At 42.2% G+C, this 72,089-nt stretch overlaps 1 protein-coding gene across 1 annotated transcript; it reads right to left on the reverse strand.

Annotated features, from left to right (window-relative positions):
• Nucleotides 1-7,607: 7,607 nt before the first annotated feature.
• CTR9 (CTR9 homolog, Paf1/RNA polymerase II complex component) lies at nucleotides 7,608-40,936 on the reverse strand. The gene is made up of 25 exons (XM_054440104.2): nucleotides 40,441-40,936; nucleotides 39,131-39,229; nucleotides 36,702-36,941; nucleotides 36,102-36,219; nucleotides 35,057-35,146; nucleotides 31,565-31,713; nucleotides 29,824-29,931; nucleotides 28,351-28,458; nucleotides 28,010-28,246; nucleotides 27,703-27,792; nucleotides 27,468-27,596; nucleotides 27,173-27,356; nucleotides 25,409-25,497; nucleotides 23,913-24,098; nucleotides 23,743-23,830; nucleotides 23,413-23,561; nucleotides 21,577-21,693; nucleotides 20,397-20,542; nucleotides 19,409-19,480; nucleotides 14,698-14,833; nucleotides 14,077-14,223; nucleotides 13,175-13,332; nucleotides 12,044-12,140; nucleotides 11,714-11,826; nucleotides 7,608-8,677 (listed from the first exon to the last, which is right to left on the reverse strand). The coding sequence occupies exons 1-25, from the start codon at nucleotides 40,483-40,485 to the stop codon at nucleotides 8,251-8,253; spliced, it is 3,522 nt and encodes a 1,173-aa protein (XP_054296079.1). The 5' UTR covers nucleotides 40,486-40,936; the 3' UTR covers nucleotides 7,608-8,250.
• Between the last annotated feature and the right edge of the window lie 31,153 nt (nucleotides 40,937-72,089).

Here is a 72,089-nt window from a genome sequence, read left to right on the forward strand (position 1 = left end):
TCAAACAACACGATGGATGGGAAGGCAACGTTCTCCTGAAAACTGTTAGATGATTCCGAAAGTGGCTCAAGTACAATGGACAAAGATTCTGTGATAAATTTGAGTGAAATTATTGTATGGAATATCAATGGAGGAAAGCACTTGTTCTCAACATTTTATGAATGTGTGATTTAAACACATTTTAAATTTAATAAGTATTATTAGTAGACATTGAACTATTTCATCTACATCCCCAAAATTTATAAATTTAAGTTAGTGAAAAATCTTTTTGGCAAAGAGAGAACCTTTACAGTGGGCATGGGGTCACGTTATATTCAGGACACCTTATACTCAGGCATCTATGATATTTGAAGCTCAAGACACAGCTATTGGCCGGGCGTGGCGGCTCACACCTGTAATCCCAGCACTTTGGGAGGCTGAGGTGGGTGGATCACATGAGGTCAGGAGTCTGAGACCAGCCTGGCCAACATGGTGAAATCCCGTTTCTACTAAAAATACAAAAAATTATCTGGGCATTGTGGCATGTGCCTGTAATCCCAGCTACTCAGGAGGCTGAGGCAGGAGAATCGCTTGAACCCAGGAGGCAGAGGTTGAGTGAGCCGAGAGCGTGCCACTACACTCCAGCCTGGACAACAGAGTGAGACTCCGTCTCAAAAAACAAACAAAAACCCCCACAACTATTGCTTTATCTTTGGAAATGCTGAGCTGTAACCACCAAGTCACCAGTGCGTGGGGACAGCATTGTCTGACCACATTGCTCTAAAAAGGCAGCATCCATAACAACATGCCCTGGAGAGACAAGGTCGCGTGCATGGGGCTACCACTCCATGGCTGAGACACCTGGGCTCTGGAGAGGGGCACCCCAGCTTCCTGTCCCAGGAGTGATGCCTCTCCTGAAGTTCTACTGCCTCTCCCTCGTGCCTCCAAAAACAGGATCAGGGCATCACCCGAGTGCAGGAAAGAGCATCCCCAACGGCCCTACTCTGTGCGGTTGGAACTGGTTACCTGTCTTCCCAGCCTGCTTCAGCCCTGCCTTGCCCACGGGAAGTCCAAGGGCCCCAGTATGGACCTGGACCTCACGCTGAACTCCATACACCTGCTAATGTGCCCCCATTCTCCCTCCCTCTCCCCCCTCCCCAACCCTTCCTCCACACCCTCTGGGCCTCACGGTCTGTCAGCAGCAAATTTCCCACATCCTCAATCTCTTCTCTGGACAGTCCTGTCATCCTCTTGCTCTAAAGGAAACCTGGCTGTCCTGTGACATTATCACTTCCCCTGCTGCCTTGCGTCTCATGCCCAATGGCCTTGGCATGGCCAGTGTCCACTCTGCTTTCTGTCCACCTCTCCTTTCTTCTGAAGGCCCAGGTCCTTTAAAATTTGTGCCACTGGACTGCACCACCTCCCCGGTATGCTCACCTGCCCGCTCTTCACAACAGCTGTTTCACATCGTCTCCTCCCTAAGCTTCCTCTCACTCATTCCTCCTGCCCCTGGTAATATCTGCTTCTCCGCACCCCACCCCTACCTGCTGAAATTGCTTTGTCAGGCTTTTAAGCCTCAATGAAAGAAAAGTTGAGGGTGTTCTCCCAGAAAGGGCACATTTGTAATGCTATACAACCTCCCGGGCTCAAAGTGTAGTCTTTGGATTCGTTTCACCTGAAAGCCGGTTAGAAATGCAGAATGTCTGGTCTGACTCCTCACCCACTGAATCAGAATCTGTAGGTGATTAGCCCATTAAAATCTGACGAGCCCTGATATCCAACCTAATCTGCCCAGGTCCCATTGCTGACCAGCAAGGACTGTACTGCCTTCCCAGCCACAGTGACTCTGGGCCTCAGCTTCTACTTCATTGAGAAGCAACTCCATCCCCTATATCTTCCTACCATCCAAGTTACTGACTTGCCAATAATTGCACTGACACATGATTTCCTTTTGTGTGGACGAAGGGACTCAGCTCTTTGCAAAGGCCAACCCTTTCCTCATGCTCCAACCCCATTGCCTAGAGTCAAATAACTATAAGGCATTTGTCATCCCTGCCACAGGAACAAGGGCCTACCAGCCACACCACAGCTGTCATGAGGAGCACACTGTCAGCTCATGTGACTACTGAGAACTTCCGAGCTGCCTTGAGTAGGGGTTTTGAACAAGATCAGCTGTTTGCAATGTGAGATTCCTGAAGGGAGGGTCCCGAGTCTTCTTGGAGGATCAAAAGGGTGGGAACCCGGGTTCTGAAATTTCTATAAACCATGAAAAAGAAGGAGGTGCATGGTTCCCATGCCAGAGTTCAGCTAGAACCAACAAGAAGGTTGCAGGCTGTGGAAGCAAGGTTTTAAATCCATTAAACTAGCCCCAGCATTCGTCCCTCACAGTTGCTACTGGCCAAGGAATATGGTGGTGCTCCCTTCTCCCACCTCCTTGGCCTAATTGCTTTAGCTGCCACTCCAAGCTGGCAGCAGCAGGAGGTGAGATAAGTAAGGAGCATGTCTGCACCTAGGCACAGGCACACACATGCAGACCAGGACAATCCGCAGCGCGCTAAGGCAGGAAATGAAGTCGCCACTTCTTTTCAGTTAAGGAAATCGGAGCAGCAGCTCCCATGGGAGATCAAAACAGTATTGTTTCAAAGAACAAAGCAGTTCAGAAGAGAACAAAGGTTTTGGCATTGATCCCCCTCTGGAGAAGATAATATCACAGACATTCCACCCTGTCTGGGACTAAAGACAAACCTACACGTTCATTTATTGAGATTATGCTCAAGAGTAGTGATCTTTGAGTAGTTTGACGGACATTCAATGCCTTCACAATTGTCAAAATGAGAACAAAACCTGGTGGGCATAAGGACGGTTTGTAAGAAACAGCAGCCTGACCATTTCGAGCCACGTGGAGAGGCTGGCAGTGCATCTGCTGTGGCCGCGTCTGTGCAGGGGACCTGGACTCATGCCACATGCTGCCACTGAGTTCAAGTGGAAACCTGACTCCCACAAAATGAATTTGCTAAAACACATTCTAGAAGAGCAGGATGGAGCTGCAGAGGCCTCAGAGCAGAGAGTCCAATCCTTTCCACAACCTCCATGTTTAGTTAATTCAGTTTTAAATTTATATTCAAAATATAAATTAGCATCTACTTCTTGCCAAGCTTTATGATTGGCCCCTGGAAATAGATGGAAACACTATAAGCTCTGTCCTCAAGTTCATGGTCTGGTGGGGATAAATAGATCATTTCAATCAACACTAAGGGGTCACGCAGGGCAGAGGCAAGGAGCCTGACACCTCACTTTCTACGGTAATGCACAATGATAGCAATGTTCCAATTATGACCTACATCCTCAGAAGAGGGCTAAAACCCCACAGAGGTTTAAACACTTTGCTCAAACACAGCATATACGGGAAAGGAGAGGGGTGCAACTGGGAAAGGGCACACAGGAAGCCTCTAGAAGGGATATAGAGGTATTAATTTATATTTATTACATCATATACTCTTCTATATGCATGATAAAAAGAATGAATAAAACTGAGTCTTTCATAATACTGAAACTTCTGATTGAACTGTAGCTTCCTTTCAGCAATCCCCCCGGATGTCCAGTTATAGGATACAATTATCTTTTTTTTTTTTTTTTTTTTTTTTTGAGACAGAATCTCACTCTGTTGCCCAGGGTAGAGAGCAGTGGTGCAATCTCGGCTCATTGCAACCTGTCTCCTGGGTTCAAGTGATTCTCATGCCTCAGCCTCCCGAGTAGCTGGGATTACAGGGGTGTGCCACCACGCCCTGCTAATTTTTGTATTTTTAGTAGAGATGGAGTTTCACTATATTGGCCAGGCTGGTCTCGAACTCCTGAGATCAGGTGATCCACCCGCTTCAGCCTCCCAAAGTGCTGGGATTACAGGCATGAGCCACTGTGCCCAGTCTTTCCTTCTTGCTCAATCAGTTTGAAACAGAGTTCTCTGTGAATTGTCACCAAAACTTCCTAATTGCTACAGCATTTTCATAACTTACTTGACTATAGAACTCTTTTTTAAGGAGTATCTTTGGAACTAGCACGTCCTGGAAAACACTCTGGGAAACCCACTGGATCGAGGTCTGTTTAGGAGACAGAATTAAAAAGAAGGTAAATTCACAACTTGACTGACTTCTGCAGAAGACACCTGAAAAGCCAGCCCCACATGCCTTGCTAATAAGTATTCTCTTCACTATTTAGCTGTGGACTTCATGAACAAATATACTTGCCTTCAGAGTGTTAGAGTAGTGGCAATCCAGAATTGATCAGCTATATCAAGGCATATGCACAAAAATTGAGATATTTTCCAGAACTCACTGTTTTAAAAATGAAAAAATGTTATCAAAATACCTCTGCTATAAAGCAGAATAAAGAACAGCAAAAGGGGATGGGCACAGTGGCTCACGTCTGTAATCCCAGCACTATGGAAGACCGAGACAGGTGGATTACATGAGGTCAGGAGTTCAAGACCAGCCTGGTCAACATGGTGAAATCCCGTCTCTACTAAAAATACAAAAATCAGCTGGGCATGGTGGCATGTGCCTGTAGTCCCAGCTACTCAGGAGGCTGAGGCAGGAGAATCACTTTAACCCGGGAGGTGGAGGTTGGTAAGCCAAGATCGTGCCACTGCACTCCAGCCTGGGTGACAGAGCGAGACTCTGTCTCAAAAAAACAAAAACAAAAACAAAACAAAAGGCAGCAAAAGACAAGAGCCAAATAAATATACTTCTTTAAAAAAACTTTTTAAAATTGTTTTTGCTGGGTGCGGTGGCTCACGCCTGTAATCCCAGCACTTTGGGAGGCTGAGGCAGGCGGATCACCTGAGGTCGGGAGTTCGAGACCAACCTGACCAACATGGAGAAACCCTGTCTCTACTAAAAATACAAAATTAGCCAGGAGTGGTGGTACATGCCTGTAATTCCAGCTATTCAGGAAGCTGAGGCAGGAGAATCGCTTGAACCCGGGAGAGGGAGGGTGCGGTGAGCCGAGATAGTGCCATTGCACTCCGGCCTGGGCAACAAGAGTAAAACTAAGTTTCAAAAAAAAAATTTTTTTTTAATGAGACAGGGTCTCACTCTATTGCCCAGGCTGGTCTTGAACCCCTGGCCTCAAGTAATCCCCCTACCTCAGCCTCCCAAAGTGCTAGGATTACTGGCATGAGCCACCATACCTGGCCCAAATAAATATATTTCATAAGCAAAAATATATCTGTGTCTATAAGAAATTAGGCTTAAAATAGCAGACAAGATTTTCAATTACTAGAAACACCTCAAGTTAATAATGCAGTTGAGGTAGAGACACTGTATTTAAAATCATTTGGGCAGGGCATGGTGGCTCACGTCTGTAATCCCGGCACTTTGGGAGGCCGAGCCGGGCGGATCGCCTGAGGTCAGGAGTTCAAAACCAGCCTGGCCTGCATAGCGAAACCCTGTCTCTACTAAAAATACAGAAATTAGCTAGGCGTGGTGACCAGCACCTGTAATCCCAGCTACTCGGGAGGCTGAGGCAGGAGAATTGCTTGAACCCAGTTAGGTGGAGGTTGCAGTGAGCCAAGCTCATACCACTGAACTCCAGCCTGGGCATCAGAGCGAGACTCCGTCTCAAAAATAAATAAGTAAATAAATAAATAAATAAATAAATAAATAAATAAAATAATCTAGAAAGCCCCCAGAATGTTAAAAGGATCATAAACAACCTTATTTTATAGATAGGGATACTGAGGCTGAAAAGTGAAGCATTTTGTCACATCGAGTGTCAGAGTCAAACTAGGAGCCAGGGCAGCCTTCCTATCATTAGGGGCTGATCCAAAGTGAGAATCTCTTGACTCTAGCTGCAGTCTGATTTGCTCGGCCCCAAATGGGAGGATGCACTGAGGTCTAGACGCATTTGATTTGCCTGTAGCATATACCCTTTCCTGGGCCCATAATGCCATTACAGGAAGCATTGCCACCAACCCATACTTCCTAGCACACCCAAAAGACCAGAGCATCAGAAACCACCCCTACGACAAAAGTTGCACTGATCATAGGCTCCAAATTCCAGTTTGAGATGATATTATTATCCTTTAAAAGGTCTTTCTTGCCTCTTTTGGCTAATGACACTCCCAGGGATGGAAATTGTTCATTAGTGGAACCAAAACAAGGGATACTTTAAAAGCTCCAGGAAAGTCACATTTCCTGGAGATTCAAAATATTTTTCTCAAAGGGAACGAGGAAGAATTTTTTAAAGGATGACCTGTGAAAGAGTAACTGACCTAGTCCCCACTTAGGCTAAACGAGCCAAGCTTGATGAACAGTGCCAAACATTCAGAGCCAATTCAATCACATGCATAATTTTATTGGGAATTTACAATGCATTCATCACTTAACCTACCTTATTATCCTCACAACATTCCTGAGTTGGGTATATAGTCTTTTGCTATAATGGGATAGTCTGCTTAAAAAGACTGTTAAGTAATTTCAGTGGGGAAGGGTTTTAAAGCTTCGTATTCAGAATGGTTTTTCTTGTGTAAATTTCAACAAAATTTATTTTTTAATTAAATAGCTCCAATTTTATGGTTGTGGTGCTTGGTCTAGTTCCAAATGAACATCAAAGACAATGCAAGTCTTATTCTCTATTTGTGACATTGAATTGAGGCTTTCAAGATTAACAGTGGAGAAATGGTTTGATTTAGATGAGGCACGTGGCCTATATAGGGGAAGTAACTTGCCCAAAGTCACATGGCTGGTTAGTGTCATAAAGTGAGATTCCAGTCCTGGACTCCTGGGTTCCAGTATCTCTGCTCTCAGCTCTGTTGCCCAGACTGGAGTGCAGTGGTACAATCACGGCTCACTGTAACCTAGAGCTCCTGGGCTCAAGCAGTCCTCTTGCCTCAGCCTCCCAAGTAGCTGGGACTATAGGTGTGTACCACGGCGGCTGGCTAATTTTTAAAATTTTCTGTAGAGATGGGGCCTTGCTAGGTTGCTCAGGGAGGGTCTCAAACTCCTGGCCTCAAGCGATCCTCCTGCCTCAGCCTCCCAAAATGTTGGGATTACAGGCATGAGCCACTGTACTAGGCCCATTATCTATGCTGCCTGCTCCTGCTGACACCAACTCCACTAAGAAATGGGAGGCTGATCCTGAGGTACAGGCAGGAGCCCTGGCTCAGGCTGAGTCATCTCAGGATTCCTGTCCTTCAAGAAACTTTGTCTTCACTGCTTCCTCCAACCTCCTTTTTGCTCCCACAACCTGTGCAAACATCATCACCCTATTTCTCACACCACAGGAACAATAAATTTATCTTTACTCAATTTTTGAAGACAAGAAGGGAACTTTATCTCTGCATTCTCACCTCAATGGCTAATATAGCACATTTAATAATACTTGTTGACTACAATAATTAAAGCTCTTACAAACCACTACATAAAAATATTACTGTTAATTACTGAATTACTGAAAAGAAAAATACATGCTGGTACCTTAGTTTTCTTGCATCTTTAAAATAAACACTCCACAAATCTGTAAGAATTATAAAAGTCTTGAGGCTTAACGTAGGATTTTTCAAATATTTGCATAATTTATGCTACACTGCCATGCACAAATATATCAAACAAAAAAAGACAGGAAGTTACTCATAAAAGTTGGTAAAAGAATTTTATTATTACGTGGCTTAGGTAGGTGTTTGCATTCTACTAACAGAAAAGCATTTTCCACACCTTATTCAACCTAACAAATTATATATTTGTGATTTTATCTACATTGCTGCAGTATTACACTATTGAAAACCTTCCTTTCAAATGTACTTTGGTGCAATTATACAGTAGATATCTCTGCCTTCAGAAAATAAAAATATTCTCAATCTAAACTCAAAATGGAATAAAGACATCAATACCAAGTTTGTGCACCACTTGGTAAAAGATTGCAATAAAAATCAAAAGAGTATGCTGCTTAACATATAAAGAAGACGAGACATCTGCCACAGTTTCAGTCAAACCTTTGTAGGAATGATTTAACATCTGGGTTTACTTTTACTGCAGTTTTCACATATGATAGGTGGAATTGTACCACAAAGAATAGTCTCATTTGCACAAGAGACTCAAATATCGGACTCTAGCACAGGAAATGTCTCTTGGGGCTTAGTAATATACAAACTGATAGAAAAGAAAATTGCCTTAAGAAAAATTTCACAATTGACTAAACATCTGAAACATTTTTATCACAGCTTTCATATATTAAAAAAGTTTCCTCCAGAGATGAAGCTTATTGATGAAATAAAACCTAGTCACTATCATCTGACCCATGTTCTGAGCCTCTATCTGAGGCCTCATTGTTGGATCCCTCTGGTTCCGATTCATTTCCAGAGCCTTGGCCAGAACCCTCATTATCAGATCCTCTCTCCGATTCGTGATCTGATTCGGCACTTGGAGAAGCTGGGCGAGAGTCATTCTCAGAAACTCCTGAGCGGCTTCTCCCTGACTGCACAGATTCATTGTCAGACTGCTCAGAACCGGAGGGCCTTCTCTTTCTGGATGGCTGGTCACTGTCTGAGTCCTGATCTGACCGCTGTCTTCGTGGCCTCCGGGGACTGCCGGTCTCGCTGCCAGACTTGTTCTGGTTCTCATCGGAATCACTCTCTGATGAGGCATGTTTCTGTCGTTGTTCGTCCTCATCTGAGTCACTGTTGCTGTTGCTGTTCCTGGGATGTCTGGCAAAGATGATCATTGGTTAGAAGCTGAGGATTCTGGCTAACTGGGGCTTTGATGAGCAGACAATGTGCTTTTAAAACAGAAGGGCATTTAATATTCTATTTCTTGGCCTAAATAGTGGTTACACAGGTATCATTTTGGGATACTTGTTTTGTGTACTATTCTGTAAATGTGACATATTTCACAACTCTAAAAGGTTTAAAAAGGAAAAAAAGATAAGGCACTTTAGCTATAAGTCAAAATATAAACAGGGATGGTGACTCACTGGGCACTTTTCATCAGAATGAAGTATTTCCCAATTTCGTATATAAAATTATGAAAAGGAAGGGATACCTTTGTTTATCTTTGTACACAAATTAATAGCAACAAAGGTGAAATCCAGGATCTCAACTGGCTTAAAGACTTTGAAGAATTAACCCTTTTCCAAAGGCAGAAAAGGGTTTCAAAGGACATTTCCCTGTCCTATTGCCATCGGTGCTAACAGGTACCTGAAGAGTGAGGTCATTATTCCTGTCCTAAGATTTGCTACTGCACTAGGTCCCATCTTCCATGACAAGACTTGCTCAAGATAGGGAACTGAGGCTAAAGGGGCCCTTTGGTTTATTTGCCTTTGCTCCCAAGCTCTCCCCTCTACTTGTCAGTTGATATGTGAAAGAAAAGGGGAAGTCATGCTTATGCTTAGAATGGTGGCAGCACCCTCAGAGTCTTGGCTTCCTGGAGGCTCTGAGGAAAAATTATTCCCTTAACCACTGTGACCGCTCCTTTGGAGCAGACACACTTCTCCGGCACATTCCTTAGTTTTGGTTTTCATGACAGATATTCCAATAAAGGAATACTGAATCCCACAGAGTTCGGTCTAGGAATGGTGAGGGAGGTGAAATATATTACTCTCTTTCTGTATACATATTAAAGACCTGTGGGTCTTCCCTGGGATCCAATTCACTCCATTCCATCTTGCCAAATAAGCAAACACACTTTATGATGGTCAGGACAAAGCTTAACTGATGCAAGTGGCTCAAACAAACTTGGCCTTGACCTCAGGTACAGATTTGGAAGCAGCTCAGCCTCTCACAATGGACCTTTCTGCCAACACATTTAATAGTGCTCAGTCTTTGAAAACCACATATTTCATTACATTGATCATGCATGTCTCTAAACAGACCTGGGTAACACTATGGGGACAAGGGCTCAACAGTGCTTTACAGAAAAACAATCCAGATGTGTCAGCCGGTGCCTTCAGAGAAAAAGGGAACTGCAAATCTTTTTTGTTTTTGTTTATTTTGTTTTTATAAAATTTCTGTAGTGATGGAGTCTCACTGTGCTGCCCAGGCTAGTCTCAAACTTCTGGCCTCAAGTGATCCTCCTGCTTCAGCCTCCCAAAGTGCTGGGATTATAGGCGTGAGCCACCTCACCTGGCCAGAACTGCAAATCTGGTTCTTTATAGATTACCTCCCTATGAGTCCAATCCCCACCAGAAGCCTTAGCCTCCTCAACATGCTAACCTATGCCTCAGGAATCCCAATTCTTCTAAGACTCAACTCAAACACCCTTTCTTTTAGAAAAAAACATCTCTTTCAACTCCTACCACCACCCAAACTCAAGACTAGGTATGGTTCCTGGATAACAATAATGCAAATTTACATGATAACATTAATCCAACTATAATGTGGGCTTTTAAAAAAAATTTTTTTTGACAAGAGACTCATTCTGTCGCCCAGACTGGGGTGCAGTGGTGCCATCTCAGCTCACTTCAACCTCTGCCTCCTGGTTTCAAGCGATTCTTGTCCCTCAGCCTCCCTAGTAGCTGGGATTACAGGCACACACCACCATGCCCAGTTAATTTTTGTATTTTTAGTAGGGATGGGGTTTCGCCATGTTAGCCAGGCTGGTCTCAAACTCCTGGCCTCAAGTGATCTGCCCACGTTGGCCTCTCGAAGTGCTGGGATTACAGGTGTGAGCCACTGCGCCCAGCCTACAACATGGTTTTGGTTTATCTGTTCTTCTCCACTGCCTCTGAAGCAGAAATTCCTTGGAGAATTTATGGGCCTATCTTTTCTCTCTGTATTCCCAGCACTTATACTATCTCACACACTGGACGTTCAGATGCCTGTTGAATGAATGAATGAAAACGATGGCTACAGAAGAACACAGCTTAGTACAGTATTAAGAGGCCTGGTTGAGAAACCCAAATGGGGGACAACTTGAGCTTGAGGAGCAAGTTTAGCACAAATAAAATCAAGTATTGCTTCACTGGGTGGGCCATGAACTAAAGGAGAGTCTTGTGGAAGGAGTCTAGGATAAGTCCTCCACGGAGCAGGTACTGTTGACTTACCACCGCACAACAGGGGAGGAAACAGTCAAGAAATAGCCTCTCTCAACACAGAGAAACCCCATCTCTACTAAAAATACAAAATTAGCTGGGCATGGTGGCACATGCCTGTAATCCCAGCTACTTGGGAGACTGAGGCAGGAGAATCGCTTGAACCCAGAAGGTGGAGGTTGCGGTGAGCCAAGATTGCCATTGCACTCCAGCCTGGGCAACAAGACCGAAACTCCGTCTCAAAAATAAATAAATAAATAAAATAATAAATAATAATAAAAAGAAATAGCCTATCTCCATATGACCAGGACCTGGCTATCTGTAATACTTTTAGTGTGTCAACAGTAGGGCAGCAAAATGATACATTTCATTTAGAAGGATGTCATCTAGGAAATTTCAGCTAACATCCATGAAGAAATGAGACTTCAAAAAAGGTTTTCTTATTTGAGAGAAAAGATGTAGCAGGACAAAATGACAGGTTAAAGTTTCTTCCAGCTCTCAGATTCTAAGAAGCTGGGGAGAAGACATTTCAGCACAGCAACACTCCCAGTTATCTATTTCCTCCAATTTTCAAGTCTGTCCCCAACCCTCTTGTTATTTATAAATAAAAAGAAAGAAAAGTATATTTTTCCTAGTACAGACAGGCTGATTAGTAATCACTTTTGATTTATCTACATCATGATCATGAAGAATTTACAAAGAGAAAATATCCTACCCTTCATCAGCAATTTTAAGTTTATCCTCATCTGAAGAGTCATCACTTGATGAAATTATGGCTTTGGATTTTATTTTTCCCTTCATTGATGGAGGCAGACGTTCTGGCTTGGGCTAAAGAATGTTAAACATAATAGATTAGTCAAGACTCTTACATTAGGCCATCTTGTTAAATTGGGTTTGCATTACAATGATACAATCAAACAGCCACTGATGAACTTTGAAAACAAGCATTTGTGCTTGAGAAAGTTGCAAGGAAAGAATGTATTCTAGTGTACTGCAATCTTTCACGTCTACTAGGGGACAGAAAAACACAGTACTATAAACTTACAGCCTTTTTCTTCTCTGCTCTTGGTGGACGTCGTTTTTTCGGTTTGGGGCCATTTTCTGTTTCATCATCATCAGATCCTTCTTCTCCCTTCGGATGTCTTAAATAGTGAACAACAAGAGAGAGTTTGTCAAGAGCCTACCTATAAAGTTCCAGACTACTTTGACATTAAATTATTGTTCATTCTGAATCCTCTTCTATATGGGTGCTGTCCTCAATCATATTGTACACTCCTCAAGGGCAGGGGACATAACTTACTCTTGCTGCACGTGGCTCAGAAATCTGTAAAAACTATGTATTTATGCAATGTCTGCTGATTAGTCACTGCTGAGCTCTCATTAATTTGCATTTGAATCTTGCACTTGGTGGAGTGATAGAGAAGATGAGAAAAGACCCAGGCTCCAGATTTCAACATCTTTCCCCTCCTCTTCCTTCTTTCTCAACTATTGATCCAGGCCTGCTACTAATATCCTCACCACAGCTTCAATTCCACAAGTCTGTGTCTTAATGTATTAGCAGGTTCTTTCCCAAATATAGTCGGCCAAGGGTTGGGAAGGGCAATCTAGGTAAGATAACTGAATGGAGGTTCCTGGACAGGATAGCACAACAAGAGAGGGACAAAGTAACTTAGGAGGCACCTCCGCATGAGAAATGGGTAGGGCATCCTTGATCTTAACAGCAGAGAACACTGGGTGGTTTTAAAGGCGCTTTCACACACATTCACATCTTATGCATTGAGCAAAAACCATGAGGTAGGCATTGCTGTTACCAACGACAGAGAGGAAACTGAGGCTTAGTGATTTTTCCAAGATTGCACATGCAGTTAGTGTGGACACAATCCAGGTCTTATTCTAAATCACATGTTTTCCAATAAATATTTAGAGACACAAGAAAGGCAATTATGACTAACTTGTAGCTCTTAGAAGGAAAGCTGTGGAGATGTATGGAAATCCCAGGTACTCAGTGGATTTTTGTACTGGGTCTATCTTAGGATTAAAGTAGGAAGTGGGGGCACAAAAAGCTTCACTGTTTGGATCAAGTGTTCATAAATTCTAAACATCAAAAGATTCAGAAGGTAAAAGGTCTTTCACCACTTTTATGAGGTTACTTAAAACACATTAATGATGACATTACCTTCTCCTCTTTTTCTTCTTTCTCTCACCACCCTCCTCATCTTCACCTTCTTGTTCACTGCCACTACCCTTTCTTCTCTTCTTCTTTTTGGATATAGGTAGGTCATCATCAGTGTCATCATTGACAAATTCATCAAACTCTCCTCCCTTCTTAGAACGCTAAAATCCAAACAAGACTACAGTCAGTTATTTCCTGGTTGGTGGAATGTGGTTAGAATGCTAAGGTACAGAAAGGGGCCATATCCTATCAGTCATTTGACAATGAAGGATTTTTTTTTTTTTTTTTGAGATGAAGTCTCACTCTTTTGCCCAGGCGGGAGTGCAGTGGGGCAATCTTGGCTCACTGCAACCTCTGCCTCTTGGGTTCAAGTGATTCTCGTGCCTCAGCCTCCTGAGTAGCTGGGACTACAGGCATGCATCACTATACCTGGCTAATTTCTGTACTTTTTAGTAGAGACATGGACCATGTTGGCCAAGCTGGTCTCAAACTCCTGACCTCAAGTGATGTGCCCACCTCAGTCTCCCAAAGTGCTAGGATTACAGGCATGAGCCACTGTGCCCGGCCCAAATGAAGGATCTTTTACTAAGCCACGTGGAAGAGGTTCTTGGCTAGGCCCATATTTTAAAGACTTCTAATTGAGACAAAAGTCTCAACTGGTTAAAACTTTGCAAAAATCAACTATTTAAAAAGATAACTAAAAGGTAAAATATACTTAGCTAACCTTGGAATGCATTGCTAAATACTGGATACCATTTAAATCATTCTCCGTGTTGGAAGACTGTCTCTTAACAAAAGAGGAAGTCAAAACTAGTACGTACAGAAGGAATTTAACCAATTATCCTCATTTCTCAAAGCCAAAAGACAGAAAATGAGGTCACTCGTGCTAGTAGGAATTATCTTACCCGTCCACCACCACCACCTCTTTTCTTCTCTTTTGTTGCTTCAGTCTCACCAGTAAACATAAGAATATTTTTGGTCTTCTCCACATACTGGGCCCGCTGTTCCAAAAGTTTCTTTTGCTCTTCTTTTTCTCTGAGACGTTTCTCTTCCTATGAGGAAAAATGATAGAAAAGAAACCCCACTGAAAATTTTCTTATGATGAAAAATTAATGGCTACCATCCTAAGCAGAGGATTTTTTTCTTTTTCTTTTGAGATGGAGTCTCACTCTGTTGCCTAGACTGGAGTACAGTGGTGCAATCTCGGCTTACTACAACCTTGGCCTCCCAGGTTCAAGTGATTCTCCTGCCTCAGCTCCCCGAGTAGCTGGGATTACAGGTGCATGCCACCACTCCTGGCTAATTTTTGTATTTTTAGTAGAGACGGAGTTTCACCATGTTGGCCAGGCTGGTCTTGAACTCCTGACCTCAAGTGATCCCGCCTTCCACCCATCTCATCCTCCCAAAGTGCTGGGATTAGAGGCGTCAGCCACCACGCCTGGCAGAGGACTTTTTTTTTTAAACATATAAAGTGTATGCATGCACACAATTCATTAATTTCAGTATAACTGGAAAATACAAGATACCTGTTCTTTAAGAAGTTTCTGCCTTAACAGCTCCTTTTCTTGCTCTTGCTTGGCCCGCAACTCCCGCTCTTCTTCATCTTGTTTGCGTGCCCGGGCCACGTGGTACTGGGCCTGGCTCAGTAAGTCAGAACACTGCCTAGAACATTTCAGGTTTAGAGAAACATGAATGTAACTACTATATTAAAAAACTTAGCACATCTATTTTCCTTATACAAATTAAAAAATCTGAAGCAGGACCATTAGCTGATCTATGTGAAGTCTTTAAAAAATATTTTTTAAAGAGACTTAGACTCCCACACAATAATAATGGGAGACTTTAACACCCCACTGTCAACATTAGACAGATCAACGAGACAGAAAGTTAACAAGGATACCCAGGAATTGAACTCAGCTCTGCACCAAGCGGACCTAATAGACATCTACAGAACTCTCCACCCCAAATCAACAGAATATACATTTTTTTCAGCACCACACCACACCTATTCCAAAATTGACCACATACTTGGAAGTAAAGCTCTCCTTAGCAAATGTAAAAGAACAGAAATTATAACAAACTGTCTCTCAGACCACAGTGCAGTCAAACTAGAACTCAGGATTAAGAAACTCACTCAAAACCACTCAACTACATGGAAACTGAACAACCTGCTCCTGAATGACTACTGGGTACATAACGAAATGAAGGCAGAAATAAAGATGTTCTTTGAAACCAGTGAGAACAAAGACACAACGTACCAGAATCTCTGGGACACATTCAAAGCAGTGTGTAGAGGGAAATTTATAGCACTAAATGCCCACAAGAGAAAGCAGGAAAGATCCAAAATTGACACCCTAACATCACAATTAAAAGAACTAGAAAAGCAAGAGCAAACACATTCAAAAGCTAGCAGAAGGCAAGAAATAACTAAAATCAGAGCAGAACTGAAGGAAATAGAGACCCAAAAAACCCTTCAAAAAATTAATGAATCCAGGAGCTGGTTTTTTGAAAGGATCAACAAAATTGATAGACCGCTAGCAAGACTAATAAAGAAGAAAAGAGAGAAGAACCAAATAGACGCAATAAAAAATGATAAAGGGGATATCACCACTGATCCCACAGAAATACAAACTACCATCAGAGAATACTACAAACACCTCTACGCAAATAAACTAGAAGATCTAGAAGAAATGGATAAATTCCTCGACACATACACCCTCCCAAAACTAAACCAGGAAGAAGCTGAATCTCTGAATAGACCAATAACAGGCTCTGAAATTGTGGCAATAATCAATAGCTTACCAACCAAAAAGAGTCCAGGACCAGATGGATTCACAGCCAAATTCTACCAGAGGTACGAGGAGGAACTGGTACCATTCCTTCTGAAACTATTCCAATCAATAGAAAAAGAGGGAATCCTCCCTAACTCATTTTATGAGGCCAGCATCATTCTGATACCAAAGCCGGGCAGAGACACAACCAAAAAAGAAAATTTTAGACCAATATCCTTGATGAACATTGATGCAAAAATCCTCAATAAAATACTGGCAAACAGAATCCAGCAGCACATCAAAAAGCTTATCCACCATGATCAAGTGGGCCTCATACCTGGGATGCAAGGCTGGTTCAATATACGCAAATCAATAAATGTAATCCAGCATATAAACAGAACCAAAGACAAAAACCACATGATTATCTCAATAGATGCAGAAAAGGCCTTTGACGAAATTCAACAACCCTTCATGCTAAAAACTCTCAATAAATTAGGTATTGATGGGACGTATCTCAAAATAATAAGAGCTATCTATGACAAACCCACAGCCAATATCATACTGAATGGGCAAAAACTGGAAGCATTCCCTTTGAAAACTGGCATAAGACAGGGATGCCCTCTCTCACCACTCCTATTCAACCTAGTGTTGGAAGTTCTGGCCAGGGCAATTAGGCAGGAGAAGGAAATCAAGGGTATTCAATTAGGAAAAGAGGAAGTCAAATTGTCCCTGTTTGCAGATGACATGATTGTATATCTAGAAAACCCCATTGTCTCAGCCCAAAATCTCCTTAAGCTGATAAGCAACTTCAGCAAAGTCTCAGGATACAAAATCAATGTACAAAAATCACAAGCATTCTTATACACCAATAACAGACAAACAGAGAGCCAAATCATGAGTGAACTCCCATTCACAATTGCTTCAAAGAGAATAAAATACCTAGGAATCCAACTTACAAGAGAGGTGAAGGACCTCTTCAAGGAGAACTACAAACCACTGCTCAATGAAATAAAAGAGGATACAAACAAATGGAAGAACATTTCATGCTCATGGGTAGGAAGAATCAATATCGTGAAAATGGCCATACTGCCCAAGGTAATTTATAGATTCAATGCCATCCCCATCAAGCTACCAGTGACTTTCTTCACAGAATTGGAAAAAACTACTTTAAAGTTCATATGGAGCCAAAAAAGAGCCCACATTGCCAAGTCAATCCTAAGCCAAAAGAACAAAGCCAGAGGCATCACACTACCTGACTTCAAACTATACTACAAGGCTACAGTAACCAAAACAGCATGGTACTGGTACCAAAACAGAGTATAGATCAATGGAACAGAACAGAGCCCTCAGAAATAATGCCGCATATCTACAACTATCTGATCTTTGCCAAACCTGAGAAAAACAAGCAATGGGGAAAGGATTCCCTATTTAATAAATGGTGCTGGGAAAACTGGCTAGACATATGTAGAAAGCTGAAACTGGATCCCTTCCTTACACCTTATACAAAAATTAATTCAAGATGGATTAAAGACTTAAACGTTAGACCTAAAACCATAAAAACCCTAGAAGAAAACCTAGGCATTACCATTCAGGACATAGGCATGGACAAGGACTTCATGTCTAAAACACCAAAAGCAATGGCAACAAAAGCCAAAATTGACAAATGGGATCTAATTAAACTAAAGAGCTTCTGCACAGCAAAAGAAACTACCATCAGAGTGAACAGGCAACCTACAAAATGGGAGAAAATTTTGGCAACCTACTCATCTGACAAAGGGCTAATATCCAGAATCTACAATGAACTCAAACAAATTTACAAGAAAAAAAACAATCCCATCAAAAAGTGGGCGAAGGACATGAACAGACACTTCTCAAAAGAAGACATTTATGTAGCCAAAAAACACATGAAAAAACGCTCACCATCACTGGCCATCAGAGAAATGCAAATCAAAACCACAATGAGATACCATCTCACACCAGTTAGAATGGCAATCATTAAAAAGTCAGGAAACAACAGGTGCTGGAGAGGATGTGGAGAAATACGAACACTTTTACACTGTTGGTGGAACTGTAAACTAGTTCAACCATTGTGGAAGTCAGTGTGGCGATTCCTCAGGGATCTAGAACTAGAAATACCATTTGACCCAGCCATCCCATTACTGGGTATATACCCAAAGGACTATAAATCATGCTGCTATAAAGACACATGCACACGTATGTTTATTGCAGCACTATTCACAATAGCAAAGACTTGGAACCAACCCAAATGTCCAACAATGATAGACTGGATTAAGAAAAGGTGGCACATATACACCACGGAATACTATGCAGCCATAAAAAATGATGAGTTCATGTCCTTTGTAGGGACATGGATGAAATTGGAAATCATCATTCTCAGTAAACTATCGCAAGGACAAAAAACCAAACACCGCGTGTTCTCACTCATAGGTGGGAATTGAACAATGAGAACACATGGACACAGGAAGGGGAACATCACACTCTGGGGGCTGTTGTGAGGTGGGGGGAGGGGGGAGGGATAGCATTAGGAGATATACCTAATGCTAAATGACGATTTAGTGGGTGCAGCACACCAGCATGGCACATGTATACATATGTAACTAACCTGCACAGTGTGCACATGTACCCTAAAACTTAAAGTATAATAATAATAAAATAAAATTTAAAAGAAATGTTTTTTTTCTTCCTTTTTTGTTTCAGAGACAGAGTTTTGTTCTTGTTGCCTAGGTTAGAGTACAGTGGTGCCATCTCGGCTCACCGCAACCTCCGCCTCTGGGTTCAAGCGATTCTCCTGCCTCAGCCTCCCGAGTAGCTGGGATCACAGGTGTGCACCACAATACCTGGCTAATTTTGTATTTTTAGTAGAGACGGAGTTTCTCCATGTTGATCAGGCTGCTCTCGAACTCCTGACCTCAGCTGATCCGCCCACCTCGGCCTCCCAAAGTGCCGGGATTACAGGTGTGAGCCACTGCGCCCAGCCAAAAAAAATTTTTTTTGTTTTGCATTACACTTCCCATACTATACCAATATATGGAGTCTTAATTAGCAAAATTAACTTAGTTTATCATAAGCCAATACTGCCAACTATGTTAAGTTTCCAAACTATAAATGTCCTCTCAAAGCACAGCTAAAAAGATTTTCAACATTATCTTTACATATAACTCAGAGTCATGAATTTTATCTTGACTAGGCTGACATAGCTGACATAGCTGACATAAGTAAAATAGAAAAGTATTTTCCCCCACAACTCAAGTACTTGTACTAAGGCAATTTTGTCCAGTTCCCTGAAAGGAAAAAGCCCTGGCAAAGATTAGAGTCTCCCCAAGAGAAGTATGAAAGACTGACCTGTGGAAGGTCAGGAACCTCTGTTCCCTACTATGGCACTTTCCCAGCCCATGCAAATATCACTGCCTCACCCAAAGTCACCTTCCATAAATAGTAACATTACCTGGCTTCTGTAGCAGCAAGGGCCAAATCAAATCTCATTTTATCTCCCACTTTACTCAAATAACTGAAGTATCTAAACGAAACAAGAAAATACTTCACTTTAAGAAAAAGAGATTCTAATGAAATAAAGCCCTTAAAAAATTTAATCTGTGCTACAAAGTCTGAGAAAAGGTTTGCATATTGACTGATTTACACAAATTTATGCCACTCATTACATTTAATAGACACGTTCATCAAGATGGTCTAAGTTATATTTAATATTATCAGTAAAATCACAAATAACCACAAATCAATTCAAGCAACGAGTATTTACTAAACATGAAATTTACTAAATATGTCAGGATGGAGGTTACGGGGCTCAGGCCATGAAAGCACTTATAATTTATCAGGCAAGGCAAGAATTGTTAAACAAGAATAAAAATAAAGTTGGACAAAACCTGAAGAGACGACAGGTTTTAATTTCACCACACACTGACTATATGGCTATATATAAATACTATATGGCTAAATAAATTTTGAGCTGAACTCAATAAAACTATTAAGCATTATTTAAGAGGTAAAACCTTAATCCTAGTTCAATGAAAATCAACATACCATGAAAAGACACATTGGTGTAAAATGGAAAACCAACATAAGTGTCTAAAAAATTTCACATGTGTAAAATGCTGGGTCACATTACTGTCAGATTAATAAAAAATCTATGGCAAGTTTGCAAAGCTAGCCAGTCAGTTCCAGAGGTCAAGCTACAAGATCCAAATCTGGCAGGATCCTGACTATAGTTTGGCACCACCTGGTGGCAGTTGCTATCTGCTTTGGCTTAACTATTGCTGGAATGATTCTAATAGACCACCTTTAGAAGGAAGTGATTTTCAGCAGCTTGAGACAAATGGCTTTAAACAAAGCATTTCAGACAAAATCGGGAGAGTTCAAGATGGTATGGTCATAGACCAAACAAAGCATTTCACAGGTTGTTTCTACAAAATCTTTACCTATGTGCAAGCTCCAGTTCTTTCACAGCATTAAGTACTTCCTTCAGATTACTTTTTTCATCTTTCAGGACAGAGGTAGCTAATCTTTGCAGGACCAAGGCCACATTAAACATAAGAACTGTATCACTGGGTGCCACATGTCTAGCCTGTGAATAAAAAATAAATATTTCATATGTTCAAATGACATGAAAAGGATTTTAGACAGCAGAGTATTATTAAGTAGTAGGTATGTGAACATGCATCACAAAGAATTAAAAAATACAATGTTTACTGAGAATGATGATTTCCAATTTCATCCATGTCCCTACAAAGAACATGAACTCATCATTTTTTATGGCTGCATAGTATTCCATGGTGTATATGTGCCACCTTTTCTTAATCCAGTCTATCATTGTTGGACATGTGGGTTGGTTCCAAGTCTTTGCTATTGTGAATAGTGCTGCAATAAATATATGTGTGCATGTGTCTTTATAGCAGCATGATTTATAGTCCTTTGGGTATATACCCAGTAATGGGATGGCTGGGTCAAATGGTATTTCTAGTTCTAGATCCCTGAGGAATCGCCACACTGACTTCCACAATGGTTGAACTAGTTTACAGTTCCACCAACAGTGTAAAAGTGTTCGTATTTCTCCACATCCTCTCCAGCATCTGTTGTTTCCTGACTTTTTAATGATTGCCATTCTAACTGGTGTGAGATGGTATCTCATTGTGGTTTTGATTTGCATTTCTCTGATGGCCAGTGATGGTGAGCATTTTTTCAAAAAAAAAGAAAAAGACTCTAGAAAAAAGCAGGTGGAGTAATTGCTGTGAGTTAATTTGGCTTCAGCTTCCATGAATGTTATAAGGGCCCATATGAGGAAGGAGTGCTGCCATGACACAAGGCCCGAATTGAACGATGAGAACACAGGGACACAGGAAGGGGAACATCACACTCTGGAGATGGTTGTGGGGTGGGGGGAGGGGGGAGGGATAGCATTAGGAGATATACCTAATGCTAAATGACGAGTTAATGGGTGCAGCACACCAGCATGGCACATGTATACATATGTAACTAACCTGCACATTGTGCACATGTACCCTAAAACTTAAAGTATAATAATAATAAAAAAGAGTCTTTTTCTGAAAAAAAATACAATGTAGCACAGAAATGGATGGGAATAATCTCTCTCCCTTTTACCTTCAGCAAAGTCTGTTTGCATTCCTGTAACTTGCCACACTTGAAGAGGGCCCGGGCCAAATAGAGTACAACTTCAGTGTTTTGGTGCTTATAGAACTTTCGGAGGCAGTTTTCATACTACAAAAAAAGAAAAAAGTTAATTAAAACACAACAAAGAATAAATGACATTTTCATTTTGTAGCAAAATGGCATTGCAATTTTAAAGCTCTGTAAAAAGGTGTTTTACCCTTTGAATGGTTAATTTCAGAGGATAATTTGGGGAATGATTTTTGACATTCATCAGGATACATTTTCATAACATAAAAAATCTGACCATTAGAAAAACTAGATGCTTGAAATGGTTTCTTTCCATTTGAAATTTGGACCAACACTGAAAGAAAGGGTAAACAGATTGGAAAGCCTTTTTCATATTTTTAGCAATACTATCTAGAATCAGCTGATTGACCACTGATTAGAAGTCATACACCGTTGTCCTTTGGGTTTTACCATCTATACCTTTCTTAACGATGGGCAGAACCTACTGGCAGTGAGCATGAGGAGTCCTACAGTTCTGGTTGTTAACTTCTTGGTAAAACCAATACAATACTAGTGTTAATTGTGACATGAACATAGCACTTTTTGACCATGGAATACCTCTTGTCATAGGTAAGACGTTTTTCATGAAAAATGGTTAAGACAATTTTTTCCTGAATATCCCTAGTAGTTAATTTGCATTTATAAATGGCAACATTATCATTCAGCAGATCAGGAAGGCCAACCTCACAAAACACAAACTCTGAAGCTACCATATGCAATCTGGGTTCTGTGAGTTTCTGTGATTATTGACTTTCCAATACTCTGAATATTGATAATAACCCACCCATTTTAGAAAAAGGTAAACCACTTCTCAGAGCCTGGACTGCTCTTTTCGTCTACTTTTTGTAAGCTTTTCCTTTCTGACCATAATATATCCCATAGAGCCGAAGATCCTTTTTACTTTTTAATTTTATGGATGCTGAGTATGACTTTTATTTCGAGCTCAAGCACTCAACAAATGTAAGCATAAAAAAATTCTACAGTCATTAAATCTTATCGCTGTTTTGTTTTCTTTTTTCTTTTTTTTTCCCTGAGACAGAGTCTTGCTTTGTCGCCCAGGCTAGAGTGCAGTGGCGGGATCTTGGCTTACTGCAACCTCTGCCTCCCAGGTTCAAGCAGTGCTCCTGTTTCAGCTTCTTGAGTAGCTGGGATTACAGGCACGTGCTACCATACCCAGCTAATTTTTGTATTTTTAGTAGAGACAGGGTTTCACCATGTTGGCCAGGCTGGTCTCGAACTCCTGACCTCGTGATCCATCCGCCTCGGCAGCCTCAGCCTCCCAAACTGCTGGGATTACAGGTGTAAGCCACCATGCCTGGCCTGTTTTCTTTTAAATAAGTCATTTAACCTTTCTAAAACTCACAGTTCAGTTTCAGAAACTGAATATACAAATGAATATTAAATCCTATTACTTACTGGGTATTACTAATATGCTAGGCATGCTAGTGCCAAGTAGTTTTCATACTGGATCCTCACAAAATTCTATGAAGTTAAGGTACAATTATCTCCATTTTATAGATAGGAGAACTGGCTCAGAAAGGATGTCCTTTGCCTGAGGCATGTAATTAGTGGTGGAACCAGGACTCACATCTCTGTCTGGATACCAAAGCCTGACCTTAGCATTATATAATTATAAATCTCTAAATAGACACAGTATCACAAGAGATAGCATGCAGCTCCATGACAGGGCCAGAATGGCTAAGAAAACATCTGCTTAACAATGAACAAGATATAAAAATATCTTGAAAGAGAAGCTATTACCATCTGAACGGCGCTGATGTACTGCTTTTGCTCCACATAGATGTGTGCTAAGTTCAACCACACATCACTAATATCTGCTGTTGCTTCTCTTACTTGGGCAAATACATCACGAGCTTCACGAAAATATCCTTTGTGGGCCAAAACAGCTCCTAAAGATATAAAAAGGTTCACACTTAAGAATTTTCTAATTGGAGTCAGAAAAACAACTAAAAATTCTATTTTAAAACAACTACATTGATCATATTTTAAGAAAAATTCTGATTTACAAACATTCCTCTGAAAGTATTCATTTAAAACAAATTGTTATGGGTACTCAAGTTTTATAATCACCTATGCCATTGGCAGCATACAGATTCTTTGCATCATTTCTGAGTACTTGTTTGTAGATGGCCAGAGCACGATCTTGATGACGCTTTTCCTATAGAAATAAGTGCTCTTAAAAAAGATTCAAACAAGAATATACAGTATCAGTTTTGTTTAAAAGGACAAAAAGAGATTACCTTTTCTCGATCTCGGGTGGGCTGATGTAAAGTTTGGAGCCACACGTTGCCAAGGGCTAGCATAGAATAGGTGTCACTCTGTGTGGATGGCTGTTTTAATATCCTCTCAAACTTCTTCTGTCCAGGACCCCATTCTTGTTTTGCCAAATGAAGATTGCCAATCAAAGACCAAGCATCTGGATGATCCTGAAACATACATATATGAAGAAGGAAAATCTGCAGTTTAGTTTGAGAGAGATCAATCATCTTCCCACAATAGCTGATTACTGAAGAGGTTTACAAGCTATATTATAACAGTGGTTTTCTTTCTTTTCTTTTCTTTTTTTTTTTTTTTTGCATGGCAATCCAAATTTATTGAACTACTAATGCTAAGTTATACAAAATTGCACCACTTTAATTAATGCTTTCAGTTTACATTTGGCCACCTCAAAGTAGTTGTAACATTAGGTTGGTCAATTTAAATACTGTGGCTCCCTGTTGGATGGACACACAATCTTTACATCCAAACATAAATGCATACAAAGCAACAAGGCACTGTTAAATAAAACAGCAATAGTTACTGCAAATTAGGCCTTGTGACCAATTACATATGATTAAAATTACTTCCCCACATTCACATCCACAGTACTTGTCTACCATTTAAAATCTCAACCAAAACCTTATACATGTGGAACCATCACTAACAGGCAAAAATACTAAACTATATTTTGTATTGCAAATACACTTATGCATGAGCAAGCATGGGATTCACAGTGAGAATCTACAGCTGCAGAAGCCTGAAAATGATTTACAAAAATTGTTAAATCATTAAAAAATTGTTTGAAAATATACACTTCTTGTTGTAGACCCCCACGAGTGGTTTTCAAACTGAGTTGATACCCATTAGTGAGTTGTAAAATCAATTTAGTTAGTATTTAGTTATCTGCATAGTAAATGCAACAGAATGGAATAAAGTAAAAATATCAGTGTATCGCCCATTGGCCAAAGCAAATAATGATTTGTGAAACTTTCATTTCAGTTGTTTGTCTATATATACATTTGTGTGTACTAGGCTATGATGTGAAATCTATTTCTTTTTGTGGGCCATCAAAACATTTAGATGACCTCTATGGTTCCACACAAAATCCTAAGATACTATGCTATAAAGTTCTCTCATATGGTACTAACTAAACTGAAAGTGAAGTAAACTAGTGAGAGTAAAAAACACAGGAGCCAGGTCACATTTGTTGAAGTGGAGTGAAGGGATGGGATGGGGGAAGGGAAGAAGGAACAAGGAAGACAATAGTAAAGATTTACATTAAAAAAATGGTCCCTATTTACAACATGATTAATAATGCAACCTAGTACATTTTTAGTATCTAACAAGTAAATGAAAACAAAACAAAACAAAAAATGACAAAACCAGAAAGATGTAGCCATTAAAAGGAAAAACTGATTTATGGGGAAGGAAAAGTGAAAATAATTATTTCTCAAACCTGAGAGTTAATATTACCAACCTGATTAATCTGAAGAGCTTCCTTAAACCAATCTGAAGCCTCATAAAAGTTTCCTTTATCTCTAGCCATGGCTCCTAGGCGCAAATAGCCTGAAAACATATTTAAAAGTTTTTATATCCCAAATATTAGCTATAAAGGATCATAATTTTAAAGTCATACTTTTGAAACAATTTTTTTTCATTAATACGGCCATACAAGGAACAGAAAAGTCCCAAAGGTGAAAAAATATCAATCATCAATCCAACAAGTTAAAGAATAATTTTGTCACCATCTAGACTTACTGTTTGAAATCTAAGACTTACCTCTGCCACTCCACTCCCAATGCTAGTTCCCTGGTCCAAGTCCTTATCTCAAGCTAAGTTATTTTAAAAGCTTGGAACTGGCCCGTTTCTAATTTCTCTCCAATACACACCATTGTCAGTTACCTTTTTAGAAAAAGCAGCTTATAATATGGCAAAACAGTGAAAGTCTGATGAATAGGTATTACTACTTAGAAGACCTGGGCTCTAACTGGGGTTCTTCCATTAATTAATAGTGAAGTGCTACACAAATGTAAGTTGTTGTTTTCTCTAGGAAATGTCACTTCTCTAAGGAAACCAATAATGGTTCAGTACTGCCTAACAAATCAATTCAAATTCAGTCTGGCATTCAACTGAAATCTTGCTTATTTTAAATCACTTTTGCATCCATAACAGCATGACAGGCACTAAGTTAATAGCTCCTGATATGCTGGACGCAGTGGCTCATGCCTATAATCCCAGCACTTTGGGAGGCCATGGTGGATGGATCACCTGAGGTCAGGAGTTCTAGACCAGCCTGACCAACGTGGCAAAACCCCACCTCTACTAAAAACACAAAAATTAGCTGGACGTGGTGGTGGGCCCTTGTAATCCCAATTACTCGGGAGGCTGAGGCAGGAGAATCGCTCCAACCTGGGAGGCAGAGGTTGCAGTGAGCCGAGATTATGCCACTGCACTCCAGCCTGGGTGACAGAGCAAGACTCCATCTTAAAAACAAAACAAAACAAAACAAAAAAACAAAAAACTTCCTGATTTACTAGAGTCAAAATATCATGCTTTAGGTTCTTTTTAAAGAAAGTACAAAAACAAACAAAAAAACCCTCATACACACAAATAAAATTAAGTACACTATGTATATTATTATTATTTAAAATATAAAGATGGGGTCTCACTACTGGGGTTGTTTAGGTTGGTCTTGAACTCCTGGACTCAAAGCGATCCCCCTGCAGTGGCCTCCCAAAGTACTGGGATTCCAGGCATGAGCCACCATGCCAGGCCTAAATTATTTTTTAATTAAAAACTTTCCATATTTTACAATGTATAGGTTGCAAAACTCAAATTAGGACATTTTAGCAATAATTGTTTCAAGGAAAAGCACTTTTCTTTCTCACTATTATAAACATTGTAAGAATGTTCATATGAAATCAAAGCAGGATGTTTCAAAGGTAAATGCATTATCAAATATGCCAAGGAGTTGTTAAAAGCCTAACAAAGGTAGCTGACCCACTGAAGATAACCTAGTCATTGAAATACGGTCCACTTGGTTTTAGTTGCTTATTTCTAGCACAAATCTCAGTAAAGCTGCACCTTTGTTTTAAGGCCACAAATTTGCCCTGGAGAAATGGCGACATTAGAACCTTAAACATTTTTTACTATCAATTCTAAATTTTTTTTCAGGCTAAATTTTTGCTGCTCTTGTGGGAATGAAAGGATTTCATTACATAAAGAAGTTTAAAATCCTTACAGTCAACATAATTAGGATGTTCACGTAAGATGTTTTTATACAGTTTTTCTGCTTCATGGAATTCACACATCGCCTCATATAGCCTGGCGAGATTATATGACGTGGTAACGGAAATGGCGTTATAGTAATGCTCATCGTGTTCCGCTTCTGCTTTTGCACGGTCCAATGAAGCCAAAAAATATTTCTATGAGAAAGAAAAATCACACTGTTAAAAGATTTAGTTTATACACTTTTTAAAAAGGCATGCATTCAACTTGATTCAGTATAAAAGAAGCAAATATTTCTATTTTCCTACCTTAGCCTCCCCTAGGTTTCCAAGTCTAAAATGGAGGGCACCCACATTATTGAGAATCTCTGGAGGGACATCGGCCTGCACTTTCTCCTGAAGGATTCGTGTTGCTGTTCCATAGGCTGAAAGGGCACCCTGTATTTTCATGATTGACAGAAAAAGGTGTAAGTGGAAGAGAGACACTACACCAGGCTTACAAAAAACACATCATATGAGAGATTAAAAAACATTACTAAAATACCTGTATATCAGTCTGTTCTAAGATTTGTGCCAATTCAATCCAAGCTTCAACATCATCGGGATACTGTTCTGTGACCTTCTTCAAATGGCCCTGGGATAAAAGAGATTGTTAAGCTGAAGTATTCCATCTATAGGTTGTCAAAATAAAAAGTGGGGGCTATTTAAGTCTGTTTTGTTATCTAAACTGGAACAAGCTCAGCTAACAAAACTGTTTCTATCATATTTCTACTAGCAATAACAGGAAATGAGAAATGGGAGTTTTGGGATAGCTAACAGAAAACAGCTAAGACTTTAAAAAAAAGATGTACCTTGGCAATATCTCGTTTTTCTTGATCTTCTGAGGCAGCATAGAGAGAGCCGAGAATTTTCATAGTTTCATAATTATTAGGATAAGCTTTCAAAACCTTCTCAAAACACTGAGATGCATTTTCTTTGTCACCTCGATAAATATACATTTGTCCCAAACCAAAAAATGGGAGCACAAAAGAGGATGAGGCAAACTGCGTGGCTTGATAATAGTACTGAAAAGCTTGGTCATAATCCTCCTAAAGAATGAAAATAAAAAAAGACCAATATGTACAAAAGTATTGGAAAGATTTAAAACACTATAAGTAAAAAGATTAGACATTTAGAGAAGTTATAAAATTACCTGAACATGGAATGATCTAGCTAGCTGATAGCAGCTCTCTGCTTGCATAGCTTCCACTTCTGTATTATGGAATGCATGGAGGGCCAGATGCTGGACTTTACTATAATCCTGAACAAAGATCAGAAAGTCAACTGAGTGAATTCATAAGACTAGCTTGCATAGCTGTTTTATGTTAGACTAACACTTCGTTTACCTGTAAGATACATTTCCATCTTCTTCATAAATAGTTGCCTTTCAGTGCTATAACAGTTATAACCTAATCAATAATTCACTATGAAAGCGGAGTATGTTTCTACAGCCAGAGAGAGTAAAGCACTGTGGTCAGTCTAAGGTCACATAGCTATTAACCACAGTGCTTTATTCTCTCTGACTGTAGAAACACACTCCCCTTTCATAGTGAATTACTGACTTTAGACTATTAACTCTTCCTCAACTTATCCACCCACAAAATGGGAGTAAGATAACCTACATCATAGAATTATTGTGAAGATTACATAAGTAAATACACAAAGTGCACTTTTTTTTTTTGAGACAGGGTCTTACTCTGTTGCATGGGCTGGAGTGCAGTGGCGCCATCATGGCTCACTGCAGCCTCGACCTCCCAGGCTCAAGTGATCCTCCCACCTCAGCCTTCTGAGTAACTGAGACTACAGGTATGTGCCACCATGTCCAGCTAATTTTTAAAAAATTTTTGTAGAGATGAGGTCTCACTATGTTGCCAGTGTTGGTCTTGAACTCCTGGGCTCAAGCAATCCTCCCACCTTGGCCTCTCAAAATGCTGGGATTACAGACATGAGCCACTACTCCCAGTAGATTTACTATTTTAAGAAACCTAAAATACCACTGCTTCTACAGAATTAGTGGCAACTTAAAAAATACAACATGATCAACATGCAAAATAAAAATGTCAGTGACTCCTTGTTCCCTACATAGCACGTCCAAATTCTGATATTACACAAATGCTCCACTATCTGAATCCAAAGCATTGCCTACCATATTATATACTATTTCATAGATTTGTGTGTCTTTCCCTTTTCAACTCTTTAGTGACCTCTTCCTAAAAACCTAGTTCAAAAGCTCTGCAGCCTTGGTGAAAATTCACCTAAGCCACCTGACCACTTCCTCATTTCTCTACCATAAATGAGTAGATACCTTTATTTTTACACTTACATTTGTTTACATGGCTGCTTTTTCTATGAAACTGAACTCCTTGAGTACAGAAACCATGTTTTACTAATCTTCACATCACTACCACAGTGTTGGGTACAGTATATAGGGGTCAATAAATATTAAGCAAATAAATGAATAAACAAATGTAGGTACCCTCAGGTAACTAATACAACATACTCTATAATTTGGAGGGGGGGAAAAATCTGACATTTTCAAATTTCTTTCCAAGTTTAAAAAAGAAATAAAATATCAATTGCAGTACAGAAAAACAAAAATCAGAATTTAAAAATAAATGACTTCTACCTTTTTGAAGAAAAAGTGATTTGCCAAGTGGTTCAATACCATAGGGTTGCTAGGATCAATCGTATAGGCTCTGGAAAGAAGCTGGACGCCATTTTTAATGGAATCAGCCTAAAAGAAAACATTGCAACAAGGTGGAGTGAAAACAATACTAAATTAGCACTTTTCAAGAAGTTTTCTTTAGTCACAAGAAATAAGTTATAAACCCTAAGATCAGACACTAAAACGGATTAGAAGCTTATGATTTTAAATATCTGTATTGCATTTGTAATTAAATCTCCCTTTTAATCCTTAATTTTTTTGTGTGTCACTTTTTTCCCCTCTTTTTATTTTCTTGTTCAGTTCTTGCTTGAGACTTATCTCATCTACTTTATTAGTCCCTGCCCCTACTTCTCCCACAAAAAGCCACCTTTGTTTTTATTTATTTATATTCATTTTTATTTTTTTTCAGACAGGATCTCACTGTGTTGCCCACGATGGAGAGCACTGGCACAAACACAGCTCACTGCAGCCTTGACCTCCTGGGCTCAAACAATCCTCCCATTTTGATCTCCCAAAGTGTTGGGATTATAGGTAAGAGCCACCATGCCTGGCCTCTACCACCTTTGGTTTTATTGATCCGAGCTGTTTTCTTCATGTGACTGATACTGGTGGATTATGCAACAGCCATTTTACCACTTATCCTGCTAACAGAATCCAGATTTTATAGCCTGTGAAAATCTTTTGAGTTTAGGAAGGAAAGCTTCCTTCCCCTCTTCCCCAGGCCCGGGGGATGAATCATGATTGACCTACACCAGTCCAGATAATCTTTTCCTCTGGCCTAAGGTAGTGGTTCTCAACTGGGGATGAAGTCATGTTTGGTTATCACAATTGGAGGAATGCTATCGGCATTTAGTGGGTAGAGGCCAGGGATGCTGTTAAAATAAACATTCTATAATGGAAGGGGCAGTTCCCCACAACAAAGAATTATGCAGCCCAAAACGTCAATAGTACTGAGGCTGAGAAACCCAGGTAACCCTGTTTTGGACAATTATACATAAGGGGAAGCATGATGGAGAGCTTCCTTCTCAATATAAGACAGGGCTTCTCTAAGAGAAAGCCTTTTTATCCTTTCCCTTTCCTCCCTTTTTATAAGACCGATGTAATAATGAGAAGCTGGAGATGCTGCAGCCACCTTGTGACTATGAGATGACAGACACGATGAAGAAAGGCTGCACATTAAGGAAGGCAGGACAGAATTATATAAAATCATAGGTTTGGCAACAAGGACCTATCAAATTTGAGACCTTTGACAACTGGTTTAGCAAACACTAAAAGCCCTTATGTTTAAGGCACTGGGATGTGTTTTTTGTTACTTGCAATGAAAGCATTCCAAACTGACATACAAGTCTACGACCCCTTATCTGAGATTCTGAAATCTAAATGCCTTAAAAAACAAGTTTTGTTTTTTGTTTTTTTGTTTTTTTTGGTAATCTTGGAGCAAACTCATTTGGTGGCAATACTACCTGAATTGTAACCCTATCTACTAGTGTGAACAGTCTATCATTTTGCCACAGAAATATAAGTTTGCTTTTGGGGTAGTGCCCAAATAACTGGGTGTTACACATTACAAACTACAGGTACCTTTCTGTAATCTGTAATCTTAATTTCTAAGACACATCTGGCTCCAAGAGTTTTAGATAAGAGGCTGTGGGCCTGACAAAGCAGTTAGGAGCTAGATACTTTTTTCACTTACATACCATACCTCTTTATTGTTGAGTTCTAGAACAGCCAGTCCAACCAATGCTCCCACACATTTGGAATTGAGTTCCAGGGCTCTGCTGAATGCCAGACGAGCTTTTTCCAGTTTGTTAAGTTTCACAAAGCAATGGCCCATTCCTAAACGAACTTCCGCTATAAAATGAAGTCATTCAATCTGTCAAACTAGGGTATTTTTTAGAGTTCAATTACAAAAATGCTTAAACATTCTCTATTTATGAGTTGCAAAATCCCCAAAATTAACCTCAGTATAACTACACTACAAAATCTTTTGACCTATCACAAACTTGGTTTCCTTGGAGGCTACATCACACCACATTCCAACCCTCTCCCCTATCACCGACACATTTCTCACTACAGAACAGAACACCTATAATACTGGTATTTTTCTTGTCTTCTAACATCGCTGCTAACCATACCTTCAATTTCTCATCACTGAAGAACAATTTTTAAACAGAGAACAAAAGTTCCACTTAGACCTTAAATAATGTGACTGATTATGGGCACATACCATTGCTCCCTTCAGAGCTATGCTCATATGTGCTACCTCATTTAAGGCCATGCCAAAACACAAGCAAATTCCCATCTAAAGCCAATCGCCATACTGGTCACTAGATGCCCTCTTATCTATTTAAGGATACTGCTCCAGCAACCTTCCCCTATTTTTTCTCTCTACTGGATCATTAATTCTCTTCTACACATAAACATTCTGCCATCTTATACAAATCCTCTCTTGATTCTATATCCCTTTCCAGTTGTCGATCATGTCTGTTCTTCCTTTGATAGCAAAACTCCCAGAATGATCTAGCTACACTTGCTATGTCTAATTCCTTTCCTTCCATTTTCTCTTGAATACACTCCAGTGAAGCTCTACCCACCATTCCAGTAAAACTGCTTTTATCAAGGTCACTATGGATTTGTATGCTGCTAAATCCAATGATCAATTCTGTGTCCCTATTTTACGTGACCTAACAGAATTTGACACAGTTGGTCATCATCTTCTTCTGGAAACATTTTACATTTGCCTTTAAGGACAATGCACTCACCCTATTTTCCTCCTATACCTCTGGCTATTATCTTCTCATTCTCCTTTGCTGATTCTTCCTCATTTCCCTAATCTCTTAATATCAGAGTGCTCTAGGGCTCCACCTCCAGACCTCTTTTCTATTTGCACTCATTCACAGCTTTATACACTATCTATATGTTGATGACTTCAGCCCAGACCTCTTTCCTGAATTCCAGCCTTTCTGCTGTCTTCACTTCGTAAATTTTAAATAACGGGATTTGGCAAATATGATTAAGTATAGAGTTTATTGGAGTGCATGGTGTGAGAATGGCCACCAGAAAAGTACTGACTCCAAATGAATGATATCAGTGTTTTCCAAAGTGAAAAAGTTAAGGTTTTAATTATTTGGGGGAAATAGAGAAGTTCTAGTAGGATTATAACATTCTAAAATATAACACTAGGTGCCTATGTCACAGCAATTTGATTGGCTACAAATTGCTATATTCTAAAAAGATTATTTTATTGCTCCATGTGAGGGGGGTCTTATTTCTGGCATCATTTGATCTTAATTGTTTACAGGGAAAAAAAAGGCAGAAATTGCAACTGCATGCCACATGACTCAGGTTGTATAGCCACATTCTTCTCAAGGCTCAGGATAAAGCTCTAAAAGCTTTAAGTCTGAACTGCTTAATTTGACAACTTATATGTCTAAAAGGTACTTCAAACTTTTCATATCTAAAACTAGTTCCACTTAAACTATTTCCCAAATATAGTAAAATATAACTCTACTTTTCCAATTCCTTGTGCAAGGGAGTTATCTTTGACTCTTCCTCTCTGTCTTATATATCATATGTACTCCATCAGCTCTCCTTTCAAAATACATGTAGAATCTGACCACTTGTACCAACTCCACTATTACCTTCCTAGTGTAAGCCACAATCACCTCTGACCTGCCTGTCTGCAGACGCCTTCTCCCTGCTCTCCCTACTTCTGTCTTTGACCCCCTCCCCTTGAGCCCCACTCTAGTCTCAACCCCAAAGCTTAAATGATCCTTTTAAATATAGGTCAGATCATGTCACTCTGCTGCCCAAGGCCCTCCAATGGCTTCCTGTCTCTGTCGATGTAAAAACTAAAGTCCTTACAATAATCTGTGATGCCCTACGTGATTAGTCAGTCCCTGGTTATAGCTTTGACCCCATTTCTTACTACTTTTCCCCCCTACTCTTTCTCTCTCTACTCCAGATACAATGGCCTCCTTACTCTTCCTTAAACTTACCAGGCAACCTCTTTCCTCTGGACCTTTGTACCTTCTATGCTCTCTCTCTAGGAGTGGTCTTCTCCTATATATCTGCATGGCTGCTAGTTGTTTTTTAGGTCTTCACACAAATGTTACTATCTCTGATGAGCTTCCTTGGTCATCCTTTCTAAGCAACTCCTGATGCTTCTCATAGCCTTTTTCTGCTTTATTCTTCTCCTTGGCTCTTACTGGTAGCTTACACATCATACATATTTTACTATTTATCTTGCCCACTGAAAACTGGACTCCCTGAGGGCAGGAACTTTTGTCTCTTTGGTTAATTGCTACATTCTCAGGGTTTAGAACACTGCCTGCCACATAGTTGGTACTCAATAAAAATTTGCTACATGAATGACATTTTGGAAAGAAAAATAGTATAGAGCAAAAAGATTATATTATAATCTACTATCCAGACTTTTTTTTTCTTGAGACAGGGTCTTGCTCTGTTGCCCAGGCTGGAGTGCCGTGGCATGAACATGGCTCACTGCAGCTTCAAATGCCTAGGCTCGAGTGATCCTCCTGCCTTAGCCTCTTGAGTAGCTGCGACCACAAGCACTACCATGCGCGGCTGATTTTCTGTAGAGACGGGGGTCTCACTTTGTTGCACAGGCTGGTCTCAAATTCCTGGGCTCAAGCAATCCTTCTACCTCACCCTCCCTAAGTGCTGAGATTACAGGTGTGAACCAGTGCAGCCAGATCCTATCTATTTTTTTTTCCCCTTGAGACAAGGTCTTGTTCTGTTGCCCAGGCTGGAATGCAATGGCACAATCATGGCTCACTGCAGCCTCAACCTCCCAGACTCAAGCGATCCTCCAGCCTGAGCCTCCCAAGGAGCTGGGACTACAGGTGTGTGCCACCATGCTCATGTAACTTTTTTATTTTTTGTAGAGACAGGGTCTCACTATGTTGCCCAGGCTGGTCTCAAACTCCTGGGCTCAAGTAGTCCTCCTGCCTCGGCCTACCAAAGTGCTGAGATTATTGGCATGAGCCATTGCACTCGGCCTTACTATCCAGCTTTTGATTCAAACATAGCACTAAAAAAAAAACCTTGATTCTGACATTTCTATAATCCAACAATATCTTTTCATAACTAACTTCATAAGCAACTGACAAATCCTCAATGCTTTAAGCTGGGTCATATACAGTTTAGACATAAAATAAAATTTTTCTCTTACCTGGACATCCTGGGTTAGTACGCAATGCTTTCTTATAGTAAGCAAGAGCTCCTCTGTAATCCTTCTTGTTGAAGGAAATGCAAGCTTTACCTGTAATGATTTTTAAAAATAATCACAGTGTCTGACTAAAGGCTACAAGTCTATTATGTTTTACACTAACTTAACTAAGTTAAATACATCTCTGAGTAAGAAATACTTGAAAACAGTGAACAAAATTTCATATTAAAAATTTGTTTTTCATAAAAGTATACTAATTTATGTCTAAAAATAAAACTTCTTGTTTTTATGTTAAATGTTATAAAGTTGGCAAACTACCATAGGAACAGAAAACTGAATACCGCCTGTTCTCACTTATAAGTGGGAGCTAAATGACGAGAACACATGGACACAGAGGGGAACAACACATACTGGGGCCTTTTGGAGGGTGGAGGGTGGGAGCAGGGAGAGGATCAGGAAAAATAACTAATAGGTACTAGGCTTAATACCTGAGTGATGAAATAACCTGCACAATAAACCCCCATGACACAAGTTTACCTATGGAACAAACCTGCACTTGTACCCCTGAACTTCAATAAAAGTTTAAAAAATGTTATAAAGTTAATAATTGAAATAGCTTGAAGTTGTCTAAGTAGAGATTGTTTATTGGCTCTTCAGAAGTGTATAATCAATTACTCTTTTTTGAAAAAATTATTTTTTGTAGAGATGGGGTCTTGCTGTGTTGCCCCAGCTGGTCTTGAACTCCTGGCCTCAAGTGATCCTCCTGCCTCAGTCTCTCAAAGCCCTGGGATTACAGGTATAACGAGACAGGGTCTCAAAGCGCTGAAATTACACCATGCCTGGCCTAAATAATAAATTATTCTTAACTGGTATATATTTTATTTCTACGATTTCAACAATATTTGTTGTAGGTAATTTCATCTGTAACAACATAAAGCTCTTCTACTTTGCTGTCTAGCTGAGTTATTAAGGAGCTATTACCAAGAGATATATTCTAGGCATATGCTGAAAACAATTGTTTCCTAACATGTTGCCAAAGATCACTTACCAAGAAGGGCTGGAATATTATTTGGAGACTGATTGAGTACAAAATGAAACTGCGCATCAGCTTGATCCATTTTGTCACCCTCAAGTAGGCAGAAGCAGGCTCTTCCCAACAAATGGTTCTATAAAGTAACGTATTATCTTAGACTTTACCCCTATGTACCATGAACATGTAACACTAAAGTGAAAACCAAATAGGAAGGAGGTGGAGCACAATGCAAATTCCCCTATCAAATGTAATGTGCTTAAGCTACTAACAAGCAATTCTTAATTACAAAATAAGAAATTATCCTGAAATGTAAGTTTTCTGTGCCAGTAACAACAACCAAAAGAAAAATTTAAATTCCTTAAAATATCCTTGAAATTCACCTGGAGATAATAAAATTACTGGAGCAAGTTTTACGTACTAAATTTGCCCATATTACTTAAACAGTAGAAAAACCAAAGCATTCCAATTTTAATGAGGAACCTTTCTTCTTTTTCACTCTATCAACCATGTTATTTGAAGAAAAACTCTTTCAAAAAATCTGCTATCACACACATTTTGCTTTCATGTGCTTTTTTCCCCCTTCATAAATGGAAAGAAATTTGACTTTATTTTTACCTGATCATACATAATAATTTTATCGGCCATTGTATACAACAAGGTGGCCTGCGTAATAAGATCCTTTTTATTGTCCTTATTCTTTTCTTTCCGAGCCTGTTGTACATAATACGCTGCCAATGTATCCAAGCAAGTCATCTGGTCTTTTTCATGGTCTCTATAGTCCAAATTGCCATCTATACGTGCTGCTTCCAACAATTTTACAAACTCTTCTGTTTTTCCTTGCTTGTAGTATTCCAGCTATAAGGTAATGAAACAAATTAGAATCACTAAAGCATATGTCCACATAAAAAGTTGTACACAAATGTTTATAGCAACTTTATTTGTAACAACAAAAAACTGGAAACAATCAAAATGTTGATTAACAGGTGAATGGATAAACAAGCTGTGGTGTATCCATAAAATGGATACTATGCCACAATGAAAAGGAATGAACTATTGATATATGCTACAACATGGATAAATCTCAAAATAATTATGCTGAATGAAAGAAATCAGACCAAAAAAAAAAGAGTACATATTGTGTGATTCCATTTATATAAAACTCTAGAAAACATAAAACAATCTCTAGTGTCAAAAAGCAGACCAGTGGTTGTCTGGCACGGGGATTAGGGGTGGGGTGGGGGACTTGTGGGGAGTGGTACAGAGGACACTTTTGGAAGGTGATGAATGTATTCATTAATCTTGATTGTGGTGATGGTTTCACAGGTATATACAGATGATAAAACTTATCAAATGGTAAATGTCAAATATATGCAGTTTATTATAAATCCATTAGACTTTAATAAAGCTGTTTAAAAAACTGGAATCATTCAAAATGTTCCCAATCTGCTGCTTATCTAGTTGATTTCTAACTAAAATTTTCAGATAAGTAGAGCCTAAGAGAGAAAACAACAGTGAAAGATATGAAGAATTCTACACAGAAAACTTGGGTTCTGGTTCTAGATCTACCAAAAATTATCTGTGATTTGGGCCTGTTTAATAACTTCTCTAGGCATCTGTTTGACTTATAAATAATAAAAGAAATATCCACTAGGTGTGGTGGTATGCACCTGTAATCTACTACTTGGGATGCTGCAGTGGCAGGATGGCTTGAGCCCTGGAGTTTGAGTCTAGCCTGGGCAAAATACAGAGACTCTGTCTCTATGTGGAATATCCACCACTTATTAACCACTGACTATTGGTCACATACCATGAAAGGAATTTCATATACATATTCTCTAATCTGTACAACCACTCTATGAGGTAGATGCTAACATCACTATATTTTAAATGAGGACATATGCTCAGAAGTTAGATCATTTGTCTAAGGTCACATAGCTAGTTAGCAGCCATGCCGGGACTTGATCTAACCCCAAAGCCTACATTCTTTTCCCCATAAAAATCTATATCCCACAATGTGTCATTAATTTATTCTACTACAGGTGCCATGCTAATCCTCCAATATTCTAATTTTTGTTTAAGTGCTGTTAAGGAGGACATATGTACTTAAAATATATATATATATAATATATATTATATATACATCTAAATTACCGTCTGGTTTTAAAAAAAATGTGTGTGACAAGGAGGCTTGGTCTCCATGGAATAAGAAAACTTGGCATTTCAAGTCAAGAAGGCACTGCTTGTCACTGAAAATACTTCTCTGTAAATCCACATCCAAAAGGAAGAAACTCTTAGAGCAGTCTTGAGCACTGGATATAAGCCCAATTCCAGACCTATTTCTCTGACTCTTCAAGACAATATTAGGAGCCTCTTCTGTATGTTTGTATGAAAGCAATGTGACACATCTACTTAGGAATAATGACTGTAACATTTATATTACCTATTCCTATAAAAAGAAAACATCATTATGCAGCTGATGCTGGCAAGTAGAGGATATAGAATTTTAGGCTTTCTGATTGGATTTTCTTGAGAATCTCCAGTAAGATTCACATTGAAGGAGACTAAATAGGACAAAAAACATAAGCCTGAGATAAACTTCACCCAAAACAACTTTTGTGATTTTGGGTGAAGTGATTTTCCCGGAACCTAATCACTTTCTAGAATATTTTAAGGGAAATGTTTTATTGTTATAGGAAACGATGTTAAGCAGTAATGTTTACATAGAAGCACTTCGCTTCTTTTCAGCTTATCTATAAACCATAAGCCAGCCTTCACTGAACAAGCACTAAATTAAAAAATATTCAATATAGAGTACTACTTAAATGAATTTTGCCCTTACCAACATATACTAATTCACCAGTAGAGCAGCATATCATTTAGAAAAATGGCCTTATTGTTCCATAAATTATTAACACAATTAACTTCCATACACATGGTATAACTAATCTATCATGCAGCCAAGCTGGCTATTACTATATCTGAAAACAGAAACTACATATTTTCCTAGTCAACAAATAAAAAATATTTGCTACATGAATACTGACCGCCAAAGCAATCCATATGTGCAGTTGTGTGTGTTCCTGTTTCAGAATACTGATAACTTCATCTCCCTCCGGTAACTGATCGAAGTCAAGTTCAATGACCTAAAATACAAAATGTAGGTCTTAACTCTTATTCCACTTTAAAATTCACATTTCATCTTTGCTGCTTTTCGTGAATATAATCAACACGCATATACATAGAGTACGTGTTCACTTTCAATACGGTTGAGCTAATCCATGTTAATGTTTAAGGAGCACATGACAAATAGGTTATACTATAATAAAGTTAAAGCACAGAGAAGCAAACAAACCCTGCTACTTGTCCCCAAATCACTGGAACTATAAAATGCTAGAAATGGTCTGCTTACTCAAAAATAACAAAACAAAATCCTACTTAACATAGAATCCAAGTAAAGTGCAGATAAGCACCCTAGAGACTCTTATGCCATAGGTCTGACTCCTTGAGACGCATGACCCTACAGGCCATGCAAAGTGGAATGCCACTGCACACATTAATCATGGAGGTGGCACCTGCGTGTAACAGACAGTCCTGACTGTAAGCATAAAAATAATAATAGGAAAATGTCCTGGAATTAGAGGTAATGACTACACAACTTTGCGAATACACTAAAAACCACTGAATTTTATACCTCAATATTATATCTCAAACAAAAAAATAAAAATAAAAGATATACAAGAAGACTGAACACCAAAGCTGAGAGCTTTACTCAGACAAGCCACAGGCCACCCATGAATGAGACATAGGTAAGCGAGAGGAGGTTAAATTTTATCAGCACACAGGGGCGGCTAAATCTTGGGCTATCTCGCTGAAGGAGAGTTGGTGTAGAGAACACAGTGCACCATGACAGACTCGAGTTTCTAAGGGAGAAGAGGCGACCTCCTATATATTCCCAGGGAAAGATCTCGAGTTTGAGCAGCAAGCACATAAACCCCGGTAACATCAGCGCCCACCTCTGTCATCTGCGAGGTGTTTTACAGTTTATCGGGTACTCTCACACCTCTGCTCCCGTGAGTTGGTTAGTAAAAGAGTAGCGCACTGTCAAATTCGAACAGGCTGGAGAGGAACTTTCAAGAACTCCTTCTCCGAGTGGCCCTGAGGCTGCAGAGACGCGGTGCCCCCAGCCTGAGGGCACAGGGGCTAAAGAAGATGATGATCAGACCTTGGCCAGGTATTTCGATCAGGGCTCTTAGAGAAGGAGGATGCTCTCGCTTCAGAAACGAAGTCGAGCGAAGTCGGTGGGGGCGATCGTACAAGTTCATGGCCCCCACCCGCCTCCATACACGACACTTACCTCGTCAGTGTCCCGGAGGGGAATCTCGATGGAGCCCCGCGACATGATGGGGTCAGAAGGCGAGCAAGTGTCTCGCCCCGCCGCTCCGCAGCCGGTAGTCTCCGCTTCAGGCTAATCCAGAGGTGAGTGACGGCTCCGGCTCTGGTCTTGACTGCCGCCCCGCGGCGCCGCCGGAGTTCTGGCTTCTCCTTCCCGTCAGCCGCTTAAACAACGAGCAGCGGACGGCGGACGGCCACTTCCGGCGACCCCGCCCCCTGTCCCGGAAGCACTCCCGCGGGAGCGTGCCCTACGCGAGCTCAGCTTGTGGCTCAGGTGTTTCCGTTTTGGGGTTGGCGGCTCCGAAGCTTTCGTTGGCGTGTCAGCTGTAGGGTGACCCGAGAGCCTGCAGGACCTTCGGGACCATGTGGCGTTTGAATCTCCTCAGCGCTGGCGCGGCCCCGAATGAAAGCTTGGAAGGCGTAGCCGCTTGGTCCCGCGGTGGGCGGGCCCCCTGCCTGACGTGGACCTCTTGGGATGGGCCTGGCCAATCCTGTTTTCTTCCCAAGATTGTTAGGGATAATTCAGTCATTCGTTCCGCAACCCAATCATTTGTTCATCTTTTGGCCCCCGTTAGGTGTAAGTCATACCTGTGATACCTTTGTGACTAGTTTAAATTAAAAAATTTACAATTAATTCGGTAATCATTGTGATAATTCATGTCTTTTTTTTTTTTTTAGTTCTTCGAAGCATGTAAGAGGATCTAGTATATTTGTGATTTAAATAAAATTGCAGATGAGGCCGGGCGCGGTGGCTCACGCCTGTAATCCCAGCACTTTGGGAGGCCAAGGCGGGCGGATCATCTGAGGTCAGGAGTTCGAGACCAGCCTGACCAACATGGCGAAAACCCGTCTATTAAAAGTACAAAAATTAGCCCGGCGCGGTGGTGGGCGCCTGTAATCCCAGCTACCAGGGAGGCTGAAACAGGAGACTCGCTTGAACCCGGGAGGCGGAGGTTGCACTGAGCCGAGATCAGCCACTGCGCTCCAGACTGGGGATCGATCGAGACTCCACCTCAAAAAAAAAAAAAAAAAAGAGGAAATTAATTTTAGTAATATATTTTATTTAACGTGATATATCCAAAATCTCATTTCAACATGTAATCAATATAAAAATTCAGGTAGTTTTTACATTTTTTTATACTGAGTCTTGAAAATTCGATATGTATTTCACATGTATACACTTATCTCAGTTGCCTGATTTTAATTGGAAATATTGGATCTGTGTTTAGATTTCATAAAGTTTGCAGCTGAAAAAATAGGTTCGCATACTTTAGTTTTTCCCAAATTTAATTAAAAAGTTTTTAAATTAAATTCCTTAATTGGATTAGTCACATTTCAAGTGTTCAGTAGCCACATGTGGTTAGTGAATACTGCATTGGATGGCATCAGACAGTATTTCCCAGAAATACTGTTTAATACATTTTAAAGTTTATAAAGTAAGCATTAAACAAAAGTACACATAGTGGTGATTGTTATTCTCCATGCCCAAAAGCTTCCCTGATATTAAAAACTCTATTGGTAGGTTTGGTTTTTCAGTTATTCGCATCCAAAGGCATCATACCTGATAATGCAGAGTGCTATGATTGAATAGTTGGGGCACTCAATTTAGAGTGGGATTTGGAGGAAGTGACATTTAAGTTGCATCTGGGAAAATGAGTAAGGTTTGGCAGGTAAAGTATGTAGGGGAATGTGTACCAGACAGAGGGGACAGCATGTTGGGGAAGAACTTTGAGAACCTGCAAAAAGGTCATGTGACTAGAATGTAGAAAATGAGGGGGAGAGTGGCATGAGTTGAAGTTGATATAAGAAGTACCCAGACATGCTGGGCTTTATGCATATAAAACAAAACTGAAATCTTGTCCTGTTTCCAAAATGAGTGAGTGTACATATTACTTCCCACAGGAAAAACAAAATACTTTGTGTTCTGAAATAAACCGTGAAAGAACAGTATCACACTATCTGTAGTCTCCAAAGTGAACAAAACTTTCAGCATTTCCCATATATTACTGACTCTCTTACAGTTTAATTGCTGACTTTTGTACTGCTACAGTCAAGATATGTGGGAGCTTGGGGTCATATGGCAATCATATGAGAAAATTGCTCTTTTCCCACCATGAAGCAACTAACTGTAAACCTTGGTGTGTGTGTATTTGATGTATCAATCCTTCTAAAGCCTAAATTCACTTGTATATTTTTGCAAGTGTTTTTGTAAGTAAACTTTTTTTCTAAATGCTTTCGTCCTTCAGAATTTCTTTTGACTTAGTATATATTAATGATTTGGGGTTTTATGTTACATGCAAAGTGATTGAAAGGTTTTAAGTGATGTGTATGTATCAATGAGAGGGAGAAAGAATAAAAGAGAATTGGTTTTGGCCAGGCACAGTGGCTCATGCCTGTAATCCCAGCACTTTGGGAGGCCGAGGTGGCCTATCACATGAGCTTAAGAATTCAAGACCAGTCTGGGCAACATGGTGAAATTTGTCTCTACTAAAGATACAAAAATTAGCTGGGTGTGGTGGTGCATGCCTGTAATCCCAGCTACTCAGGAGGCTGAGGCACGAGAATCGCTTGAGCCCCGGAGGTGTAGGCGGAGGTTGCAGTGAGCCAAGATCATGCTGCTGCACTCCAGCCTGGGTGACAGAGTGAGACTCTGTCTGAAAAAAAAAAAAAAAAGAATTGGTTTTAAAAGATTGTTCTGGCTACGTTGTGAAAGATGGATTGGAAAGTGTCTCAAGAGGATGTGGGCAGACCACTTAGGAAACTGCTGTCCAGGTCACAGATGATAAATAGGAATAGGTTTAAGACAGTGGAGGTGGAGAGAAGTGGATGGATTTAAGATTATCATCTATCTATCTGTCTATCAATCATCTGTTGATACCTTAGTCACTAGGACTTGCCAATGTATTGGATATAGGCCGGGGTCACTGAAAAAGTAGTGTCAAGAAGGACGTCCAGTTTCTGGCATGAACAACTGGGTGAATGATGTGTCATTTCCTAAAATAGGAAAGATCAGTGGAGGAGCACATTTGGGCAAGGGTACACCACTAGTTGGATTTCACATGTGTTGTTTGTGCTGTCTCTGCGACAGCCAGATGCAGATTTCAGATAGTCGAAATTATAGATCTGTAATTTAGAAGACAGTTTCTAACCTGGAGAAATAAGTCTGAGAGCCATTGGCATAAAGATGAATTTTAAAACTATGGGATTAAATTAGATTAGATAACCTAGAGAGAGAATGGAGAGTGACAAGCGAAGGGCTTAGTTCCCAGCCTGAGGAATTCTAGCATACAGAGGGCATGAAGAGGAAGGTGGCCTGCAAGGAATCAGCGAGGACAATGAAGAGAGAATCACCTACCAGGGTCCTGGCAACAATTGAGACTTAAACTACACTCTTGGTACCAGGTTGCTACAAGCAGCCTTTTGTTTTTCCCTAAATGTAGCAGACACTGATGAAATTAGATGTTTTAAAGCTGTAGAACCAGTTTTGGAGCAATTTCAAAGATTTTATTTCAACTAGCATGATTGCATAATGTCCATTCACAAAACACCATGCCCCATATTGGGCCTGAGTGCACCAGATCGAGGTAAAGCAGTTAGTGTATTTGGCCCGCGTGGGTTTTGTTGAGTACATGTTCTAAATAGATGTTAAGATTCTTAGTTTTATGTTGTTGGTATTGCAGTTGGTTGTAATGTTGGTAAATATATACATTTAGCCAATCCGAAGAGTAAGTTATTTTATATGTTGATAAAATATGCTAATAATTAATTTATTATTTTTGAGGCAGGGTCTCACTCTGTCATGCAGGATGGAGTACGGTGGCACGATCATAGCTCATTGCAGCCTCAAACTCCTGGGCTCAAGCAATCTCCTGCTTCAGCCTCTCAAGCAGCTGGGATTATAAGCAGACACTACCACATCTGGCGAAATATGCTAATTATTAAAAAGGAGTGAAGAAAGTTGATCTTAACAAATTAAATATACATATAATTTGTTATATATAATTATATGTGTGTGTGTATATATATATATATATATTTTTTTTTTTTTAGACAAGGTCTCACTCTGTCACCCAGGATGGAGGGCAGTGATGTGATCATGGCTCATTGCAGCCTTGACCTCCCTGGGCTCAGGTGATCCTCCAGCCTCTGCCTCCCAAAGTGCTGGAATTACAGGAATGAGCCACCACGCTCAACCTAAATAATATTTTAGATCTTAAGTTAGATATCTTTTAAATAGCAGGACACAAATTGAAGTGTTTTAAGTAGTTTGTATAAATTATTAAGAAACAATACGAAGCTATGTTAGTTTGCTGGGGCTAGGGCTCCCATAACAAAGTACCACAGACTGGATGACTTAACAGAAATGTATTTTCTGACAATTCTGTAGGCTGGAAGTGAGAGCTCAAGGCATTGGCAGGTTTGGTTTCTCCTGAGGCCTCTTTCCCCGGCTCATATATGGCTGTCTTCTCTCTGTGGCTTCCCATGTTCTTCACTCTCTCTCTCTGAGTTTAAATCCTAATCCCATGTTCTTCACCCTCTCTCTGAGTTTAAATCCTAATCCCATGTTCTTCACCCTCTCTCTGAGTTTAAATCCTAATCCCATGTTCTTCACTCTCTCTGAGTTTAAATCCTAATCCCATGTTCTTCACTCTCTCTGAGTTTAAATCCTAATCCCATGTTCTTCACTCTCTCTGAGTTTAAATCCTAATCCCATGTTCTTCACTCTCTCTCTGAGTTTAAATCCTAATCCCATGTTCTTCACTCTCTCTCTGAGTGTAAATCCTAATCCCATGTTCTTCACTCTCTCTGAGTTTAAATCCTAATCCCATGTTCTTCACTCTCTCTGAGTTTAAATCCTAATCCCATGTTCTTCACTCTCTCTGAGTTTAAATCCTAATCTCCTCTTCCTATAAAAACTTCAGTCATTGAATTAGGGATCACCCTAATGACTTTATTTTAATTCAATGACCTCTCTAAAGATCCTGTCTCTAAATATAGTCACATTCTGAGGTACTGGGAGTTAGGACTTCCATAAATGAATTTTGAGGGGAACACAGTACGGCCTGTAACAGAGGCCTATCAGCAGGACACATCTCTGCAGCTGAATTATTTTATTATTTTCCTTTTTTAAAAAAGTTCAATAGTTTTGGGGGAACAGGTGTTTTTTGTTATGTGGATAAATTTTTTAGTGTTGATTCCTGAGATTTTGGTGCAATTGTCACCCGAGCAGTGTACACTGTACCCAATGTGTACTCTTTTATCCCTCACCCCTCCACCCTTCTTCCACCCCCGAGTCCCCAAAGCCCATCATATAATTCTTAGGCCTTTGTGTCCTCATATCTTAGCTCCCACTTATAAGTGAGAACATATGACGTTTGGTTTTCCATTCCTGAGTTATACTTCACTTAGAATAATGGTCTCCAACTCCATCCAGGTTGCCGTGAATGCCATTATTTCACTCCTTTTTATGGCTGAGTATCCCATGTTGTTGCAGCTGAATTTTTAAGTTATACTTTTCCCTATTAATTATTAAAATAAGGCTTGTTTATGAAATATTAGGACAAATCATCATTAGGCAAAAGTTTTAGGGTTATAATTTATCATTACAGTTGCCTGGGCGAGTTGTCTTAGAATACCCTGTGTCATAGTTTCCTCTGGGGTTTCAATAAATATTCATCTCCAAAACATCACTATAGTTTCAGGAATTTAAAATTACATAAAATGCAGCTTTAGGTAAGAACTGGGAATAAAGGTCAACACACCTAATTTGACTGTCAGTAAAACATTCTGATAGAAATCTTAGTTCTGGCAGATTTGAATAATCAGAAAACCCTCCTGCTAAAAACACCTAGATTTGCTGGATTGAAAACACACACACACACACACACACACACACACACACAGAATAAATGTCCTCATAAATGAATAGCTGAGCTATCTAATAATCTGAAGAACAGGCATTTACGCCCATGCTAAGACTACCCAGGTAGTGGTGGCTGATATATTCCAGTGAATTGTGTCTAATGTTCACACAGAAACAGGGTTAGAGGCTTTGGGCCCACGTTGGAACCCTTAAAAGATTACACCCTAAGTAAAAGTGGGGGAACTAAAAAAAAATCCCACCAACACAGATGTTCTGGGTATAAAAGTTATAGATGGTGCAATGGGGGAAGAGTCTCTCCTAAGCACTTATAACCACAGGTCTGTAACTCAGGTGGGTCTTGTGTTTAACATTGTCTACTTGGTCTGTGAATCCCCAAGGCAAGAGATTAGCATGGAAATTATCCCTAAGTATGTGATATCTTTGGGATACCTGAGCAAGTTACTTTTTTGGTTGATTTTACTTCCCCTAGTAGTAATTAAACAGAAAGTTAACATCTACATTTAATACACCTAACAGGTATCGAATATTTACTTGTCTCAGAATTTTACATACAGAAACTCATTTAATCCTCATAACAACCCTATAACAGGGGCACAGTAATCTGTCAATAGTGTAGATGACAGGGTGGGAGTGAGGTTGGGGTGGGGTAGTCATATCTGTCTCTGAGGATTGGTGTGAAAAATAAGATGGGGTGTCAGGTGTTAGGTTAATGCGTTATGTGTCATTGCTTTAGAAGCAGTCACTGCTTTGGAAGTGGTCACTACTCTATCCCTTGGAGTTTTCTCACTTCAGGTGGAACACAGACTCTCCAACTCTTCTCGTCCTCTCTTTCTTGTCCCCAATGACAAGAAGCACATGATCTCTCCCTTCTTGTGTGTGTGTGTGTATATATATATATATATATTTTTTTTTTTTTGGTAGAGACAGGTTCTTACTATGTTGCCCAGGCTGGTCTCGAACCCCTCATCTCAAGAAAAACTCTTGCCTTGGCCTCCCAAAGTGCTGGGATTACAGGTGTGAGCCATTACACCCAGCCCCTCCCTCCTGAAGGACTTTATTATTGATCCTTATTGAAGGAAGGAAGGAAAGAAGATAGAACTTCAGGTAGGCCTTGAAAGATGGGTAGGATTTGAATAAGCAGAATTGTGGGAAAGATGTTTTATGCAGAAAGGGTATCATGAGCAAAATCTTGACAAGAACACTCTTTAAGGCTAGCAACAAGAGCACACGTCATAGCATTAAAATTTACTGATTATCTGACATCCGTTGTGTGTTCCATCTCCAGGAAGTCTTCCTTGTTATCATCCTTCCACAAGGAACTCTCGCCTTTATATTTTTCTTATCGTCTCGAAAGATAGCTTGGCATTGAACGATATTCAGATTCGGAGAACAGTATATCACAGGATATTTACCCTTTTCTCTTTAAAGTACACTGTTGTGTATGTAGTCTTGTCTTCCCTCTGCCTCTGTCCTTCTTGAAGAGACACTTTCCAAACACCCCCTCTCTCAGGGTAAGGATGCTGGAAATGCTCATTACATACATTTTGAGTTTTCTTGTGTATAAAAAAATGGAAACATAGTAAAGAACTTTGTTTCTAAAAGCAAATGTTGTGTGGAACCCCTATTAACCTCAATAGGGAAAGCACCAGGTTCAAGAGGCCAAAGAAGAGACCCAGAGCCAGCAAAAGAGACATGGGGTTTTATTAGGGGCTCACATACAGGGGAGAGAGTCTAGTGGCGGTGGGCTGGGCAGGAGACCCACCTCACCTACAGAAACGGTCCAGTGGCGGCGGGATGAACAGCATAACCACATGACCTAGTGGAGGCAGCGGGCTGGGTAGGAAAACCACAACTGCTTGCAAACAGCATGCAGTTTATACAGCATTTTCACTTAACGCTTTCCTGCTAACAACCTCCATCTGGCAACCTTCATTTAACCGAGAACTCAGGGCCTCAATCTCCCACACAGCCTGTGTTCCACTGGATGGGCCAGGGGCTCAGATGTTCTTCATTGACAAGGAAAGAATCTCCAGGTTGGTCACACACGGATTGCCTAGCTCGGAAACACACACATTTCAGGTATATCTACCATATAAAGTCATTCTCAGGTATGCTTAAGTTATTGCTACAGGTGAATTTACCCTACAAATGTACACACAGACTTTGCATGTTACTGCTTTGTGTAGATGAAACTTTCTGCTTCAGTGTTAAGTAAATATTTTGAAGATATTTTCAGGACCTTGAAAAGATTATGCTTCACATTCATTCCTAAAAGTTGTAAAAAATATTTCAAATTAAAAAAAGATGGGTCATTTTGACCAAATGATCTTGGATTTTGTATATTAAAAGATCTTTATAAAATGGGTTAAGAACTGTTTTAAAATATTTTTTTCCTCTTTCTCTATCTTTATGTATGTTATAAACATACTGTGTTCTGGGACCTGTCAGGGCAGAGAAAAAAATTAACCTGCACTCCAGTGAGAATTCTTTTTACTTACCCCTGGGGTGCTTTTATGCCTAAAGAAGTATGCTATAACCATTTAAGAAATTCTTTCCCAAATATCCTACCCACTTGCTCCCTCAGTTAGTGTGGAAAATAAATTTGACTGTGTAGTTTATGGTTGGTCACATTAGTGGCTAACACAGCGTAACCAAACTTAGTCAACTTATCAGTGCTGCTGATCTGAGGATGTGTCAAAGCCAGGTCATACTGACTTATCTACGCCAGAGTGCAGACAGCTGGCACACGTGAGGCCTATTTACAAAGGCAATTTAAAAAAAGGAAAAAAAGGCATTGGGATCAGCACTATTTTTAGTTCCTTTTGTTTTATTTGAAAAAATTATGTTCCAATGTTAATAGCATTTTAAAATAACTATTTTACAGTGGAATAAAGGGAGAGCTTTTCAAGTTTTGGAGAGGCTTTCCATGTTTTTGATTTCAGTGATAGGACAGTCCCTTCAGGCAGTGCTTCTCAAATGTTTTGGGTAACAAGCATCACCTGGAGAGCAGACTCAAACTGAGATTTCTGGGCCCCACTCACAGTTTCTGATTCAGTAGGTATGGGGTGGAGTGGATAATTCGCACTTCTAATGAGTACCCAGGTGCTGCCCATGCTGCTGGTTTGAGAACCACGGCTTAGAGAACCTGGGGATTAGAATCCTAGAGTTGGACCTTAGAGGGAGTAGTTATAACTTCTTGGATACTTACATTGTGCCAGGCACTGTGCAAGTCACCCCCCCATACATTATGTATTGTAATACAATAGCCTTACAAGTTGGGAATGATTATTCCTATTTTATGGATCAAGGAACTGAAGCTCAGAAAGTTAAGTTATCCAAGATCACAAAGCTAGTAAGTGGCAGAGACAGAATTTGAAGTGGGGTTTTTTCTATCTCCAGATCCAAGTTGTTTCCATAAAAATGTGCTTTAGCTGGATTAAAGCTTATCCAGTCCCAGTTCCTTCCTCATGCAGGGAAAGCTGCTCTACCAACCCTGAACCACGATTCCTCGGCTTCTGCTCAGATCCGTCAGCGACAGGTACTCTCTGCTTCATGAAGGATGCCTTGCTGGGGGACAGCTAGAGTGACCAACCATCTGTTGGCCCCATTTGCCTGGGTCCTAGCAGTTTTCCGAGATGGCACTTTCAGTTTTAATACCGGGACAGTCCTGGGCAAACTGGAAATGTTTGGTCACTCTAGGGCAGCTCAAACCATTTCCGATTCTTTATAAAGAGCCAAGCCTCCACTTTTGTTACAGTTTTCTGTAAAAGGGTCTTGTACATGACAGTCCTTCAGATGTTTGAAGACGGTACTCATTCCACCAGACTCTGGACTGCTTTTTTTTTTTTTTTGAGACAGAGTCTCACTCCATCATCCAGGCTGGAGTGCAGTGGTGCGATCTCAGCTCACTGCAACCTCCGCCTCCTGGGTTCAAGTGATTCTTTTTCCTCACCCTCCCACGTAGCTGGGACTACAGGCGTGTGCCAGCATGCCTGGCTAATTTTTGTATTTTTAGTAGAGACAGGGTTTCACCTTATTGGCCAGGCTGATCTCAAACTCTTGACCTCAGGTGACCCACCCACCTCAGCTGCCCAAAGTGCTGGGATTACAGGCGTGAACTACGGCACCCAGCCTCTAGACTGTTTTTATTCCCCTTGGCCTTTCCTCACACAACATCATTTATACAGTACTTATGATGTGTCAGGAACTCTTCTAAATGCTTTATATATATATATTAACTAATTTAATCCTCACAAGAGTCCTATGACGTGGGTACTGTTATAGTCCGCATTTTACAGATAAAGAAATGGAGGCACATGGTGGGTCAAACAGGGAAAGGTTTTTTTATTTTTTTGTTTTTTTAATTTTAACTTTTAGGTTCATGGGTACATGTGCAGATTTGTTACATAGGTAAACTCGTGTTACAGGAGTTTGTTGTACTCTTATTTCATCACCTAGGTACTAAGCCTAGTACCCAATAGTTACTTTTCTGCACCTCTCCCTCCTCCCACCCCTCAACCCTCAAGTAGGCACCAGTGTGTGTTGGTCCCTTCTTTGTGCCCATGTGTTCTCATCATTTAGCTCCTGCTTATAAGTGAGAACATGGGGTATTCGTTTTTCTATTCCTGTGCTAGTTGGCTAAGGATAATATAAGGAATTATTAACTGTGCTGAAAGGATTACTAAACTATGTAAAGAAACTCTGCTCGGTACCCTAGGGCTGAGGCAGGGCACCGAAAGAAGCCAACCTTGGGAGTAATTCAGATCTCACTGGAGAAGCTGTGGTTCAGCCACCAAGAGCAGTGTCTGGTTAGGCCAGGCTGGAGCTGGCTAGAGTTGCTGGACAAGCAGTTGGCCACCCCTAGAATGCAGGGAGACGTGCAGGCCATCAGCATGTGGTGGCCTGGGTGGTCAGGGCACTGGTTTGGGCAGGAGGCCTTCAGAGCATGTGAGCCACACAAGGGCTTCACGGGGGCTCTGGTTTTTGCTGAGAGGGCTCTGGAAACGTTGTGAGTAGGTCGAGCTGCAGGGTTGCAGAGACACAGTGCTCTGAGTGCCTGACTGGGGCAAAGCTACCATGTGTCCTCATGCTCACTCCACCAACCCTCGACCTTGGCAAAATGGCAGGAAGGCCTTTTCCTCCTGCAATGTCCCTCCAGCCTCCAACTGAGAAAGCTTAACATCGTGCCCACTTTAAGGGAGAGACACTTAAAGGAAATCTGTTGCCTAGTGCAGAGCATACATTGAAAGGCTCATTCCGTGAGCTGAGAGGCAATAAATTGATACTGAACAATTGAGCACCAGGTTTTTAAAAAATTCAAATAAAAAATAATATAAACCCAAGGTAAAAATTTTCAAATCCTTTAACTTTACTTTAGAAAGATACAAAATGAAAACAGAGACTCAATTTTCTTCCCTCTCATCCAATTTTCTCTCCCTAAAAGCATACTTTCCTGTAATTCCTTCCAGAAAAAAAAAAACTGCATCTACCTACATTATGTGTCAGTGTTATAATTTATACAAAGGGGATAATTTGTCCTCTACACCATGCTTTTTTTTTTTTCACTTAACATATCTTAAAAATCTTTCCACATCACATATCCAGAACTACCTTTTTTTTTTTTTTTTTTTTTTGACAGTGTCTCACTCTGTCATCCAGGCTGGAGTGCAGTGGTGCAATCATAGCTCACTGCAGTCTTGAACTCCTGGGCTCAAGCGACCTTCCTGACTTGGTTTCTCAAGTAGTTGGGACTACAGGCGTGTGCTACCATACCTGGCTAAATTTTTTGTGGGGAGGAAGGTGGGCAGAGTCTTGCTCTGTCATCCAGGCTGGAGTGCAGTGACGCAATCTCAGTTCATTGCAACCTCCACCTCCCGGGTTCAAGATTCTTGTGCCTCAGCCTCCGGAGTAGCTGGGATAACTGGCATGTGCCACCACACCCAGCTAATTTTTTGTATTTTTAGTAGAGATGGGGTTTCATCATGTTGGCCAGGCTGGTCTCAAACTCCTCGCTTCAAGTGGTCTTGAACTTCTGGCCTCAAGTAATCCTCCCACCTTGGACTCTCAAAGTGCTGGGATTACAGATGTGAGCCACCATGCCTGGCCTAATTTATTCTCTTTAATCACTGTATGGTATTGTGTCATGTGGAGGATGGATGATGGATCATTTAGGTACTTTTGATGAACACTTTGGGTTTGGCTTTTATAAAAATTCTGCCAAGAAGATTCCTGTACATATATATGGCTCAGTTTTGTAGCTATAATAAACTATTTCTAAATTCTTTGCTATGTGAAAGGATATGTGCCTTTTAAATTTTGATAGATTTTGTCAAATTAATGTGCAATAAGATTGCATCAGTTGTACTATCCTCTCATCAAAAGTGGGTGGCGGTATTCCTTCCCTCATATTCCTGCCAGCACTCGGGAAGCCTTTCACCAGTTTAACTGGAAAGAAAATGTTTTCTCACTATTTTGATTTGCATTTCTTCTACTATACCTCAAGTAGAGCATCTCTCCATATGTTTACAGTCTTTGGAATTTGTTTTTCTATAAACCATTTCTATCCATTGCACAATTTTCTATTAGATTGTTCTTTTTTGTTGTTGTTGCATTCATGTGTATCAGTTCTATTTATGTTAAGAAAAAAGGCTCTTTTACAAATATGTTTTCAATATTTTCCCTGTTTTTGTTTTTGTAGAAATAGGGGGTCTCACTATGTTGTCCAGGCTGTTTTCAAACTCCTGGGCTCAAGCAATCCACCTGCCTGGGCCTCCCAAGGTGCTGGGACTGTTTTCCTTATTTTTGAACTGAGTCTTTTGATTTAGTTGTGTTATTTTTCCTTCTTTTTTCATACCAAAGTTAGATTGCTATTTAGACAAACATTAATTTTTTGCCTTATTGCTTCTGGGTTTTGGGCTTTTCAAACAAAGTCCTCACCTTTCTTAGATTTGTAATAAATTGATCCACATTTTAAGATATTTTATGATTTTTTTTTACAAATATTTGATTCACTACCATTGTTAGGGTAAGGAGTCAGAGAGGAACTCGCCGTTGTCATCTTAACAGGTACTGACCAGCTGTACTATCACCATTTGTTGACTAATCTCTCTTTTCCCAGGTAATTAGAAATCTCACTTTTACTTTACACTAAATTCCCTGTGCATTTGAGTCTACTTCTGATTTTTCTTTGGTTCCACTAATTTCTTCTCTTATATCAAATTGGTTTACTTACTGGAGTTTCAAAATATGTTTTGACATCAGGATAGACCTAGAAGTGGACATACTTTGGATGGGGCAAATGGAGAAGATCTTGTTGACTAGGTGACAGATAGGCTGACATTTGAAGAGTAGGAAGTAACTAGCTTCACAGAGATGAGGCAGGAGCATTCCAGGTAGAGGAAGCTGCATGTACAAGAGCTGAAGGCAGAAAACAGCTTGGCATGCGTACAGGAGGTTAAACGAAAAAAAGGCCAGTGGTGAGCACATTAAACAAGGGAGAGAAGGATGTGAAATGGGGTGGGGAAGCTAGGCCAGATTTTGTAGGACTTCGTAGACCATGATAAGGAGCTTGGTTTTGTCCTAAGCACAAAGGGAAGCAGTTAATGAATTTGAAGTAGGAAACTGACATGCTCCAATTTCCCAGAGGATGACATTGTCACTCTGGCTGTTATGTGGAGGTGGAGGGGACAGTTGTGGAACTTTAAAAAATATCATCGGCTGGATGCAGTGGGTCACACCCACAATCCTAGCACTCTGGGAGGCAGAGGCAGGAGGATGATCTGAGCTGAGGAGTTTGAGAACAGCCTGGACAACATAGCAAGACCTTGTCTCCACTAAAAAATGTGTGTGTGTGTGTAAAATATTTGGGCTTATCTATATTATAAAGTCTCAGCAAGTGAGCAAGTGATACACTTGCTGAGATGGGGAAGGCAGGTTTGAGAGTGACAGAGCCAGGATTAAATCAGGGTTGAGATACTAAGTTTGAGAGATCTGAGAAATCCAAAAGCTGAGAGCGGGCAGGTGGTTCTTTGATATGTGTGGATCTGGAGCCAGAAGGAGGGGTCTAGGTGGAGACACCAATCCAAATAGGAATGTTATTCAAAATCACAGGAATGGAGGAGATGATGGAGGAGAAGTAGAGTGTGGAGAGAGAAGAAAAGAGGGCCCAGGCCCAGGCCCAGAGGAGCATCAGCATTTAGAGATGGGTGGAGGTGAAGGAGTCTGCAGGACACTGGTGAGCTGGTGTGGTACGGAGAGCAGGAGGGCATGATCTCAAAATCCCACTTCTTTTTTTAAATTTTTATTTTTATTTTTTTGAGATTGAGTCTCACACTGTCACTCGGGCTGGAGTGCAATGGCATGATCTCTGCTCACTGCAACCTCCACCTCCTGGGTTCTAGCGATTCTCCTGCTTCAGCCTCCCAAGTAGCTGGAATTACAGGTGTCTGCCACCACGTCTGGCTAATTTTTTATATTTTTAGTAGAGTCGGGGTTTCACTATGTTGGCCAGGCTGATCTCAAACTCCTGACCTCATGATCCGCCTGCCTTGGCCTCCCAAAGTGCTGGGATTACAGGCATGAGTTACCATGCCGGGCCTTTTTTTTTTCTTTTTGAGACGGAGTCTCCCTCTGTCACCCAGTGATGTGAAGTGATCTTGGCTTACTGCAACCTCCCCATCCTGGGTTCAAGCAATTCTCCTGCCTCAGCCTCCTGAGTAGCTGGGACTACAGGCACATGCCACCATGCCCAGCTAATTTTTTAATTTTTTTGGTAGAGATGGGGGTTTCACCATATTGGCCAGGCTGGTCTCGAACTCCTGACCTCAGGTGATCTGCCCGCCTCGGCCCACCAAGCTGCTGGGATAACAGGTGTGAGCCAACGCCTCACAACCCCACTTCTGAACCCTTCCATGGCTCCCACAGCACTTAGAATAGAGTCCAAACCCCTTTCCATTCTCATCGAGGCCCTGCCCCCTCTGGCTAACCTCCAGCTATAGCTACTCCCTACCTCTATCACCTTTTCTGGTACCTTCACGACAGCCTTCTTGTGCCTCTGCCTGGAAGACCCACCCCAAACCCCTTATCCCTTGGATGTGATTCGTATTCATGCTTAAGTTGCCTCCTTATCTTCCCTGAAGCTTCCCCTTGTCTTAGTCTATCCCAGAATCTTACTGAGTTCCTTTATCATGATTCACGACTGTGTATTTGTGTATACAGAACAGTGAGCGCCATTTGGGCAAGGATAGTTTCTTTTTGTATCCTTAGCAAATAGTAGAGGTGCAATAAACATATGACTCATAAATGAATGAATAAGCCCTTTTAATCTTCACCCTGGTCCTGTGAGGTAGGGATTATAATCTCTGCTTTGCTTTAAAAAAAAATCTAGGACATGAAACTCTGAACGACTAGGTGACCGTTCACAGGTTCCAGCACACTGAGGAGTGATGGGTGGGTGAAAGTATTGGTGAACCTGTTCCAGCCTCCAGACCACAGAGGAACATGAAAAGGTTGGCCAAGAGCCCCCGGTGTTCTTGGTGGCTGGTGAGCCCCGGGGCTGTGTAGGCAAGGGCCCAGCAGAGGGCAGCAGAGGGCTGCACTGGACTGGGATCGCCGGAGGGAGCAGGCCCTGGGCGGAGCAAGGGGTGGGCGGCCAGGCACTGGGCTGGGACTTGGGGAGATGACCTTGTTTTGTCTAGTCCTTTGTAGGACTCTAGAGTGCGCTGATGGAGCGCTTGAGGCAACGTTCCTATTTGTGTTTACATGTGCCGATCCTCACCACAAAGTATAAGGAAGCTGTCTTTCTTACCGTGGGGCCCTTGTTGGAAAGGTCATTAAGTCTATCCAAGGAGGCGGGAGGAGAGGACAGAGGACGGGGGGTGGGGGTGACGGAGGGCCCTGAGGTGGAATGGTGAGTACAAATGTGCAAATGGGATTTTTGGCCTTGGCTGCTAGGGGACAAACGTCCTAGGGTGGCGTCCAGCAGTTAGCGCCAGGCAGGGAGCTGGGAAGGCTCTGAGACAGCTGGGTGGGGGAAATAGGAGGTCATAATTGGTTCAGGGACATACATTGTCAGAAATGATTTTCTAGGTTTCTTATGTTCTCTGAATGGATTTCCTTTCTCTTCTTTTTCGTTAGGAAAGTTGTTAAAATTTCCACCCCTATCATCTATGCTTAGGGGAAAAGGGATTTTGCTCATAAACGGGGGCGAGGGTGGGGGGATGGGGGAGCCCCTTGGGGGAGAGTCAGAGTCAGAATGGAAGGCCCCAACAAGAATGATATAATGGACTATGGGGACTGGTGGGGGTGGAGGGAAGGTGGGGAGGGGAGTGAGGGATAAAAGACTACGTATTGGGTACAGTGTACATTGCTGGGGTGACGGGTGCAATACAATGTCAGAAATCACCACTGATGAACTTATCCATGTAACCAAAAACCACCTATACCCCAAAAACTATTGAAAATAAAATAAAATAAAATAAAATTTTAAAAAATAATGGAAGGCGCACTTAGTCCAGCATATGGTCTTCTCAACTAATACAAACATACACACACACTTATATGCACAATCACAACATACATGCTTACACAGTCACATCACGTGCACAATACACTCTCATACCCACAAGCACACACCTCACACACTGACACATCACACATACACACTGACACAACATGATACACCTACATCCACACTGAAGAAGGGTCTTTGGGGTGAATATCTGCAGTTGCCATTGCAGGTTCCCCCTTCCACACCCCCATCCCATCGTGGTTTAAGTCTAGGATCAAACCAACTCTTAGTTTCAGGGGTCAGTTCCAATTGGCCTAAACCCATCAACATAATCCCTGCCCCCTTGGCATTCCTTTGGCCACTGCGATTGTTTTAGGGGTGGGCATACAACCACACTGATCCCCCAGATGTGAGTGAGGAAGCGCTGAGCCCTGGACGCTGTCAGCTGCCTTGTGCTACCTCAAGGAAAGGCTGGTTTAGAAAAAGCCAACTGGGAGGCAGAAGTGAGAAACTTTCAGACAAGCAGAGTTGCAGCCCCCAAAACACTGGGAGCTCTCAACAGCCTGTGCCAGAAGCCCACGTTACCTCTAAACTTTAGATTTTGTGAACCAATACATTGTTTTGGTTGTTTAAGGCATTCAAGTTTGATTTTCTTTCCCTTCCTCCCTTCCTTCCTTTCTTTCATCTCACTGTGTCATCCAGACTGGAGTGCAGTGGTATGATCGTACCTCACTATAGGCTCAAACTCATGGGCTCAAGCAATCCTCTCACCTCAGCCTCCTGAATAGCTAGTATTACAGGTGGGTGCCACTGCACCCGGCAATTTTCTGTTTCTTATACCTGAAAATCTCAGAATGGATCAACTGCTCCCAGAACTTTTTTATAGGAAAGCCCAGGAGGGGTCCAGCTACCTCTTTAAGGAGGGCTGCTCCTTCCTCCCCCTCCTTTGTCCTCTTGGTCCTCAAAGTAACCGCATGCACCTGACGTGGTTCTTGGAGCCTTATGCATATAACAGAGAAGAAGAAAATAGTATTTAAAACCATGGCCCACTGTAGCCGCTTTGCCTTAAAAAGGAAAGTGACACAATTGAAATCTGTAACAAATCTCTAAATAGATCTTGTTCCTTGCAGAGGCCAAGATGAGATTCCAGCCAATGTTTGGAAATTTCAAAGGGTGGGAAACCTTGGCTGACATGGTGGCACTCAGGGCACAGGATTATTATTTATATATATAATATATTCAATTATATCAGTATATATTATATATATTTAAATGTATTCATTTAATGAATGAATTAAGCACCCTAAAAAGTGAGCATTACTTTCCCCATTTTACAGATTATGAATGAGGCTCAGAGACAGAATCACCCACTCAGCTACAAAGGGGTGGAACTGGGCTTCCAAGCCAGGGCTTCTTGGTTCTAAAGTTTGTGGTTGCCCTTCCAGAACAGAATGCCGTTTGCCACCCCCATAGCGGCCTCCTGCCTGTGATTTGGTCTAGGTGGGCTTCTCGGGAAGGGACATGTTAAAGAGGTAGAAGGCAAGTTTTATTTGTATGTTTACTTAACTTTTCATGTTTTTTTAAACTTTCATGGGAGTGACAGAGGGGGAATGGGGAGAATAGAGAAACTCTTTTTTTTTTTTTTTTTTTTTTGAGACAGAGTCTCACTGTGTTACCCAGGCTGGAGTGCAGTGGCACAATCTTGGCTCACTGCAACCTCCACCTCTGGGGTTCAACTGATTCTTGTGCCTCAGCCTCCCGAGTAGCTGAGACTACAGGTGCATGCCACCACCCAGCTAATTTTGTATTTAGTAGAGATGGGGTTTTGCCATGTTGGCCAGGCTGGTCTCGAACTCCTGGGCTCAGGTCATCTGCCCACCTCTGCCTCCCAAAGTGCTGGGATTACAGGCGTGAGCCACTGCACCTGGCAGAGAAACTCTTATACCAGGATTCTGATCATGGTAGGAAGGAGAAGCCTAGTGGGCCTTGGAAAGTCAAACTCTGCTGGGGAGGCAATGTGGCATAGTGCTGGGCACACAGGCTTAGAGCCCAGCTAGACTGAGTTCAAGTCCCAGGGCCATGGTGTATTAACCGTGATCTCACACAAGTTAGTAAACCTATTGAGACTTGAGTTTCATCCTTAAAAATGAGACCTACCTCCTAAGGTCTTTGAGTAAATCAAACCAAAAACCACAAGTAAAGCACTTAGCATAGTGCCTAGCATCCTCCAAATGATAGCTGTCATCATACACATTAAAATACATAGTGCTCGGCAGATTCGGAGGCATTCTAAAGTCCCCTCCTGGTAAACGTTACCATGCTCATATACTACGCCATACTGAGAGGGCATGGGAAAGCAGCTCATGCACGGTGCTTTTTTCTGTTTTTTGGCCCTTGGGAGCAAGCTGGTGGGAAGTGGGGTGGGCTTCGGCTTGGACTACCTCTGTCATTGGCTATTGGTATGAAAGGAGAAGGACCTGCTTACTATACAAAAGACCAGTATCCATCATGGAGACATGAGGACAGAGGGATTGAAATATATTTGGTTTTTTGGTGCCAGGAAGCCTGGCACAAAAGAGCTGGTTCTCAGAGATCCTGGTGCCCCCTCTGACATCTGGCCCAGAAATCAAGCTGGAGGTGGTAGGAAATCTGATCACCATGCTTGGCCAGGACCTGTTCAGAGACTGTCAAGGCTGGGATAGGGGTGCAGGTTAGGTCTGCCCTGGGAGCTGGCTAGAAGGAAGGTGAGGCAGGGGAGGCACTCGGGGCTCAGCATTTGAGGAGACACTCACTCTCAGGTGCTGACCCTGCACTTGCATGAGCCAGAGAAGGAGTGTCTTCTTCAATTCTGTGCACTGGGTACCCCCCTTGCCTCCCTAGCTGGGGGGTGGAGGACGGGGAGAGAGAGAGAGAGAGAGAAAATGCAAGGAAGATGAAAGTCATAGTCCTTTATAGCCTAATCTCAGAAGTGACACCGCATCACTTTAGTCCTATTATGTTAGAAGCAACTCACTCTGTACAGTACACACATGCACACACACACACACACATGCACACATGAGGGGACACACCAAGATGTGACTGTAACTGCCTATTGGGTTCTCCTTGCCTGCTGCCTAGACAGAGCCAATTTATCAAGACAGGGAAATTGCAATAGAGAAAGAGTTTAATTTACACAGAGTCAGCTGTGTGGGAGACCAGAGTTTTATTATTACTCAAAGCTGTCTCCCTGAAAACTCGAGGATTGGGGTTCTTAATGATAATTTGCTGAGTAGGGGGTCGAGAAGTGGGAGTGCTGATTGGTCAGGTGGGATATGAAGTCATAGGGAGTTGAAGCTGTCCTCTTGCACTGAGTCAGTTCCTGGGTAGGGGCCACATGACTGGATGAGCCAGTTTATCAATCTGGGTGGTACCAGCTCATCCTTTGAGTGCAGGGTCTGCAAAATATCTCAAGCACTGATCTTAGGCTTTACAATAGTGATGTTAGCACCAGGATGCAATTTGGGAAGGTTCAGAATCTTACAGCCTCCAGCTGCATGACTCCTAAACCACAATTTCTAATCTTGTGGCAAATTTGTTAGTCCTACAAAGGCAGTCTAGTCCCCAGGCAGGAAGGGGGTTTGTTTTGGGAAAGGGCTGTTATCATCTTTATTTCAAAGTTAAACTATAAACTGACTTCCTCCCAAAGTTAGTTCGGCCTGTGCTGAGGAATGAACATGGACAGCTTGGAGGTTAGAAGCAAGATGGAGTCAGTTAGGTCAGATCTCTTTCACTGTCATAAATTTCTCAGTTAAAATTTTTGTAAAGGCGGTTTCATGACTATCCAGATCATCAAGACCATTTCAGAAGTGGCCTACCACAGGAAGGGAATAGAGGCAAACAATTGGGATTTACTGAGGTCTAAACATGTGTGAGGGCATCTCATAATTATCCCATTAGGTTCTTTTTTTTTTTTTTTTTTTTCTGAGGTGGAGTTTTACTCTTGTTGCCCAGGCTGGAGTGCAGTGGCAAGATCTCAGCTCTCTGCATCCTCCATCTCCCCACCTCCTGGGTTGGGTTCAAGCGATTCTCCTGCCTCAGCCTCCCAAGTAGCTGGGATTACAGGTGTCCGCCGCCACACCTGGCTAATTTTTGTATTTTTAGTAGAGATGGGGTTTCACCATATTGGCCAGGTTGGTCTCGAACTCCTGACCTCAAATAATCTGCCCGCCTTGGCCTCCCAAAGTGCTGGGATTACAGGCATGAGCCACCACGCCTGGCCCCATTAGGTTCTCAGGTTTGTGAAGAAACTGGCCTCTGTTATTCTCTGCACAAAAGAACATCAAGGAAGGTTCGGAGGAATTGAAGCCCACTTGGGAGGCCCATATACATCTGAGGAAGACAAGTCTGAGTTCTGTGAGAAACTACAAGTGGGGGCCCTGAGGTTGGAGGTCAGAGATTAGTCAAGTTTGTAGCATGGTTGGCAACTGACAGGCAAGCCGACTTCAAACCCAAAGCCACTGCTTGAGTGGGGAAGGTGGAGACTACTCTTTTGTGATGAAATGTGTGGGGGACAACAATAAGGCTGCAGGACAGCTCTGCAGAGGCTGAGATTGGGATTGGAGTTATGAAGCCACTGCACACCCATGTTCCTGAATCATCCATGATGTTGTAAGAAACAGCCACAAGCTCCTACAAGAAGTCCTCTGAGAAGCTGCCTCTGTACTTCTGGAAGGGTGTCAGTGGGCATGCCAGCTCAGTAGAGTGTCACCCTGATGGCTGCCTCAGACAGAAGCTGGAAGACGAGGTGGGTCCTGAGACGATCAGGATGGTCAGAATAGGAGGAACTTGTGCACAGAGGACAGCAAAGTGGGGACCATGTGGAACTTTTGGAATTTCTAATAGATGGACCTATAAGCTAAGCTATCTTTCCTTAGCTTGTATGATTTCTGGAGTTTCCCCTACTGTCCTGGGGTGCAGCTGTATTGATGTGACTGGAGCAAAGGTCACATCCTCTGTATGGGCTGGGTGTGGTGGCTCATGTTTGTAATCCCAGTGCTTTGGGGGGGCCAAGGTGGGAAGATCACTTAAGCCCAGGAGTTTCAAACCAACCTGAGCAACATAATGAGACCCTATCTTTACAAGTAATTTAAAAATTAGCTGGGCATGATGGTGTGCACCTGTGGTCCCAGCTTCTCAGGATGCTAAGGTGTGAGGATCGCTTGAGCCTGAGAAATTGAGGCTGCAGTGAGCTGTGATTGTGCTGCTGCACTCCAGCCTGGGTAACAGAGCAAGACCCTGTCTCAAAAAAATAAAAAACAAAAAAACAAAACCCGCAAAAAAACCTTATTCTCTGTAAGCCTTAGTTCCCATATCTTTAATGTAGTGATAAGGCCTACTCATCGTGTTATAGGAATTGAGGGATATAAGTTACCTCGTTTACAGTAGGCGCCTAATAAAAGCAAATTCTCTTCTCCCCTCCACCTTCTTCCTCTCTCCCCCCATTCAAAATGATATGGTGTGGTTTATCTGTACACAGTAGATTGACACTCAACCTTTATTACATCTGCCTTCTAGTGAACTCTCCGGTAGTGTGGAGGCTGGAAAGCTAAAAGCTACATTTCCCAGACTCCCATGCGGTCAGGGGTCCGAGGGCGTTAAGGCTCAGCGAATCAGATGCACTGTGTGAGATCTGGGCGGAAGCCAACGAAGACCCTTGCCTGCTGCTCCCACTGTTTCTGCGGGCACTGCCGTGGGGGGACTGGCACTGCAGCCCTGTCACCATCCTCGTGATGTTGGGAGGCGAGGGGCATCCATTCTGCTGGGGGCCGGTCCTGGTCAGAGGCGACCCAGCAGCCCCCTTATTGGCATGGGGCCCAGGTTTCATTTGGGTAAGCCTTGCTGAAATCTCAACTTAAAGTCTTTTCTAAATCACTCCTAGTAGTTTTGTAAGACACTTTATACTCTGTCATAAATCCTCTCTTGCTTAATCTGGCCAGAGTGGATTTTGTCTCTTAGGCTAACCAATATAAGTGGTATGGAGAGATTTTTATTGCCAAATTCCTCTTGGAGCAATCAGTCTGTGTGTTTTGGAAAGATGCCTGGATAAGGGCTTGCAAGGAGGGTAGTTCCCCCCACTCACACACCCCCCATCTCACTCCCACCCCAGCCCTCAGTGTCCTCTCACACTAAAGCTTTAGAAACTTTTTGAGTTGCTCCTGAAAAAGAGGAGAAAAGAGACAAAAGTATGGAGAGAAGGCAGAAGGACTCAGCAGATGGCAAAAGCCAGGTGTGGTATTATATAGCCCTTTTCCAGGAACCCCACCCCTACCCCATTTTTCCACAAAGCCTGTGTAAATGCTTGCAGTGGTCAACTTTTTGTTGTGGAAACAAACGAAGTGACTGAATTTTATGTTGGGGAGAACGTACTATGGGGACAGAAGGGATGTGAGAGGAGGCCAGAGTTTTGAGAGGTAAAAAGACCAGGAGACCACAAGTCCTCCCAGGGGACCAACAGATATACTGGGGAGGGTGTTGAATCTCCAGTCCATGGGATTCAGAAGTCTAAGGCCATCTCACTTAGGTACTGAGGAGCAGAGGCCCTCTGCAGACAGCTGGAGTACACATGAACAGCAATTAGGGCTGAGTCCTTTGCCCTTTGCTGGGCTCTTTACCTCACAACCTGATCTGTCTCCCTGAACTCAAAATACATAAGCTCCACAGCCCTTCAAAGTGTGAGTCACTTTCTCATCTATATTGACATGCATTTTGCTTATTGTTGTTTACCTTTTCTGCAAGACTGACAGCTCCTGGAAGGCAGAGGCTTGGATCTAATTCATCTTTCAATCTTTAAAGTTATTACATGCAAGTGCTATGTGTATGTGCCTTCGTGCATTTTTTTTCTGGGTAGAGTACCTACAACTTTAATCATATTCTCAAATGAGTCCAGGACCTAGAAAATGTTGAGAATCTGCATGAGGAAGTCTTTTGGGGGATGTCTGGATATTGTTTCTTGACTTACATGCAAAGGAGAGTCATCTTTCAAAAGTAAAATCCATCTTATCCTCAAACTTGTCTTCCATTAAGGGTGTGCACCCACCGAGATCTAAAGCTCATGGGCTATGCAGGAAACCTAGACTCAGTCTCTGGTTTCAAGATTCTGTCAGTTAGGGGTTCAGCCAAGCAATGCTTGTTTATAGCTTCTTCCCCAGGACGCCTTGCCCTGCATTCAGAGAGGTTTACAAGCCAAGACGACACCAAGTGAGTCCCACTGTGGGTGGGATCCATGGCTGCCATGTGCTTTCCAGCCTGCTGTCTCTTAAGCTGTAAATATTTATCAAGTGAATGTGGGGATGTCAGGCTCCAAAGAGTGTCTAGGGCAGTGTGTGGGTGTGTGCGGGGGTGGTGCTGGAGAGTGAGAGTCCCATGAAAGCTGGTATGTGATGGTGATGCCTTAAGACAAGAATGATAATAAAAACCCCATCATGAGTCTGTATCTCAGCAGCTCAGGGCTGGTGGGAGATGAGCTCCGTTCTAACCTGCACATCTCAGGCCAGAAACCATGGGCAAATGTCAGCAAAGCAAAGCTGGGTTCCTGACAACTGCTGAGTTTGTAAACTTTCTAAAGTTCCCATATTTATCTCTGAAATTAATCCAGTGACACTTCTACTTGGCTGACAGCATGGCATGTGGGTGTGTGGATGAGTTCAGTAAGGGAGACAATAAAAGACTGGAGGGGGCCAGATTAATTTTTGGTTGGCATTTTATGAGTTTTAACTTGGAGTAATTGGTTGTTAAAATGGAACTGTGTAACTCTCAGTTGCAGCTGAGGCTCCAAAATCCCTGAACTTTCCAAGGTAAGATCACCTATGCGCCTCACACACTTAAGGATATAAAAGAGTTGAAGTAAAGGTGGCCAGGAGAAGCAGGCATTGGAGGAGGAATTTGATGAAAGCTGTCTGTGTGCTTTGAGTACCCCCGCAACCCTCCAACTCTAGAAGGGGTTGTGGAAGGTCTGAGAATTATTTATTTATTTATTTTTTGAGACACTCTTCCTCTGTCACCCAGGCTGGAGTGCAGTGGCGTGATCTCAGCTCACTGCAACCTCCACCTCTCGGGTTCAAGCGGTTCCTGCCTCAGCCTCCTGAGTAGCTGAGATTATAGGTGCATGCCACCACAATCAGCTAATTTTTGTATTTTTAGTAGAGACGGTGTTTCACCACGTTGGCCAGGCTGGTCTCTATCCCCTGACCTCAAGTGATCCACCCGCCTTGGCCTCCCGAAGTACTGGGACTGCACCCCACCAGGTCTGAGCATTTTCTACTCTGGAAGCCACCCCACTACTCTGTACAACTGCCACCCCACAACCATGCCATACTAGCCACAATCTCATAGCAAAAGGATGTCCCACCCTTTCTCTGGACACCCAGGAGTCAGGATCTGAACAATGGGGTTGCTGCCACGTATGATGCCAAGAGAGCACACACCTCCATGTCAGAGCTTGTCAGCAGAAATAGCAAAAGGCATGGGAGCTCAGCCCACGCCTGACTTCTGCCCTCCATGTCTTGCTTTAGCACATCTCATTGGAAGGACCTAAACCCTCTCGGAAGGGTTGCCTGCAAGGAGTCTGGGGGTTGTAGTTTTCTTTCATGAGCCTCTGCAGTGCAGGAAGGCTCACCAGGAGGCATGAGTGCCGAGCATCAGTTCATCTTGGCTAACACACTCCTACTCATGCTCCAAGGCCCACATCAAGGTCCCCACTGAGACTCCTCTCTCACTGTCACCTGCCCCCACCCCAGTAGAAAACTTCCTCCCTGTGATCCCTGGTTTATTGTAATCCAGGTAACATATCAGTCTCCTGTGTTAAGCTGAGAGTTTCTTGAGGGCAGGGATTTTGATTCGTTTCTGATGTCTCTAGCACCTAGTACAAGGCCAGATAAGTCATATCTGTAGTGGTTTTAAAACATGCCCACAAATGTTTCGATACTTCTCTCTTCATTTTTTTAAGGCTAGTCAAATGAAACAGTGGGAGGAGAGAAGAAAAAAAGAAATCTGTAACTGGTTGTGATCAATTAGTTGTAAACACCACTGCATTCGGACCTGCCTATGTCTCTCTTCAAAAAGTAGAACCTAATTCCTCTCCCTTTGAGTATAGGCTAGACTTACTGACTCACTTCTAATGAATAGAATGTGGTGGAAGTGATGTGTGACCCTGAGACTGGTCATAAAAGATATGCCTTGGTCTCTCTTGGATCACCAGCCCTGGGGGAAGCCAGCTGCCATGTTGTGAGGACACTCAAGCAGCCCTCTGGAGGGATCTACATGTCAAGGAACTGAGGCCTCTTTTCCCCAACCAGCCCTAACTTAAGAGGCATTTTCCTCTCCTGGGAGGGAACCTCTTTCTCATCTAATGTGGGAGGGCATTCAAGTCTCTTGTCTTCTCTGATCCATTAATGTGGTTAAAAACCACAGCCTGTTGACTCATTCATCCTCTTTGTTTCCTATGAGTTGAGGCATGGTGGACAAAAGGAGAAGGAATCAAGGGTGGACAAAATAGAACTGAGGCTGGGAGTTCCCTGTTCTCATCAGCGTTACTGGTTTTGGTTTGGCCAAGTCTGACTAATCTCACTGAGGAAAGTGAGGAAGGACACTTACAGTTCAGAGCCCCCTCACCTCTCCTCATCAAAGAGAAGCTTGTGGTCCTGGTGAACCCCAGAGTCTCTAGCACGGGTCACACCTGAGGAAGAAGAGCTCATCAAAGAGTAGCTTTGGCTGGGCATGGTGGCTCATGTCTGTAATCCTAGCACTTTGGGAGGCCAAGGCAGGAGGATTGCTTGAGCCCGGGAGTTTGAGATCAGCCTGGGCAACATAGCTAGACCCTGTCTCTACAAATAATTAAAAAATTAGCTGGGCATGATGGCATGTGCCTGTGGTCCCAGCTACTCGACTTCAGTGAGCCATATTTGCACCACTGCACTCCAGCCTGGGTAACAGACCAAGACCCTGTCTCAAAAACAAACAAACAAAAAGCGGTCTTGCAGGCCTGGACCACCCTAGTTGGCCTGCATGCAAGCAAGTGGTCTGGAAAGGCTGCACCCCACAGCCGAGAGAGAGAAGGGTTGTTACCCAGCAGTAATGCAAGAACATTTAATGCAGGCGCATTAAGCCCAGCTCTCCAAGCAACACGTCCAACAGGAAGGCCCTCCTTTTCTCTGTTTCTTGAGGCAGTTGGGGATAAATGAGCAGCTGCCCTCAAGCAAACCAGCTGAGGGTAGAAATTTACTTCTTCAAGAAGGCAGGGCCTTGGCATTCCTTGACCTGCTTTTCCCATGCTGAAATCCTGTCTTTTTTGTTCTAATTACGCAACTAATACATTTTCATTACTAAAAAAAGTTTAAACAGTACAATTATATGGAGTAAAAACACAATGTTCTTGATAACCTACCCCCCAGTCTCATTTCCTCCCTGCAGGTAACTATGGCTAACAGTTTGACATGTAGCCTGCCAGACCTCATGGATATAGAAGTATCATACTTTATATGTTGCCCTGCAACCTGGCTGTTTTTTTCTTCTCTTCATCTTTTTTTCATGTATGTACAGACGAACTCACTCATTTTTCTAAGAGCTGTGAAATATATCATGGTATATGCAAGAGGAAGAACCTTCTGTAGAGTGAAGAGTATGGGTGTTGAATGGGGAGTTCCGCTGAGCATCCAGAAGGGTTTGGATGGTTAGGGTTGGGGACAGAGTAATGGAGAGCTGAATTACTCTTTCCAGTAGAGGGGAGGGAATCTGGAGCTTCTGAGGCTCCCTGGGGTGGAGGGAGAATGGGGGAAGGAAGAGGTTGCTGACAAGATGGAATATGAGTGCCCTGCCCACAGTGATCCTCCCCACAGCCCTCACATCTTCAACAAGTTTACTAAATCCGTGAATGAACATATTCCCCACCTAATGTCTCAAGGATGCACTACAGCTCTTGGGACATTGTTTGTTAAATTGTTATTTCCAGGTCTGTAAGAATTATGCTGCTACTTATGTTTCTCTGTGTGGGGAGATGGAAAGAAACCATAGTTTAGGACGTGCATTTCTGAAATCTGAGAATGGAGATGATCTTCACAACGTCTGGCAGAACAGCAGATGAATGTGGAGGCCTGCTGTGTGCCAGCCCCTGTGCTGCACTGAAATGCCAAGGAGGCTGAGCTGACTCAGGCATCAACCTCAGCGCCCAGCCCCACGGGGCTGACAAGCTTAGGGGTCAGGCATGCATACAGAGAGTGGCCACACTGGGTGCGGTGGCTCACGCCTGTAATCCCAGCACGTTGGGAGGCCGAGGCAGGTGGATCACCTGAAGTTGGGAGTTCGAGACCAGCCTGACCAACACAGAGAAACCCCATCTCTACTAAAAATACAAAATTAGCTGGGTGTGATGGCGCATCCCTGTAATCCCAGCTACTTGGGAAGGCTGAGGCAGGACAGTCGCTTGAACCCGGGAGGCAGAGGTTGCGTTGAACTGAGATCGCGCCACTGCACTCCAGCCTGGGCAACAAGAGTGAAACTCCATCTCAAAACAAAAACAAAAACAGAAACAGAGTGGCCACAAATACTAGGAGAGCCACAGACAGGGAATTACAAGCATGTGACGCCTCTGCCCCACTCCCCCGCATTCACTCTTTTGGCAAATGTCCCTGATTGATCACGGAAGTGTTTCTTGCTGAGCCCAGAAGCTGATTCGGAATCTTCTTAACACAGTGCTACAGGCAGCTGTCACCAATCAGTCAGAATTGGATGGTTGATGGGATGTATTTGCCACCCTGCTATAGGCTCAATTTAAAATGGGATTCTGAAATGTTGCCTTTTACAGAAATTTTATTTTTCTTTCTTTCTTTATTGTTATTATTATTTTTTGAGACTTAGTCTCACTCTGTTGCCCAGGCTGGAGTGCAGTGGCATGATCTTGGCTCGCTGCAACCTCTGTCTCCTGGGTTCAAGTGATTCCCGTGCCTCAGCCTCCGGAATAGCTGGGATTCCAGGCGTGTGCCACCACGCCCGGGTAATTTTTGTATTTTTAGTAGAGACAAAGTTTTGCTATGTTGGCCAGGCTGGTCCCAAACTCCTGGCCTCAAGTAATTTACCTGCCTCAGCCTCCTAAAGTGCTGGGATTGCAGGTATGAGCCACCGTGCCCGGCCAAAAAATGTCTTCCCACTGGCATGGTGGGAAGATGGGTGAGTGGAGCTCAGAGGGGAAGCAAGTCCCCTGCACCCACTTCCTGAGGCTGGCCTGGGTCGCATCTGGTGAGCCTGGAAGCCCATATTGGAAGCCCCAGGCACTTGAGGAAGCAATGGTGGCTGGCTGATAGTGGCAGGGGAACCTCAGGAAGGGGCTGGAGCACATCTGCTGGGCCAGTTGGTATGCTATCTGCCAGGAAGTCAGGGCCTGGAATCAGAAGAGAAATGAGGGGAGTGTTCTGCCCAGCAGCCGTTAAAGGCCTTTCATGATCCTTGGACTTGAACCAGACATCACAGGGCCAGAAGATGTGAAAGCCCACATGAAAGCCACATGAAAGCCCACAGCAGCTCTATGCCTGCCGTTGAGTGAACTGCCTTGCATAGGGTTGGTCCCCTTTGCTTCATTTGTCCAACAGTAGTTACTTCTCTGGAAGTTAGGCAAGAAGTGCCTGCCCTTCTCTATCTCATTCCCACCAAAGACCCAAGGAATCATCCTTGGAGACCAGTTTCCTCTGACTTTGGGGCAGTGTCTTCCCTGAGGGGCTCCTGTGGCCTCCCACATATCCCATCTTCTGGTCAGCCCTGGGTCACTCTGACCTTGAATTGCAGCTTCCCTGGTCTCTGTGGGTCCCAGATCCTGCCTTTTTGCCCCTTGTCTTGTGCTTATATCTCCCCAGGCCCCACCCCACATAACTGCCCACCTGTCTCCTGCCTACCCAGGATCCTCACAGGCTTCTCTTAGTGCCCAGGCCACTCCCTCTACAGAACAGTGACCCAACCTGCCAGATCCTTGAATACTGGCCTCACCTTCAAGCATCCTCCTACCAGCTGGGCCACAATTGTCATCCCTCACTGGGCTGTTGGCCCCAGCTCCTGTGTGGCCATCTGGGAACTGCCAGTGGTTGTCTGTCCAGAGTGGTCTGGGCAGGAAGCCCATTTGTGTTTACAATACAATGAATTGGGCACATCTACATGGGAAGTACAACCACCAGGCACGGCTCACTGGAGCCCAGGACACATGGTAGCATCACTCATAAGGATATCCCTTCTGTCTAAAGCAGCAATGGCTGGTGTAGAGAAAAGAACAGGGACTTCAGAGTCAAGCAGACTTCACAGTCAAGTAGCAAAGTTCGAATAATGGCTCATCCACTTAATACCCTGGATGAATCTCTTAACTCTTCAGAGCCTCGCAGTTCTTATTTGGAAAATGAGGCTAAATAAAAATATCTCGCTCACTGAGTTGTCATAAGGATGACTAAAATAAGTGAGCATGATTTACAGTGAGGATTTTTAAAGTGTGTTAGTTTCCTGTGGCTGCCGTAACAAAGCACTGCAAATTGGGCATTTAAACAACCAGAAATTTATCATCTCACAGCTCTGGAGGCTGGAAGTTCAAAATCAAGGTGTGCCCAGGGTTGGTTCCATCTGAGGGCTGTTAGTTAAGCATCTGTTCCAGGCCTCTCTCCTTGGTTTGGAGATGGCCGTCTTCTCCCTGTATGTGTGTCTCTGTGACCACATTTCCTTTTTTTTTTTTTTTTTTTTTTAAGTAAGGACATCCATCAGTCATATTGGATTAGAGCCTCTCTTAATGACCTCATCTTAATTAATTACATCTGCAGCAACCCTATTTCCAAATAAGGTCACATTCTGAGGTGCTGATGGATAGGATTCACCATATGAATTTGGGGGTGGCACAGTTCAACCCATAATAATAAGCTGTCACTATTTGTCATCAGTTTTACTAAAGCCCTGGTTATTGATGGGATTTTAGTGGAATTAAGTGGTAACCATTCAGCCTTTTCCAGTAAGCTGCATTCTCCTTGAGATACCTCTTGTATCAGTCACACACTGGTAACAGGTCAGTTGGTGGCCCCACCAGCCTTGAAGTCCATGTGTAGAAGCCAAATTCTGAAAAGTCCCCCACCCCTTTTTCTCTAAACCGTGGTGGCAGTGACGATAGTGGTGGCAGTGGCAGTGGTGGGCTCCCAAGTGTCATGCAGGCTACACCTGAGCCAGGTGCCCATGTTGGATCCTTAGGGCCTGGGGCCTCCTTTGGACCCTACCTCCAACCCAAGCCACTATGAAGATGCTTCATGCCTCACTGCAAATTCCAGTCTGACTGGGAATTCTTTCCCTAAGAAGTGGAGGAGATGGAAGCCCTAGGGAAGCCTCCATCACCCTCCCTGTTCTGAGGAGAGCTGGATTCCCACAGAAGCAGCACCCAGCAGCGCCCAGCAGCTGATAAGCAGCCTTTCTTCTGCCACATGGAAGGCAGTGGGGAAGTGGAAAGCCCAAGGGACACTGGGTGTGATGCAGGTGAAACAGAAGAGCTTCCATGACCAATAAGTCTTCTGCACACCCAGTCCATCTTGGCAGGGTTAACTGAAGCCTAATGTCTTGGCTGATTCTCCCTTCCCCCGCCTCCAAGGGGAGCCATATTCAGGAAAACTGCTCTGAAAGTAAGGCCCAAGAGTGGGGAGCCTGAATGTCTGGGACATGCACTTCTTTTTTTTTTTTTTTTTTTTTTGAGACAGAGTCTCACTCTGTCACCCAGGCTGGAGTGCTGTGGCACTGTCTCGGCTCACTGCAACCTCTGTCTCCTGAGTTCAAGTGATTTTTATGCCTCAGCCTCCCAAATACCTGGAGTTACAGGCACGCGCCACCATGCCCAGTTAATTTTTGTATTTTTAATAGATGGGGGTTTCATCATGTTGGCCAGGTTGGTCTTGAACTCCTGACCTCAAGCGATCTGCCCACCTTGGCTTCCTAAAGTGCTGGGATTATAGGCATAAGCCACTACACCCAGCCTGGGACATGCACTTTTGGTGTCAATGTCTCAGCAGCTCAGCACCCAGATGACCTATAGTTTGGACAGGTGTCGTGTCTACTTCTCACCAGGTCAAGGCTCTGTCTCTGAATGTTGCGGCAGGATTTGTGAGGCTGGAGACAGCCAGGGTTTCCTAATGAGCCCTTGGGGAATGGCCAAGCCCGGGGCTGCTGTTACTTTGCTCTCAGC

The sequence above is a fragment of the Pongo pygmaeus genome, chromosome 9 (assembly GCF_028885625.2).
Source record: "Pongo pygmaeus isolate AG05252 chromosome 9, NHGRI_mPonPyg2-v2.0_pri, whole genome shotgun sequence".
NCBI classification, from domain to species: Eukaryota; Metazoa; Chordata; class Mammalia; order Primates; family Hominidae; genus Pongo; species Pongo pygmaeus.

What these genes read in the sequence shown, in the direction of transcription:
- CTR9 (XM_054440104.2), bottom strand. Translation starts at nt 40,485, where the DNA reads ATGTCGCGGGGCTCCATCGAGATTCCCCTCCGGGACACTGACGAG. An exon ending in AAATTATTATGTATGATCAG is followed by an intron (nt 36,220 to 36,701) that starts GTAAAAATAAAG and finishes GTTACTTTATAG; the next exon opens with AACCATTTGTTGGGAAGAGC. An exon ending in AAGCTCTTCAGATTAATCAG is followed by an intron (nt 24,099 to 25,408) that starts GTTGGTAATATT and finishes TGTATGTTTCAG; the next exon opens with GATCATCCAGATGCTTGGTC.